Here is a 72,089-nt window from a genome sequence, read left to right as displayed (position 1 = left end):
ACCTTCTCACACTCATTCTCCACCTATCACACCAAATAATTCATCAATTCCTCCTCCTGTCAGAAAATCCACCAGAACTCACAACCTTCCTATCTGGAGCAAAGATTACATCATGCTCAATAAACCCAGCTTTCATATCTCTAATCTTTCTTTCACTACTATTCAACCTGATTTTACCTATTTTCTGTGTTCTCTATCCAAAGAAACTGATCCAATTTATTTTAAGGATGCAGTAAAACACTCTCACTAGGTCACGGCCATGAATTCTGAGCTGGAAGCACTTGAACTGAATGATACTTGGGATATCACCTCTTTACCTGCTGGTAAGAGTGCTATTAGGTGTAAATGGATGTATAAAACAAAATACAACCCAAATGGTACTATTGAAAGGCATAAATCCAAACTTGTTATCCTTGGATGTAAGCAACAGTATGGCATTGATTATTCTGAAACTTTTACTCCAGTTGCCAAGATGACAACTGTGAGAGCATTGTTAGCTGTTGCAGCCCTGGAGGGTTGGCATGCTGTTCAAATAGATGTCACCAATGCCTTCCTGCATGGTGATCTTTCTGAAGAAGTTTACATGAAACTTTCCCAAGGTTACATAGGTCTTGGAAGCAGAATTTACACTGCTGCAGACAACTCTCTTGTCCCTAAAACTGATTCTTCCTTAGTCTGCAAGCTTAAGAAGTCTCTATATGGACTTAAACAAGCACCAAGATAGTGGTTTCACAAGCTGTCATGTACTCTGCTGCAAATGAGCTTCACTCAATCCAAATCAGATTACAGTCTCTTCACTAAACTTCAGAACAACTCTCTCACTCTCATCTTGGTTTATGTGGATGATCTGCTTATTTGTGGTAATGATATGGAAGAAATCAATAACCTCAAATCTCTTCTCTCTGTAGTTTCTCATATGAAAGACCTTGGTCCAGTTAGATACTTTCTTGGTATTGAGATAGATAGATCAGAAGATGAATTTTTTCTTTCTCAAAAGAAATACACTACTGATATAATTAAGGAATTTGGTATGCTGAATACCAAACCCTTATAGCTTCTTATGGATAGCCACCTCAAGTTGACTGCAGACAAGGGTGATGTTCTTCCTGATCCTAGCTTACATCATAGATTACTTGGCAGGCTCATCTATCTCACTATTACAAGGCCTGATATTGCCTTTTCTGTTCAGATTCTAGCTCAGTTCATGCATCAGCCTACCACTGTTCACCTACAGGCTGCTAAACGTTTGCTAAGGTACCTAGTTGGTACAATCTCTCAAGGCATTTTGCTTGCATCAAGTTCTGTTGCTACTCTTACAACCTACTGTGATAGTGACTGGGCTGGTTGTCCTATGACTAGAAGATCTACTACTGGTTATTGCATATTCCTAGGTGATTCTCCTATATCCTGGAAGGTCAAAAAGCAGCATGTTACTGCCAAATCTTCTGCAGAAGCAGAATACAGGGCCATGGCATTGACAACCTGTGAAGTTACTTGGCTTACAACTCTCTTAAAGGACCTTGGCTTGAAGAACTTGCCACCAACTATGCTCAAATGTGATAATCAAGCTGCCCTTGCCATTGCTGCTAATCCTGTTCTACATGAGCGCACTAAAACATGTAGAAATTGACTGTTACTATGTTAGAGATCAGATTCAACAGGGCACCATCAAGACTGAGAAGATTGCTTCCTCTGATCAGATTGCTGATATTCTGACAAAAATTCTGCCTGTTCAGCTGCATAACCAACATGTTGGCAAGCTGGGAGCTTCATCTTTGCCTCACTCACCAGCTTGAGGGGGGGTATTAAGGATAATCACACCAAATAATTGGTTTTTCAGCTAATAATATGAGTTGTCATTCTGTTATTTTATTTTGTCCTTTAGCTTTCTGTTATTAGGTGCATGAATGTATTAGATTCTTGCCAGCTTGCTGAGCTCAGCTCCTGAGGGCATGTATTAAGGATGTGAGGCTGTAGCCGTTTTCCTCAAGCAATCATATTATCTCTCTCTTCCTTCCTTCACCAAATTCTCTCTCATGATTCCTCTGTATTGAGCTAATCATATTTGATTTATTTCTATTATCAATGTTAAGTTAAATTCTTGTGCGCAGCTCATATATGGGTCTTAAATTAAATGTTATATTGCTGAAAAACTATTTGGATTTTTTTATTTTACCACTTTTATAAAATCTCGAATTCTACGTACATCCATAAATTGAATAACACTTACGAAAAAAAAATAAAATTAAATCACCCAAACAAAAAAAAAAGTTGTATTTACCAAAGAAAAAAATGAAATTTAAATTACATCACGTATAACCAAATTACGTCCATAAATTAGTTATATGAATTAAATTACAGCTATTTTCCCTTATTTTTTCACAATTTTTCATAGTAATTTCCTCTGACTTCTTTATCTATTCAATTATTTATATGAATTCTTCAATTAATTTTTCATGGACAAAATTTGCTAAATAGTGGTAACACTAAAATTTTGTTTCTCTAGTAAGTGGTAAAATCAATTTTTTTTTTTCCTCAGGGTGATATAAAATAATTTGGATTTTTGTAAAGGTAGGTAAAATCTAGCTAATAATTTGAATTTTTTTGTTGATTTTTTTTGGACTTTTAGAAGTTTACTTAAGTTCTTAGTTTGTTTGTCTCTCGGAGCTTATTTTCTGAGATTGGTATTGCGAGTGGCTGTTGGTGGGGGACAGTGGGTGGATTTTTTAATTGTTTTTCTTCATTGTGTTCCGTTGTTGGTGTTTTCCGACAGTTTTGTGGCCGTCAGAAATACCAACGGTTTTTAGCAGTCATTGGTCACTTGGTTAAAGTCTTTCCAATATTACCAAATATAAATTATTGAAAAAAGTATTTGAGCTGTCAAATTTGCATGCATGTAAGTGTCGAATTTTTCGATCAGATCTGTCAGATAATATAAACTCCTTAATTAGAGTGATTTCCATTGATCAATATTTATAGGTTACAATCAGAAACCTAATCATATTAGGTAGCTATAAGATATGTACAGATATCAAAGATAATCTTATACAAAATATATCCTAAACCTAGGATGAGAATATTCTAGCGATATTCTCTATCACACCCCCGCAGTCGGAGCGGGAGAAAAATCGAATGCTCAGACTGGATCTGAATCTTGCGTCGAACAGTAAAGGATATTATGGTAACCCACGATCAAAAGAGAAGCAGCCAAATAGTGCCGATTATGACGAGGAGAAGCAATAGCCACAATCTACGCATAAGAGAAAAGAATGCTGCTGGGCCAAGTAGAGATTGAAGGGCCGCGCACGGGTTGCGAGTTTAGGCCATATTGCAGATCCAGAGAAATGGAGAAGATCGTACCACCGTCGAAAGAGAGAGCACTAATGCTGCGGGAAATCACAATTGAATAAAAGCAAATAAAATTGCTCGGGAATATACTAAATTCCCACCACTAAACCACTTGGAAACATCTACCTCTTAAAAAAAAATGACCACACGAAGAGATAAATCCCACCAAAAACTAATACAAAGTAGTGGGTGCATTTAGAGAATGACAAAGCCCACCGTATATATGCATTAGTAAGAAAATTAAAATTAATTTAAAAGGTCAAAATTTATTGGCAATTTGAGCAAAAATAATCTAACAACTCCCCTCTCTTTATATTGTACGTGAACATGACTCCAAAGAGGAAAGATGGCCACTGTTTAAATACCTCCGCTTGGAAGAGTGGCTTGGAGTGTGACGACAATAAATTAGGAGGTGGAGGAAGATTCTGCCTTTGCAGCTACCGCTGCCAATAACGTCAAGATTGAAAAAAAATATTTAAAAATGAAGGGTGGTTCATCTTGTGGGTCTAGTTCATCTCACACTAGTGATACCTATGCAAGATTGCAAGTCACTCACAGATTAGGTTAAAGAAGGAGGACTATGAGTGAGCTAGGTGGTGTATTAAGTGGAGAACCAAGAGATAGAGGTGGTGCACAAAGCTCCTGTGTGGTGGGAAGTTGGAGCACAAGAAGGGTTTCCCGTGATGGTAAACCATCGTACCCCATACTTAAATTGCGGAAGCGAAAAAAAAATGTGTTTTGTGTAATTGTTTGTGAATCCCGCCGGTGGGTTTTTAGAAAACCCACCGGCAGAAAAACCCACCGGCAAGAGGGGAAGAGAAAATTTTAGATCTAAACAATCCCAAGATCTAACCTAAGCTGTGATACCATGTCAGATAATATAAACTCCTTAATTAGAGTGATTTCCATTGATCAATATTTATAGGTTACAATCAGAAACCTAATCATATTAGGTAACTATAAGATATGTACAGATATCAAAGATAATCTTATACAAAATATATCCTAAACCTAGGATGAGAATATTCTAGCGATATTCTCTATCAAGATCTAATAAATAATAATGGGATGTTCCTAACAGAATTTGAGCTTTTAATAAGGTATCAAATAAACGCTCTTTTTCGGGAGAAAACACCTTGTAATTAAATGTGACAATCATTAATCAAGTCATTAACGAACTTTAACTAGAAAACAACATTGATTAATCTCTTATTGAATGAATTTCAACATTATTATTGCCCCATGGAGAAGGATCTTCACAAGTTCCAGTCGAAAATTTCAACAAGAATTTTTTATTACAAACTACCTGATAGGCGTGTCGCGTACCTAATTAACAAAAATAACCTAACAAGACCACTACTATGTAGATAGGCAAATAAGGATCGAATCCCAAGAAACTATGGTTTGACTAATTAAACAGACTCAAATAAATACTAAGTAACAAATATAATAGTGAGAATTATGAACTAATGAGATAAATAAGCTATAAAATCTAATAATATAATAAATCAAATGCTAAAACATCCAAGATCAAACATCACCACGAATACAATTAATGCAATAGTCGTTCTACCCCTAGGGCCGTAGCAATGATTTTGGGGGCCCTGTTCCAAATCGAAAAAGGGGCCCTTAATAATGTGAAAATTATACATTTTTTTTAATCTATAATTTAGGCAATGCACAATTTTCCTATATATACATTGCAAAATGAAAATGCTTTCCTATAACAATGATAAATTCAATTACGCTCTTTGAGGCAAAGTGATACGACCAATTTCGACCTTCAAAAAATAAAATTTCTTAGATACAGAAGAGTATAAACAAATCAATTTGTGTTAAAATAAAAAATTAAAAATTGCTTCAATTGACATTATCAAAACCAGAAAAAATTAAAAAAATTGAAATAAAAATTGCTTCAATTGAAACTATCAAAACTAGAAATAATTTTAAAAAAAAAAAATCAAAAATTTACCTAAAATCGATTGCTTCAATTTTTTCCCCTCAAAAAGGAAAAAAAAAATTGCTTCAAGCCTTCAATTCGTTTTTGATTTTGTATAATTGTATCAATTGGGAATAGATAGATGAAGATGATTGAATGGAAGATAACCCATATATATGGGAAAATAATTACCGTTTGATAACAAAAATTTCGGAAGATTGAAATTGATTTCTTGACTGAGTTTTTTTTTTTTTTTTTTTTTTCCGTTGAAAATCCTAAAAGGGAAAATATGCAATACAACTTCCCATAGTTGATTGATGTAATTATGGAGGAATTTGAAAACTTGGAGAAATTAATATGGAAGGTTGAATAAAGAAGGTTGAATTGATTAAATGGGAATTGGGAAAATTGATTGAATGCGTGAATCGTGATTAGTGTTGCTTGCTCCTTGCTGCCTGCTTTGGTGTTATAAACAAGATTTACTCTTTTTTCTTTTTCCTTTTTTTTAATAGCCCCTTTAAATTGGGGGCCCTGTGCAAGGGGGCACCTTGTACATGGTGTTCTACGGGCATGTCTACCCCTAACATATAATTCAAATGATTAATGAGGAAAAGTAATCCCTATATAATACCAATTGTCTTTCCCGAGTTATCAATGTCTTCTTCAATCACAATCAAGCCTACTTCCATGGAATCATGTAAATTAAAGACCTTGAGCACATTACTCTAACTTCCTAATCATCCATTCAACTACTCCCATGATGAACTTCAAACCCTTAATTGATTTATTCAAATCCGTCAAAATTCAACTCCCGTTGCGATTAAAACAATGGATTAATAACAATACTAATTATCCATAATCTAGTATTGGCATGAGCACAATCAAATAAGCATATCAATTGCAATTATCATTAGAGAATTTAAAGAATTAAATCAAGCATTAATCATATTCGGGTTCCGCTAGATCTTGGAATAAAGAAACTACTCACACATAGTCATGAAATCAAGAATGGTAATCAATAAAGAAAACATAATTAACAATAATAAAATAAGAGAATCGAGAAAATAAATCAATACTTGGAATTAATTATGAAATCTTGAATCTTGAATGTAAAACCCTAGAAAATATTGTAGAAGAAGAACGTAATACCAAAACTCTAAAATAATGTATGTAAAAGTGATAAATAAAATACTATCTAAAACCTATTTATATCCTCGCATAAAAGTAGGTATTTCTATCTTAATAGGACCCTCAAACGCCCCCAAAATGAGCTGCCACAGGTAGGTTGTGGCACGGAAGAAATCGACAGCCATGTTGTGGAGCGGGCTGTCTTCGACTCTCCTTTGCTCCAATAACAGACACCCACAACCAAGTTGTGGCCGAAAGGTTGCACGCCACAACCAAGTTGTGGAGCAAGCTGCTGCAATGCTTTAGGATGCTAGAAACGCTCCATATAAAGAAGTATCTCGCGATCAAAATGAATTCCACGCAAATCGAGCCCTATTCCTACAAAAACAAAAACAAACAAACCGAGAAGAGCAATATCAAAATAGGAAGAATAATAACTTTAAAAGATTAGGAGAATGAAGAAAACACAATAGAACATAACCAAATATCACATATAAATCGTGTATAATATCGTGTTATCACTACCAAATTGAAAAGATCATTAAAAATTACTTTATATTCTATTAGATTACGAATAGATACGAGAGAGATTGGATGGAATGTCTGTGTGTTACACTGTTATCAAGATGTACTTACCGCGCGCTAACTTTTATTTATCTATTATAAATATCTAGTAAAGTACACTACTATAATAACGCCAAATTCCGATGAATAGGCCAAAATTCATCGGTAAACATATAAAAAACCATCAGTATCACGTTTATCGATGACTGCCATCGAAATTTTGGCCATCGAATAGCAATTCGCTGGAAAATCAGAAAATACTGATGGAAAAGCCATCGGAAAAATGATATCGATGGTTTTACCGATAGCCAAACTCCATCGGTAATTTTTATATAACAATGACTTAAAACCATCGGTAAATATTAAAATAAATAAATAAATAAAACCCCTACCCCCATACCGATGGAATAGCCATCAGTAAAAATGATATCGATGGTTTTACCGATAGCCAAAATCCATCGGTAATTTTTATATAACAATGGCTTAAACCATCGGTAAATATTAAAAATAAATAAATAAATAAAACCCCTACCCACCCTCTACCCCCATAACGATGGAATAGCCATCAGTAAAAATGATATTGATGGTTTTACCAATAGCCAAACTCCATCGATAATTTTCATATAACAATATCTTAAATCATCGGTAAATATTAAAAAAATAAATAAATAAAACCCCTACCGCCCTACCCCCATACATAGTCCCTAAATTATATATTTAACGATGGATTTTTGACTTTTAGTGGCCATCGATAATCGCGCGTATTCTTTTAGTGGTAATTACCGCCGATTTACGTTTATCCATTAATAATACCTAGTGATGTAAATCATGTAATTACTACCGACGATTTATGGTTATCCGATTGATCTATAATTGACGTAAATTAATACCGCAAATATTAGTTAACCATTACAGTAATAAATTCTAGTGACTCTTTGCCACTTTCCTTAATTAAAAAAAATAAAATTAAAATTAAAATGAAATATTAAGACAATTACTGTATAGGTTGTTGTTAAATTATTTCTTTTAAATTAAGGAAAGAAATGACGTAGTCTTTCATTTTTGCTATATATACTGCCCTAATCTGACCATTTTCTTCCCTAGCCTCCAACAAGTTTTCAGTCAACAAATTTCAACATTTTTTCAATTTCCCATTCAATGGCATCATCATCCTCCTGCGCTAGTTCATCGAAGAAGATCGTCCTTAAGACTAATGATAAGGAGTTTTTCTTTGTCGATGAAAATGTTGCATTACAATCTGTAACAATCAAGCACATGATAGCCGATCTCAGCGACATCCAAGGCCAGATTATCCCGTTACCAAATGTCGACGGAAAGACTCTTGGTAAGGTCATCGAGTACTGCAAGATGTACGAGGCTGAAAGAACTGATCGCGACGCTGATGATGACCTAATTAAGCCGTGGGAGGAAAAGTTCTTGGAAGAACTTGATCAAGACACCTTCTTTGATGTTATGCTTGTAAGTATTTTCTTTATTTGTTTTTAATTTTATTTTACTTTTGATTTTTTGAGTTTCTTTGGTTTTTTAACTAACTTTTTTTAAGGCTAATTATGTTATTATTATTATTATTTTTTTTTTTTTTTGAGGTAAAATTTACTGTTTTTTATGACTGATTTAATTTTTAAGGGTTTAGAACTAATATATAAAATAAGTTGATCTACCATGTTTAAAGGTTTGTAATATATGAAATACAATTGCGCAAATTTCTATCTATTAATCTGAAAATTTAACCAATAGAGTTGGTTATGTTGGTCCGTCCCAAAATAATTGCACGTTGGACATTTTTTTTTTTTAAATATTCATATATTAACTTTAACTATATGTTTTTATAAGCTTAATAACTATTATGTTTTTTTATTTTTTTTTCAATGATAAAATTAATTAAAATCATATTTTTTGTCTCGAAACTCATTTTTTATTTTCAAAAATTAAATATTTAATTTCAGAAAATGATTTTAGTTTCCATAAATAGTTACCAAAAAATTTAATTTGATTATAAATTAAAATTAATCAATTGCCCTTCATTGCTCTTTATCCAAAAATTAAAATTATTTTTGAAATTTTATTGATTTAATTTATCAATTCGTTAATTGATTCATTAAGGTTTTGATTAATAAATTTCATTAATCAATTCATTCATATTGTTTTAGTTTTTTCAATTTTGATGATAAGAGATTTTTTCTTCAATATTTCAAGAACAATGGATTTTAATCTTGGTTAACCAAGAATTGAAAAACCATTGTTCTTGAAAATTTGTAGAACAAATCTCTAATGTTTAAATATTGAAAAAAAAACCTATATGAATGAATTGATGGAAGAAATTGATCAATCAAAACTAATATTGAATCATTGAATGAATTGAATGGAAAAATTTTAAAATATTTTGATTCGGATGAAAAATGATGAGACTTTATTTTATTTATTTTTAAATCAAATTTTGTGTAATTTTATGAAAACTAAAATGATTTTAAGAAATTACGATAAATAATTTTTGAAATTATAAATGAATGTAGAATTATAAAAATGATTTCAATTTAATTGGCATTAAAAATAAATCAAAAGTAACTGTTGACGTGTATAATTTCAGCCAATCACATTGTGCCTATTAAGTTAAGCTAATGATAATTGAGTACAACATCATAACGTCAAAGGGTCAAAATAATGCATCGACATGTGTGTATAATTTGAACGTGTCAATTTTTTCTTGGATATATAGAGAGAGTTTAAACTAGGGTGTAAGCCTGTAAGGTGCGCCCAAGGGTATTTTTGTTCATTTAATATTATTTTGCTCATTTTATATACTTTTACGTGAACTCTGTTGTGATTTTATAATATATGATTAGATCTGCTTGAATTCTTAATTTTCTTAATTTATTGGAATATAATTTTACTGTTTTAGTGTGGATACTCCCCATGTATGTGAGAATTATGTCAATTTGGGTTTCAAACCAGTTGAATTAAAACGATTAAATCATCGAAATTCACATTTCAACATTTTGTGCGTGAATTTGTATGTCATTTGGAATTTATCGAGTTATGTACACTCACAAAACTTAGCTTTTGATATCACTTGATATGGATGTATAAATGTTTGTAATAGTGAAAAGTTGCATGATAGGCATTCAACTATTGTCTAAAATCACATAATTAATTCTTAAGTTTAATAATCTTGGAGCCATAACCCTTAATTAAAACACTAATTAGCAATTTGCTGATAAGTATATATTTATTACATGGGAAACAATACCCTCATGTTGTACATGTTGTATTTGTTTCGAATGGAGGTTCGAGTAATCTTTGTGCTATTATTTCTTCCCAAATTGGCTGTCTTTCTTTATCATAAGTGTGGTCTAGCTCTGTAATGAATATATACTTATCTTACATTTACTTAGTCAATCGATCGAGCATTAACTAAACTGATTGTGTGATGATTATATGTAGGCTGCGAACTATATGGACATCAAGAGTTTGCTAATGGCAACATGCAAATATGTAGCCAGGACGATGCAAGAAAATACACCAGAAGAGATCAGGAAGATGTACAACATCAAAAATGATTATACGCCGGAAAAAGAGGAAGAAATTCGAAGGCAGAACCCTTGGGCTTTTGATGCAATCAAACGTGATAATTAAGAGCAGCTCCATCTATTAAGCTTAGTGTTAACCTGCTGCATTTGCATACTTGATGTTTTATCATTTATTGCATTGTTGAATAAGTACTAAGAACAAGAATGTATGTTTTGTTGCTCCGCTACATTTGTGTGCTGGATGTTTTACTTGCTATATTTACTGCTTTATTGAATTAATATCGAGAACAGATTATATCTGAAATTCTAATGAATCTTATTCATAATCATACTTGTATTGGTTGATCGAAAGTATGATGAAATTTATGTAATTAAGCATGTTTATGTTGATCATTTTAGGCTTGGGTAAGGTCTATTCCGATTGGATCGAGTGCAGTCCTGCAGTTGTGAAGTTTAGAATGGGTTAACTTTGGGGTCTGTTAGTTATCTTGTTATAAGATATAGTAAATAAATATCAGCTATATATATTTTAATTGAGCGAAGTTACTCTCGATTTCATTTTACAAAAAAAAAAAAAAAAAAAAAAAAAAAAAATTAAATCATAAACCATTGCAAAAGAAAAAAAAAAGGACTTTTTGTGAAAAACTACCTTATACAAGTCAATTTTTGTGAAAAACTACCTTATTAAAAAAATGTTGTAAGAAACTACCCTTTAAATAATAGATGTTGTAAGATTCTACCTTATAAAATAATTAATGTTGTAAAAAGCTACCTTTTGTCGAATTATCGCATTGAATAAGAGATGTTTGATGACCCATTTTTAATAATTTTTTCTCTTTTTTCCACCCAATTTCTTCATAGCCCCCTTATAACTTCTAATTCCCCTTCTCTTTCATTGTTAAATTAAGCACATGGTAGTAACTTACAACATTTAGTTTTTATAAGGTAGTTTCTTACAATAATTTTTTATAAGGTATTTTTTCACAAATATTGATGTATATAAGGTAGTTTTTTCACAAAAAGTCCAAAATTAAATCATGAACCATTGCTAAATAGTACAAGTATATCAAGGAGTGTGATATATATATCTTTTGATAATTGTCTAAAAATGGTTTATATCATAATTTATTTCGGATGGAGAGAGTACATACCAGAATTTTTATAGATCAACTCAGGTCTCACGTAGACTACATAAAATGGCAAGCAATCCAGCAGTCAAGACCAAAGTCAGATTATCCTGTAAAGTCCCCTACTGTTGATTATGTTGATTGTTGAGCAGCAGCTATTTTAGCACAAACACTCCCCTAAATATCAAAATCACTGAGAGAAGGACCAACATTAGTATAGAGAAAGCACGACAAAGTGACAATAGTAAAACAGTTCAGAAGTTGTATATAGCCTTGAACATTAACTCCTGTAAGAAGGGGGATGAATTGTAGTATGTTCCTAGTGCCTAGTTTTTGCGGAATACAAAACTGATTGCTGTTAGGAACTTAGGCAACGCAAAGAGGATTTTACGGGGAAATCATCCAGGGCCTAACTGAAAGTACAAAACCTCGACCCTCTAAGGAATTTCAAACCAAACCAATCCACTAAAATAGGACAAACACTCCTAGTTACAACTTATTACAATTAGACCTTTCTCATAAGTTCCTGACTGAACTTGCTACTCGATAGGACCCTATCCTACCCAACCTAAGTCCCACACTTAATTTCACATAGCACTCCTAGAGTACTATATTCACTTGGCCTCTCACTAGAAGCTCACTTGGCTTCACCCTAGAAGCTCACACTTTGCATTCATACAATTATGATAACGAGAATCCTCATGAACTCTCACACCCCAATACATAAAACACTCAAACCCTTTTTCCCATTACAAGATCTCAAAGAATAACTCTAAATACATATAAATGAATAAAGAGATTGTTATTTGGATGGAGCACACAAGAGAGGGGGTGAATTGTGTAGGAACTAGTGTTCCAAAGTTTTGCGGTAATTAAAAACGTTTAATGCTATGGAACATATAAAAGTGCAAGAGAGATTTTTACGTGGAAACTTCTTGTGTCCAACAAGAGGGAAAACCACGACCACTTGGGATTTTCTAAATCGACTTCACTATATAGGCAATACTATCACAACCTATTGGAACTCGATAAGAATTAAGTTCCTTAGAACCTAAATCTACCCCAAATGCTCTTTGCAGCTTCAACCCCGAAGCTTGAAAACTCAAGACTCATTTCTAAGTCTCTACAAAAGATAACTCAACCTTTTTATGAAATTACACAACTCAATAATAGATTAAACTCTAGTACGTAGAAACTCAATAATAATTAGGAACTTGGAACTCTTGGAAACTTGGAACTAGTGGTACTAACTTAATTACATGAAATCAAAATATATTATATGAAAATCTTTTCACTTAAGTTAGACCCATTTGGAATGACTCACTAAAGCCAAACCTTTTTGGAAAGACTATGTAAGGTCAGACCAGTTGAAAGTAAAACTTAGCTCTCCTTTTATAGGGTTCTAAACCACGCCACTTACACCACTTTCTCCACTACTTGAGGTGGTGTTCCTAAAAGATAGGAACATGCTTAGTACTTGCTAGGAAGTGGGCAACGTTTAATTAAAAGTGGAGTAAAATCAGGAAGTTAGAAAAACTAATTTACTTTCTTGGAGAGAAGATAAAGGAAGTAGTTTAAAAGTTTGTTTGGTAAAAAAGATATTTAGTAAAATAATATTTAAGATATATTTTCCAAAAAAACAATAATTATCTTTTTACCAAAACTAATTTTATTACTTTAAAATTTTTATCTTTTTAAAGAAAAATAACTAAATAAATATTTCATTCATTAAATTGGACGTTATTTATTTTTCTTTAAACCAAGTTATGTTCCTTTTCACTATATGTTCCTTTTAGTACCATGAGTACCAATACCTTTCAAGTTTCTACATACGTACATGAATCCTAGAAAATAAACTCATATCTTCTATCTTCATGCTCCATGCTACTCCGCATATTGATTTGTTCCTTTTATGGAACTTCTAGTGATTCTCATAGGATCTTGTATATAGACTCCTAAAGGAACACTTGACTAGAACTTCTCTATTTTCTTCCTTCAATTAGTCTGCAGAGTATTTCATGTAGAGATCAAGGACTTCCCTTTGTTCCAACTCTGGAACTTGTTCCTTTCTCAAGAACGTGCCTAAGAACATGTACACTTAACACACTTTCATCAAATCTAAGAGAAGTATATAAATGAAGTTCTTAAACTAACATAATTAAATAATAATAATAAATATAGTAATAATAAAACTTTAAATACTTGTTCCATATTTATTAGGAACTTCTCTTTAACAGTATCCTTACGGGAACTTCATTGATTGTTGCTCTAACCATCTTCGATCATGATATGCAAGGATCAATCTCAATGACTTGTTTAATATGCACATCAACACACAAGTTAGTTAATAATCATCATTTGTTTATGATCATCAAAACCATATTATCTCAACAGAGATAAAACTAATATGCTGGACACTCAAGATCTGTCTGGAACTGACTAGACAAACTGAAACCAAACCCTGACTAGAACTTTGACCAAGAGGACTAACTTAGCTTCGTGGTGAAGGATGAAACCATTAAGCACGACCACTGCACTTCATGAGCCTCGACTTTGAATGAATACATATGAGCATATTTATAGTACACCCAAATCATTCTTTTCGTAAAAGATAAGTTTTATCAAAAGATATGTTTAAAAGATATTTTCCAAAAATAAGTTTTCCAAAAATATATCTTTTTGTGAAGAATATATTATGTTAATAATAATAAGATATATTTACCATAAAATCAGATTTCATTTCAAACTTATATTTTCCAAATATACTAGCTTATCTTTTTCCAAAAGATATACTTACCATAAAATAAGATTTTATTTAAAACTTATTTTTGCTGAAAATACTTTCAAAAATTAACTTATCTTTTCCCAAAAGGGATTTGTTAAAAAATAAATATCTTTGTTTTATAAAACTAAACCCCTAAAATATATGCACGTATTAGGTAAATGTACATATCATTAAAACCGACTTTTAACGACGTACAGACTTAACTTCTTATTAGGTTCCAGAACTCTGACAGTCTCTGAGTTCGTGACAAGTCAGTAACTCTAATTTCATTGACTGTCTAGAGTTCACCTTGGTTTAATAGACTTGTGCCAGACTTTTATGTCCAACATACTTATATGAATCTTAGAGCGATATACTTCAATTTCTCCATCTTCATGTTGCTTCTCTGAAACTCTTGTTCTGGAATATTGTACTTTTGATGTATTCTAGATCTTGGGGCAACATTCCACTTCTAGAACTGCAGGCAAAGTTCCGAATTGAAAATTGTTGTCACCTTCGTAGTCCAAGCTTCACTCTTTAGCTTGCTGTCATGCTTCTATTAGGAAGCTCCTTGTGTGTACCTGTTAGGGAACACCTTATGTACCCGCTAGAGAACACCTCACGTATCTGTTAGGGAACATGCTCCTGCTCTCATGGGAAAGCCTGCCGAAAGTTCCTTTTGGATCTTTTTGGAGAATACCTTCAGGTTCCTTCGTGGTTTGGTTCTCGCGGGAGAACCTGCTTTAGGTTCATTCATTCTCTCTTGTTCCTCTTGAAGTCTTTTATGTTCCAACCTATTGGCTTCACATAAGTATGCCTGTGCAAGGGGGCACCTTGTACATTCACCCGTATTGGGCCTCTACTCAATTCTTATAGCGAAAAGTATTCCTGCGATCTCAAAGGCATGCAAACAAAGATTCAATTTGCTCCAATCTATTATTATTCTAAATTGGTTGAATATTAATGCAACACATAATTCTAAAATATTAGTGATCACTTGAATTAATAACAAGATTAAAAAGGAACCTAAATCGGTCGTCCAAATTATCTTATTAGGCGTGATTTTCAATTACATATTCCCTTTAAACATGCAATATGGTGATCAATAAATAAATAATAAGCATTAATATTGGAAGCAATTTAACAATAATAGCGTTAGTCAAATCAAATATAAATAAACCTAATCATGATACTAGCAATATTAAAATAAACTGTTAGTAACTTTAAATTGCTACATCATTAATAAACTGTTAGTAACTTCAATAAATAATAAATCAAATGGAAATTAAATTAAATAAATGTAGATTTGAATTGGTCCAAACCCTGAGTTATTTGTACCTTTCACACCTTGGTTTAAAAATGGAACCTCAGGTTAAGTATGGACTCCTTGGAGTGCTTAAGGGAAGAATGGTGTAATTAAGAATATAGGTTTAAGGCTTAGAATATAGGAGAGAGAGAGAATAGAATGATTTTAGGTGTAAAAGAGAGGAAGAGAGAATGATTTTGTGCCCTGAACTGCAGAAAGGAGGGGGGCATTTATAGGGAAAATGAGTAGAGGGAACACACGGAACCCTATAAAGATAAAAAAAAACCCTAAAAATTAACACCGCGACACGGCAGTGAACACCGTGACACGGTACCAGGCACCGTCAGACGGGGGAAAATCTCGTGATGCGGGGAAAATTGGAGTGACGCGGGACATATTTGACCTACGGGAAGTGAAAATGCGTGAAGGGTTTACGCGAAAAAGACACGAGAAAATTCCGTGACACGGTACGTGTGCGGAAATTACACGGAACAACCCCTGTCACTGAATGGGCACCGTGACACGGGAAATTGTACCGTGACGCGGTGCAAAATCCCGTGGCGCGGCAATATTCCCGTGACACGGTGGATTAAAAACATGGAAAAACGCACCGTGACACGTTGTAAATTACCGTGTCATGGCACCAGGCACCGTGCCACGCCATCAGGCGCCGTGACACGGTACTTTTACACCGTGCGCGGTAATTTCAGTTTTTTACACATTTTTTAAAATCATCATAACTTTTGATCCGTAACTCGGAATAAGGCATATAATATATCATTAGAAAGCTTATCAAGTCTACTTTCCAACCCAATTAGAATTGGGTCAAAATAATTTGTATATTTTAATATATGGCCTTTTTAGTGGAAGGGTGTCGGTTTTGGGTCGAGTTTAGTGTTTGGCTCATATCTTTTTCGTTATAGCTCGGAATTGGGCTTATGATATATGGTTGGAAAGTTTATTTCAAGTCCTATCCAACCAAATAATAATTGGATCAAAATTATAAGACCAAAAAATCAGTTTCTCTCGGTTTTGTGATGTGGACACGAAAAGTGGATAATAAGTTATGGTTTAGGGAAATGAGCTAAAAATGGATTGGTTTATGAAATGTATTAAATAGAACATGGAATTAAGCACTCCAAAAATTAAATACTCAACCCGACCAATAATGACGGTGAAAGGTGTTCATCATCGGGTTTGGTTTTGGGGAGACATTTTTAGGTGTCTACAAGTAGCTATTTAAAAAAACAAAAACCAAATTAAATCATAAACCATTGCTAAAGAAAATTAAATCATGACCCATTGCTAAATAGAACAAGTATATCAAGAAGTGTGATATCTTTTGATAAATGTCTTAAAATAGTTTATATCATAATTAATTTCGGATGGGGAGAGTATAAAACTACAAATAAAACCAGAATTTTCAGAGATCAACTCAGGTCTTAGGTAGACTACATAAAATGGCAAGCAATCTAGCAATCAAGACCGAATTGAAAGTCAGATTATCCTGTAAAAGTCCCCTATTGTTAATAATGTTAATTGTTCAGCAGCTGTTATTTTAGCGTAAACACTCCCCTAAATATGAAAATCACTAAGAGAAGGACCATCATTAGTGTAGAGAAAGCAAGACAAAGTGACATAGTAAAACAATTCAGAAGTTGTATATAGCCTTGAACATCAACTCTTGCAAGGAATGGACAATAACCATACCTTAAACACGAGGTTGACTACATCTTTATACCTCATCCTATCTTCCTGCTACTTGAAATTAGGCAATTTATATCCTAAAATAGCATTATTCATTACATTATATCACGTCAGCTACTCCAATTCCTTTATAGTCAACTATCAGAATGATGGTTTCAACCTCAGCAACTAGCTCGGCTCAAACTGGGTTGGATACAGTCAAACAAACACTCTACTGCTATTGGTAAAGAAAATTTTCCAACGTTCTTGAAAAGCATAACTCATCTATAAGAGAAGGCACAACCTTTTTTCCAAATATAAGTATAAGCACATAATTCAATTACGTATGTGTAGTTGTGTTCTATACTTCTATCACATATTGTTCCTAAAGCCTCTAGCCATTTAACTTCGTAAATAAAATGGGATACATTATGCTAATAAGAGAAAACGTTCAAGTACTGTTACTAAATATGCCATCCCATAAACTAACAATGAGCAATACATGTTCAGAAGTTTAGGTAATTTCTGACTTCATGTATTTATGCGAAATGCTTTTTCACAGATTTCATTCAACAAATGCAATCAGTTGTGAGAACATTCAATATGTATCACTCATTAATGAAGGAAACCACAACCCCCCCCCCCACCTTTTTCCACCCATCCCCCAAAATCTCGAACCTTGCGTAGTAGATTTGTATACTCCAAACATAAAATTAAAAGTTGTCATGAGACTCCTAACATCAATTAACATTATCTTAACATGATAAAGCAGTTAAGTTAAAAGCAACATAAAATATTTAGAAATCAGCCCAAAGCAATCAACTAGTGAAAGAAGTACGGATCCTTAAATAAACATTTAAGTATATTTTTTTAACATTTCGTTGGATTATTTAGCAGCATAACTAAATTGGAAGCAAGAAATTATGCAAACAAACCTGAGGTGGAATTGAGATCCTTAAGCAACATTGTACTAGTATGTACACTGCCTCTTGGAATTCTTAAATGAGATTAAAGAACAATGCATAGCTTCTTACACAGCCAATATTGATTCTGCAACTACCATCATTGCAGGCAAATCCTGCATGAAGATGAAAGACATAAGACCACCACATTCACCAGTACTAGAACATGCCTGTTTGCTTTTTTAGGTAGAGTATTCCCTCCTTCACAATAATTATTTTCATTTAAGCTCTTATTTATTGTAATGCCATTTAAAACTTATTTAAGCAATATTGCACGGGTAAAGTCAAATTGACAAGTAGTTGTACATAGAATACTTAAGCAGCAAAAACCATTAATTTAAGTAATACAGAATCAGGGAGTAAAATCATCAGTCAGCCAAACATATAAGAAGCCAACTGTAACTCAAACCATCCAAGTTGCACATATCATAAGTCAACATATCAGGCCAAGCCCTATTATAATACAATCTTATAAGTCTCATTTCTAGACTTAAAAAGACAATAAGAGATGGCATAATTAGTTTCCATTCATATGACAAAAAATAGAACAGGTTAGCAGGAAATATCAAGGACCTATGCAAACATAAATCTTAATTTTTAGCACAAACCAATGCTTCCTGACATGTTAATCTAGAATCTGGATAATTACTTCCTCTGACAACACTTCCACAACAATCCATAATAAGAAAACAAGCAACTGTATAAGGATGAACTTCTGAATTTCTAAAGTACTAATAGGCATAAGCAAGTTAACGAATCCTCAACAAATAGAATAACTAAGACCTTATGCCACTTAAAGACATTAAGAAAATTAAATTTAGGCTTAGATTATGTTACATATTATTCAACCGGACTAACTATAAAAATCGATTGGGCCATAGGCTAGGAGTACTTAAGTAGAGGAAAAAGAAACACTAGCAAGATATGGTGTACAACAAAAGGCTTTTAATAACGCTATATATCATTCATAGGTAATTTGGAACTACCACCCACCCCAAAGATGAGCACAAGGTAACAACCTATAATAATAGTGACAAAGAAGCAACAAAACTTAAGATGGAATGCTCTAACATTCACTTGGGACAACCTAAGTTAGCACTTGTTTAACTTATGCTATGAAAATCAACAAACTATAGTATAAAAAACTATCATCATATTATGTAACAGTTTCTGTTATCTGTTACTCTGAATACTGTATTGGGGTGCAAATCTCCTTAGTTTGGAGTTGTATCTACCCTTCAATATATATACCAGTACATAGAGAGACCTAATGCAAACATGATATATATATAAACTCAATAATACAGAATATATTCGCATAATAATATCTAGAAGATTTTCTATTTTAACAAACACTTATGCAGCAGGTTCCACAATAACGCAAACTAACAATGAAATTAGATCCTTTAGTAGAAAGCGCGATGATTAGAAACTTTACCCACCAGAATCTAATATCATAATACCACTATCTATATTTCCATTCCCGCATTGTGGAAAGACTAACAAGTAAAAACACATTAAATTGATATCTTCCTCATCATAATCATCAATCTCAAAACATGAATGCCAATAAGGATTGATAAAATTGATGAACATCATCAATCAAACAGTAAAACAGAATCAAAATATTTGAAAAGAAATCGAAAGAAATTTTATATACTCAGACATATCATCATACAATCTTTGATAGATTTTGTAGAGAATTTAAAGAGAGAGAAGTACATGCCAAACTTGTGTTTCTATTTTCTCAGAATTAAAAGAAATAGAAAGCTATTACAGGTATTTATATTCTGATACTACAAAATATCTTCTGACAAACTTTCTCCAACTCAGCTTGACAATAACAAACTTATGCCAGCTCATTAAGAGTTTGTTATGACATTCTTCTGGAAACATCTCTACACCTACTGGAAACTTCGATCCTGCTACTCTTGTTCAAGCTCTGCTGAAACTCCAACTGGCTGAGTACAACTACCTTCATTAACCCCCCTCAAGCTAGAGGGTGATTGAGAATCAATCATACCTCTTGTTGAGGTTGACACAAAGGCTTAGTGAAGATATCAGCTAATCAGAACTCTTAACAAAACTGAGCTCAATAAGACCATCTAAGACCTTTTCCCTTGTAAAATGACAATCAATTTCTATATGCTTGGTGTGTTCATGGAATGCAGGATTCTTAGCTATGTGAATAGCAACCTGATTTTCACAATTGAGCTTAATAGGCTTCAAATCATCAACCCTAAGTTCCTGCAGAATCCTTACAAGCTAATCAATCTCAGAAGCAGCAGCAACCTTTGCCCTATATTCAGCCTCAAAGGAAGATTTAGAAGTGGTGCCTTGCTTCTTAGAATTCTAGGAGATTGGTGACTGGCCAAGCAACATGATATAGCCAGCGACTGATCTTCTGGAGTTGGGACAGGATGCCCAATCTGAATTAGAATAGGTCTGTAGGGTAAGCTGTTGTGTAGCATGAAGCATGATCCCTTAACTAATAGTACCGGTAACAAATCTAAGAACATGATGCAGGGCAGAAAAATGAGGAACCCTAGGTTACCGTAAAAACTAACTCAAAGTTTGAACAGCATAAGAAATATCAGACCTGGTATGAGTGAGGAAATTAAGCTTCCCAACCAGACACCTATAAAGGGTAGGATCATGATAGAAATCACCAAAATCAGAGAACAACTTGAGGTGAGTTGGAAGAGGTGTTTTAGCCTGTTTAGAAAGATCCAAACCAGAATCCTACAGCAGTTCCTTAGTGAACTTTCTTTGAGTGAGAATAATTCCTTGAGAAACATAACAAACCTCAATGCCAAGGAAAAAATGGAGCTGCCCTAGATCCTTGATGTTAACAACATGATTAAGATGATATTTGAGATCCAAAATAGCAACAGTATCAAAACTAGTTAGGATAACATCATCAACATAAATGGTAGCAATTTTTATCTCTGAACCAGACTGTTTAATAAACAAGGAATAGTCATTCTTAGACTGTAAGAAACCCTTGGAAATGAGTTCAATGTTCAGTTTAGCAAACCACTGTCTGGATGCTTACTTAAGACCATAGAAAGATCTCTTAAGCTTGCAGACAAGATTATCAGGATTAGGGATGCCTTTTGGAACTTTCATGTACACTTCCTCATACAAATTTCCATGTAAGAAAGCATTGTTGATGTCTGATGTAGAGCCCACCCTTTGCTGATAGCAAGAGCTAAAAGACACCTTATAGTGGCCATTTTCACAACATGAGAAAAAGTCTCTTCAAAATCATCCCATACCTCTGAGTATATCCCTTAGCAACTAATCTTGCTTTGAATCTCTCAACACTGCCATTAGCTTTTAGCTTGACCTTAAACACCCATTTACATCCAATAGTCTTCTTACCCTTAGGTAACTTGACCAATTCCCAAGTACCATTAGAAACTAAGGCATCAATCTCCTTTTTCATGGCCTCAACCCAAGTAAGATCCTGAGAGGCTCTAAATAGCTTGGTGGCTTTGGAACTTGACTTATATGGGATAGTAAAGCTCTAAAAGGAGATGGAATTTCATCATATTTGACAATATTACACTAACGCTCAGAATTAATAGCAATCCAAACATAATCTATCATCCCAAAAGGAGGATTATGGGGTCTACAAGATTGTCTAGGTGGCAAAATAGGATCAGGCACAAGGGTGGATTCAATTCAAAGAGGTGGTGTATTTTGAGGAGATGGGGTGATTTGAGTAGGTGGTGTATTTTGAGGAGGTGGGGTGTTTTGAGTAGTGTGTTGGTCAAAGAAAAAGGTTAAAGAATCTGGTATATTAAAAGTAGCATCTAGATTGAAAGGGGTGCTGGCTGGTAGAAAAATGGGGTTGGGATTAATATGATGCTGGGGAAAATGGTAAGGGAGATGCTTTTCATGAAAGATGACATATCTAGAAATGATAACCTTTTTACTATCAAGATTAAAGAGTTTGTAAGCCTTTTGGTCAGGAGGATAGCCAATAAGGATACAAGGCACATCCCTGCAGTCAAACTTGCTTCTGTGGGCTTTAAGAGTTGAAGCATAACACAGACAACCAAATACCTTTAAGTGATCAAGAATAGGTTTAGAACCCATCTATTTCTTAAAGGAGTCAGAAAAACAATAGAACTCAAAGGCATTCTATTTATCAAATGGGTTGCACACAGCAAACATTCACCCCAAAGATTGCAAGAAACATTGGATTGGAAATATAAAGCTCTTTGTATTTCCAGCAAGTGTCTATGCTTCCTCTCAACTACACCATTTTGTTGAGGTGTATTTGGAAAGCTCTTTTGGTGTAATATGCCATGAGAATTATAAAAAAAAAAGCATAACTCCTTCACATAATTCTCTAGCATTATCAGATCTTCTGCTCTTAATGCTAGTATGAAACTGATTTTGAACAAATAAGGCAAAGTTCTGCATTATCTTAACAGCATCAGACTTATATTTCATTAGAAAAGTCCAAGTGTTCCTTGAGAAATCATCTACAACAGTTAAAAACATACTATAACCATCATGAGTAAGCAATTTGAATGGCGCCCAAGTATCTATGTGAAGCAATTCAAAATAAGCAGAAGTATTGCTATAACTCTTAGGAAAAGGTAACCTAGTGTGTCTTTCCTTAGGACAAATCTGACATGTACTATCATAGTCAATTTTAGAAGAGAATATACCATTGACATGATGCAGTTTATTGAAAGGCATATGACCCATTCTCAAGTACGTGCCACAGCTTAGCATCATTTGAACTAGCCAAGCACACAGAACCTTTACTGCCAACTCTCTCCAGCTGCTTAGAAGCTTGTGACTCGGCTACAGCATACAGTCCTGATTCTAGTTTAACAAGAACCAGGGAAGTATGCTTGATAGGATCCTAAATGATGCATGTATCATGAGTGAACTTGATATCACAACCAAGATCTCTGCATAGCTTGTGAGTTGAAAGCAAATTGACTTAAAAACCAGGCACATGTAAAACATTTCTCAACTCAATGCCATTTTGAAACTTAACAGTTCCTATATGCTCAACTATTCTTGTTTTCCATCGGCAACTGTAATGGAGTTGGGAAATTTTGTGTACTTATGATATGTATAAAAAAAGATCAAGAGATGAACACATACGATCAGTGGCCCCACTGTCAATAATCCACTTTGTACTGAAGCAGGTCAAAAGGCAAGTACCTGCCACATAGGCTGAGGAAGAGCCTAGAACCATCTGAGTCTGTGATGAATGTGCTGAAATCTATGAACCCGAGCTTGCTGAAGAAGCATCTTGATTAGCCAACTGCATGAATTGGTTGTATTGTTCCCATAGAAATGTGAGCAGGCTCATACTCACTTCCCGGATCTCCACCATCATCATCACCACAGACAATAGCTGCAATCTTCTTGCCTTTGAATTTGTTTGACCAAATCCAGGTGGATATCCATAAATTTTGAAACACTTGTCAATTATGTGACCAGTCATTTTACAATGATCAAAGAACAAATTGGAATTTCTTCGAACTCTTGATTGAAAATTAGGCCTCTGAAATTGCTGAGGTAGTTGAAATTTGTTGAATCCAGCATGATAAGGAGCTAGTTTCCTCAAGTCATTTGCTGTAAAAGCCATGGTAGTGCTAGCATCAACCATGCTTGCTTGCCTTTGCTTTTCCTCTTGCATCAATAATCTATATGCCAGGGAAACAGTAGGAAAAGGCTGCATCATCAAAATATTAGTTCTCACTACAGCATACTTTCCATCTAATTTAATCAAAAGTTGAATCAATCTCTCTTCCTGTTGCTGCTGTAAAGTCTTCTGACTGAGATTACAAGTGCATCCAGCACAAGTACAAACTAGAATAGGTTTAATTCCATTGATCTCATCCCAAAGTGCCTTAATCTTCGTGAAAAACTCAAGCACAGCAGTTGAACCTTGATACAATTCATTCAAAGATTGTTGTAGTGTATACATCTAAGGTCCTGAACTCTGAGAATATATCTTCCAGATCCTTCCAGATTTCCGTAGCTGATGTAAAATAGAGCACACTTCTAGCTATAGTACTATCAACAGAATGCAAAATATAGCTAGTAATCATTGCATTGCAACGATCCCAGGCTTGAACCTCAGGACCAGAAACTGGCCTAGGTAAGCTTCCATCAACAAAACAAAGTTTATTCTTAGCAAAAAAAAAGCAATCATCATGCTTTTCCTCCATTCATTGAAACTTTCACCGTTAAACTTCTCAGTTACAAGAGAATTAGCTGGATTCTCAGAAGGATGAATGAAATATATACTAGAAGGATCACTTATTAAAGGAATAGCAGCCACATTCAGATTTGAGATTGAAAATTTCAACAAAAATGCAAATCAAGTAGTATAAATATCACAAGAATCCGATTGAAAAAGTAGCAGAAAAACGTCTGAATCAAACAAAATTAGAAGAACAACTCACCAAATAAGAAGAAAAATTTCAACAGGATCTCCCCGCTCTGATACCATGATAAAAATGATGAACATCATTAATCAAACAATAAAACATAATCAAAATATTTGAGAAGAAATCGAAATAAATTTTATATACTCAGAAATATCATCACACAATCTTTGATGGATTTTGTAGAGAATTTAGAGAGAGAGAAAATCTAGAGAGAGAAGTACATGCCAAACTTGTGTTTCTATTTTCAGATAATTGAAAGAAATAGAAAGCTATTACAGGTATTTATATTCTGTTACTACAAAATATCTTCTAACAAACTTTGTCCAACTCAGCTTGACAATAACAAACTTATGCCAACTCATCAAGAGTTTGTTATGACATTCTTCTGGAAATTTCTTTACACCTGCTGGAAACTTCGATCCTGCTGCTCTTGTTCAAGCTCTGCTGAAACTCCAACTGGCTGAGTACAGCTACCTTCATTAAGGATTTCATGTCAAATGTGGGAACACGCTCCATCCCCCCCCCCCCCCCAAGACAATAGATTTGTAACTTTTCTTCATTAAAGCTCCTCATCTGAGCAATTAATAAGCCAAGAAAGGAAATACCATACGTTAATCCTTTCATTGCTATATGTTGATGCATTTATTTTATTTTGGATTCCAAACCAAAGGTGAAGAAAGGTGGAAAATCAGCTAAGTCATCCAAAGGTCTAGAAATTTTCTAGGTGGTAATCGAAATTCATCTCCATTATATCCAGATTCAGTACTTGCAATTGTGGATACCCAACAACCATCTTTTTTAATCTGTTGTAAAAAGAAACCACATATTTAAAGAAATTTCATTCTGCAACTACAATTATTACAGGCAAATCGTGCGCACAGATGAAAGATATAATAAAGCCAGTACAAGAACATGCTTGTGCGATTTTTTAGGTTGAGTATTCAATATTTTTTGTGCTCATGTTAGTTGACACTTTTATTTAGGAACCTATGTTTGGATGGGTTAGAACATTAATATATTAAATAATTAAAAAGAAATAATAAAATGGTAAAAGTTGATAAATGGAAAATACTCGCATTTACTTTGACAATTTTAACAACACCCTCACATAACTATATTTTTTTCATTCTCATTATAAATCACCAAATGAAATTAGGAAAAAAAAAAGATAACATTACTTATATATGGAGTACGTATGTAAGAAATGTCAATTCAAAATGTCTATTCTAACAAAACACAAAGAAAATATATGAGTAATTTGTCATCATGAAGATAATAAAAAATGATTAAAGGCATACAATTACATACTAATTGTAGTATTATACCCGGCATATAATTTTTGTATCAATGTGAATTACATAAGTGAACACTAAATGTTTGTTTTTGTTGTTTGTTTTTTTTTTCTTCTTATTCTTTATAACAACTTGAGTAATTGAGGAATTTTAGAAGTTAATTGGATTATGTATCAAATAGTTTCATCTAAAAAACAAAATTGTATCAAATTTATTGGGCCACACTTGACCCATTAAGTTGCATAAAAGTTAACTTTCTATATCATACCCTAAAATAAAATCATATAGGATAGCTGGATAGGCTAGGATAGGATTTGTTGGAAAAAGCAAGATAGCATCAAGTAAGATATTTCTAGAATCCCCAATAACATGTATAAAAACAACCCTAGTAGTCTTCCAAAGTCTCATCATTCAACATATTCTCAAAACAAGTCATACTTTTATAAAATATTACTCTCCTCTTTTCCTTCCAAGAAAAATCCAATTCCATGGCATCATCCTCCTCTTCTCCACCATCTTCCAAAAAATTTATTCTTAGGACTTCTGAGAAGGAGTTTTTCGAAATCGACGAAAACGCAGCAAGGCTTTCTCAAACCCTCAAGTTCATGATCGAAGACCTCGGCGACAACAACAATCTTATTCCGGTGCCAAATGTCGACTCTAAAATTCTCTCTAAGGTTATCGAGTATTGCAACAAGCACGTTGTTGTTGATAACCCCGAATTAAAAACTACTGAAGATGAAATAAAGCAATGGGATAAGGACTTTCTCAAAGTTGACCAAGAGACCCTTTTTGAACTCATTCTTGTGAGTATTTTTTTCTTCTTTGATTTAATAATTTGATTTGTTATTGATTTTGTTGAATTCTTTCGTTTGTTTTTCTTTACATTCCAATGTTTGATAAGATAAATGACGAAAGGGTAATAATTAAAACTACGAAGTTTGTTTTTTTAATTAATATTTTCATATATATTTATTTTTATTGTGAAGAAAGTATCTCATTAATTGGTTAACCATTTCATTGATATAGAAAAAACACGGTCCTAATTAAATTATTTATTGTAAGAGATACTAAATTATTGTATTCATTAATTGTTAACCTATCATATGAGGCTATGATATGAGAGTATCAATATACATTAATTACATATATCTACGGAATTGATAATATTCCTAGTTAAGATGATACCACTATATGTAGTTTCTCTACTTTTAAAAGTTGAATTTATAAATATATGTCGTTTATTAAAATAACTACGAGTTAGAGATAAATCAATAGATAATACCATAAAATTTATGATGTACGGAGTAATTGATACTCCTCAAAAGTTAACCCCCACATAAACCCTAAAAATTGAAGGTAAAAAATTAGAACTTCCAATAAGTACTAAAGTGAATAATAATCGTGCAGGCTGCAAACTACTTGGACATAAAGGGTTTACTAGACTTGACCTGCCAAGCCATTGCTGATATCATCAAGTCCAAAAGTCCTGAGGAGGTAAGGAAGATCTTCAACATCGTCAATGATTTTACACCCGAAGAAGAGCCGAAATTCGAAGGGAACATCAATGGGCCTTTGATGATCGTGAGTAAGCTGATAATCAGACAACAATTGCGGAGAAACTGACAGAAAGAAATATGATTTGATGATGTTGTTGTTACTCCATAAAATTTTAGTTACTGAACTCTTCCTTATTAATGAGTTTATGAAAGATATGATTTTATGTATTTCCGAATAATTGACATTGTTGCTTCTCCAATTATCGTATTAATCTATGTCTTTGCATGTTATTTTTTGTCTGTTTAATTTTTTTTAGTCGTATCTAATTTTATTATACTAGCCCATTAATGTTTTATGAATTGTACTGTTTTCCTTTGCCAAAGTTTTCTCAAACCTTTATTTTTTATTTACTCCAACGCCTTAAAACTTTCTTGAATTTCATTCTTGGCTTCTTTTAAAACTTCATTAATTTTTCTTGAATGCTCTTTTATTTTCTTTTACTCACATTTTTCAAATTGTTATTTCCTTTTCTTTATAACTTTATGGTAATTCATGTTAGCCGACTCCAAATTATTTTGGAACTAAGGCTTTGTTGTTGTACTTTGTTTAGGTTTTTACAAATTTATAGATTGTCCATTCCTAAATAACTTTTTTTTAACAAGGGTCTGATTTGTTTTTTAACTAGGCCAAAAGGTAACTTAACTATAACATTAAACATGTGTAAGAACTTGACAACTCTAAATTTAGTGGAGGCTTTGAGTTCAACTTGACAACAATTAAAATTGTAAGATTTGTTTAAAGGTCTTAAAAGCATGCCCATTAATTGATTCATTGATCATATATATCATATATGGCGTACAATCTTCCATTCAAAGATATGGAAAAATATTAGGATGTACACAATCAAAATAATATCAAACCATACCATATATTTAAGGTAACTTATCAAATATCTTAACAAATCCTAACACCCCTTATGTGGAGGTGAGATGCAATTCCCAACTTATGTAATAAATAATCCAATTGCGTCTTGCCTAGGGCCTTGCATTGGTGAACAAAATAACAGTTAAATTCTATGGTTGGTTCGTTTATGAGAAACCATTCCTAAACACAATATAAGCCCCTTTAATCACTTTAATTTAGAAGTGATAGCATTCATAATGTGCTTTTTGCCTTTGTAAAAGAACTATAAACAATGATTTGTTTCTTAGTCTTCCATGAAACGGGAGAATAAACAAGAAACATGAGCCATCCGGTCAAGGGATACGCGAGCCAATTTGAATCACACCAACCATGCAAGGTTAAATCACTATCAACTCTCAAAAGAATTCCCTGTCCAGGAGTGCCTTTTAAATATCACATGAGCCTTATTTTAAGGCTGCTTCCCAGTGTACAATTTTTCATGAACTGAAATAAGACATGACATAAATAAGCAAGATTTGGTCGAGTGACCGCGAGATAAATCAGCTTACCAATAAGCCTTCTATAGGCTTCAAGATCAGAGAGTGCAACACTACTAGCCAAGCCTAGCGTGTGGTTTTAATCAATAGGAAACCCAACAGGTTTGGTACCTAATAATCCATCCACATAAAATGATATCAAGAGTACTTTTCTTTTGATAAAGGAACAAAATAGAAGAACTACGAGCCACTTCAATAATTCCTAAAAAATATTTCAAAGAACCAAAATCCTTCATATGAAAATAATCACTGAATGTGTTTAAAGAATAAGAATCATATCATTCCCAAAAATAATGAGATCATTAACATAATATAAATAAGAACATTGATTTGTATAGAACCAACCTTTAGTATATGTGAATAAAGAATAATCGGAGTACGTACATAAGAGACTGTACTCTTTCAAAGCAAACGTAGTTTCACAAACACAACAGTAATCGGAGTACGTACACGTTGGTGCTTATTTAATGCCATAAAGAGATTTTCGAAGACAACATACTTATTAGGGTAAGAATGAAGATTCAAAGCCAGAAGGTACTTTCATGTATACCTCCTCATCAAGATCTCCAAGTATAAAGACATTGTGAACATCCATCTAATGTAGCTCCCAGTTTATAGAAGCTGCAATAGCAAGAAATTAAGGCTTGAATTGTGACCATTTTAGCCACAAGTGCTAAAGTTTTGGTGTAATCAATGCCTCCCTTTTGTTGATTACTAAAGACAACAAGTCCGCATTTTAACTCTTTAATTCTCCCATTGGAATTTTATTTGATCCAATACACCAATCAACTGCCAAGAGGATGTTTTTCGAGAGGAAAATCTTGCTTCCATTGTACTGTCCTCGTGCCATTCTTTTCTAGAGCATTGTTTTTCATTTTTCATAATTTCTATTCAACCTAAATCATCCTTACTAGAGTGTAAGTGCTTGTGTTTTCAATGCTCTCCTTAAATTTAATATGTGCTTGTGTTTTTTCTCTTACGACCCACTTTGTCATGGGGTTCCCGTACAAGAGGTTATAAATAATCTTTTGGTACCAGAAAAAATTCACTCGAACAATTAACGATTTTTTTAGAAAAAACACAAAAATTTGATTATAACACCATAAAATTTCAAACTTTTATTATAACACCACAAAAAAAATGAAAAAATTGGATTTCACCACCACTTAATGGTTATTGGGCCCATTAGGTACACCGTACACGTGTTTGTTTTTTATTGGTTTTTTAAAAAAGAAAAATTAAAAATTCTAAACCCTAACTCAACCACTAACACCATCTTCGACTTCCCTACACACCACCGCTAGCCAGCCCACTGCCGCACCAAGTTGCCAAAACCAGCCCCCCCCCCACTATCGTCACCGAACTCCTATTCCCCGCTGGAACTACAATTCGGAACCACCACAATTTGAACCCCACTACCGCCGGAACCACCACCATTCGAACCCCAGCAATTCAAACCTCACCACCTTCAAACCATCGCAAATACCAACTATAATTCGTGCGCCGTCGCCAAACCCATGCACCTTTGAACCACCGCAATTCGAACCCCACCACCTTCAAACCACCGCAAATACCAACCACAATCCGTGCAAATCTGTATTTATGGTGGTTCAAAGGGGACATATCGGGTTTGTGCAGTGGCGGAGGTGGTTACGGGGGTTGCTCGGTGATGGTAAGAAATCGTGGTTGGTTTTGATGGAGCTTAGAGGCCACTAGGCGAAGTTGGGGTGGTTTATTTTCGAAGATGGGGAAGGGAGTAAAGGTTGATTTCACCGATTTTGTTGGGGGCAGGGGGTGCCGGCGGCTTGGGTAAGGTAGTTAACGGCTGAAGCATGTGGTGGAGCTGACTGGTTAGGGTTTAAGGCTTTTTTTGTTTTTTTAACCAATAGGCTAATGACACGTGTTTTTTGTGGGCTCCACTAACGGATTTCATCCAAGAAACCGTTAAATGGTGTGAAATCTAATTTTTGAATTTTTTTGTGGCGTTATAATAAAAGTTTGAATTTTTGTGGTGTTATAATCAAAACTTTATTTTTTTGTGGTATTATTTTCTAAAAAAACCAACAATTAAATTATGTCCTTTTAATTCATCACTTTCAACAACTTTAAATGTTTGAGAAAATTTTCTATCAAACATTGTAACAAACAACATAAACATACAAAACACCGTAGCTTAGTTTTATCAACAATCACATAAATCTAAACGACTCAGGATAAGTCATACACAATATTAAAAACAAAAAATTAAAAAAAATAAAAAATAAAAAAAATCAAGCACCACAAGAAATATGCCTTTATGATCCACACAGATCACAATGTATCTTTTCAAAAATATAGTTACTTTAATGTCACTTACAAAAAAAGTATCTCTAGGGTAATTAATTATTAGCGCAAAAACACACTTTGCAAGCTTTATTAAAACTATCCTTACAACAATTTAACGGGAGGAAGAAGTTTCACTAGCCTTTCCGGGGGCTACCCCATTTTTTTATGACACAATTTCAAAGAAGCCGCATTTACTAAAACATGCATGTTGCACTTATTCTGCTCTAAACAAGCTGCATTTACTAAAGGAAATTTTGTAAAATAACACCACAAAATAATCAAAATAACACCACAAAATATAAAACTTTTATAATAATAACACCACAAAAAACCCCAAAAATTGGATTTCACCACCGCAACAGCCCCTTCCCCATCCCACCACCGACTACTGCCAGCATCACCTCCCCACCTTGACTGGCGAAATAAGCCTAGCCGACTCTAGCAAATTATCAGCCAAAACAAGCACTCCAATCACGCCCTAATTAAGAAGCACCAAGAGCCCCCTCCTTCTCCTCTTCCCACTACCGCCTACTACCGGCACCGCCTCTCCTTCCTGGCCCGGCGAAACCATCCAGCCGACCATCAGAAAATTATCATCACCTTGGCCCAGCCTTGGACTTTGTATGACCGGGTCTTTCCTTAAGATTAGCCTTAAGGAGACTAGCTTGGGGGGTGTGCACACTTGGGTGAGGAATTGGATTTAAAAGGAATTGATTTTATTAATTATTTTGATTGTTGAATCATTGGAATTGATTTTGGAATAATGAGTTTGGAATTATTGGATTAATTATTGGAATTGGTTTTGAAAGCATGTTTGCAAATAAATTGAGTTTACATTATCTTACACTTATCATACTTAGTATATTTTGCTAATCCGTATTTCCTATTTGTTTTGGTTCGCCCTATTTACCGTAATGGTAAGCAGTGTTGACTATTTTCAGGTGGAGTCATGAATGAGCATATGGGAGTCCCGGGATTTTCTTCACCTAGTTTAAGAATGTTGGTCTCGTCTTTATTTTGAGTACTTATAAAAATGTTATTATTTTTATAAGTAATAATAAAAGAAAGTTGAGTTTCCGCTGCAAGTTTTGTTATCGAGTTAAGTATCTTGAGTAGCCTTGCGCAATCACGCGGCGGTAACACTCCTAAGTCTATCTCTACGGTATAATTATACGTATTATACTAGTATTTCCGTAGAGGGAGATTTGGGTTTGCCGGCAGTTGGGGTTAGGGCTGCCGGTGGTGAGGGTAGTGGCTAGGTGTAGACACCCAAATGTGTCTCCCCAAAACCAAACCCAGTGATGAATACCTTTTGCGTCAAATGATTATCGAACGAGGTGAAAGTGTGAAAGGTCAAGTGTTGCGGTTGGTTTTTTATTAAAAATTCTTTCTTTTTGTTTTCGAAAAACAACTCTATTTTATGAAAACAGCCAATCCAGTTTAGTTTGGTCCACGACAAGGGTCCAATAATAGTGTAGTTGGATAGGGCTTGCAAAGAGATTTTCAACGATATATTATAAGCCCAATTCCGATGAATAATAAGGAAGTTATGGCAAAAATACTAAACTAGGCCCGGTTTGATCTTTACATGCGGCCCAATGTTAATTATTATTCCTAGAGTTATTAGAATTAATTATAGTCTTCTAGAGTTCTCTAGAAGGTTCTCTTTAGTCCTAATAGAATTAGAATTAATAATTATATTTTGATAAGTTTTATTTGGAATAAAATATTATTTTATGAAAAATACGATTTCAGTTTTCATACGGACTTTACAAATCAATTTTGGTTCATAAGTGGACTCCGTGTTTGAAAGCGCGTAGGAATCCAGGCTGTCGCCACGCGACAGGGCTTGTCGCCAAGCGACAGAGTTTGTCGCCTAGCGACAAGGTCGGTTTTGCGGCGACAAAGTGGAGTTTTATTCCTTATCAAATTCTACCTATTTCCGGACTGTTTTCTTATAAATAGGGTCCTAAACCTCCGTTTTTATTCATTCACAATCATCAATCATCAACAATTAATTATCATCCATCGATCAATTCTATTTCATCTATTCTCTTTATGCTCTCATCTCTCTAGCTTTTCACAAACAAAATTTCGCATTCACGAGGTCTAGAAACACCTAACCAAGTTCGAAGTTGCCTTCACCCTAGACGTGAAAGGTTATAATTTCTGAGGGTTTGGTCCCTAAACTCTATTTCAATTATTTAATTTGATTGTTTGTTTTATATTTTCCTTGAAATTACTAACGTTTTTATTTAATTTCAATTATTTCTGAGAAAGGTTATAATTTCTTAGGGTTTGGTCCCTAAACTCTATTTCAATTATTTAATTTGATTGTTTGTTTTATATTTTCCTTGAAATTACTAACGTTTTTATTCATTCACAATCATCAATCATCAACAATTAATTATCATCCATCGATCAATTCTATTTCATCTATTCTCTTTATGCTCTCATCTCTCTAGCTTTTCACAAACAAAATTTTGCATTCACGAGGTCTAGAAACACCTAACCAAGTTCGAAGTTGCTTTCACCCTAGACGTGAAAGGTTATAATTTCTGAGGGTTTGGTCCCTAAACTCTATTTCAATTATTTAATTTGATTGTTTGTTTTATATTTTCCTTGAAATTACTAACGCGTGTATTTTGTTATTAGAAAGAGATACGAGGCATCAAAGTATGTAATCTTGTTGCTCTATTCTTGTAAAAAGCATGTTTAAATTTGTTTAATTCCTAGTATCATGTTAGGATGTTTCTATTGCTTTCTAGTATCATGTTTAGGGTGCCTTTTACTCTTTTCTAATATCATGTTAGTACCATGTTAGGTTTAAAGCTTTGATCTTTATTGCTAAGTGACATGCTAGGAATTGTTATTAATCTTGTTAGTATAATGCCTAGAATCTTGCTATTATTATGCTTTAGCGTTATTATGATTATTAACATGATTATTATGATTTATGATTATCATGTTGCTTGATATATATATTTATTGTTATTGCTTGATCACGCTTTTTATGCATGTTTAAAGGGAATTTGTACTTGTAATCACGCTTAATAAGATAATTAATAATCTTGTTTAGGGCTAATATGATTATAATTCAAGTGATCGCCAATAATAGTTTTATTTGTGCATTAATAATCAACCAACCTAGATAAACAGGTTTAGGGTTAACCTATTGGTTGCATGTTAGTCAGAAAGTGCACATGAATACGAGAAGAATGAAGTAGAGGCCTATTTTTAGGGCAGGTTCAATCTCTTTTAGGTTGGATTTGTACCTTCATCCCCGAACCCTATTTGGTTCAAGACCTTTTGGAGTTGACGATCTCCTGGATCGTTAAGGGGTGTAACCTTCCCTTGTGAATGGTTTACAAGTTCCTAAAACTTGTTGGCGACTCTTTTGCTCTAGCTTCCTTCCCTTTGGACGCCACCATGCTTAAGTGTATGATCACAGTGGGGTTCAAGTTTGGGGTTAATGGCTTGAAATATTCCCTACACTAGGTTTAAGGTTTTTTATTAAAAAAAAATTTAAATTTTTTTTAACAAATAGATTAGTGACACGTGTACATAGTGGGTCCCGTTAAAAAATTCCATCCAAAAATCCGTTAAGTGGTAGTGAAATCCAATTTTTGAGTTTTTTTTTGTGGTTTTATAATAAAAGTTTTAGATTTTGTGTTGTTATAATCAAATTTTTGATTATTTTGTGGTGTTAGTTTGTAAAATTTCCTATAACATGTCGCACTTCTATTGTCATCCTCACTCTCATTTGATGACTTACCATGAACCTCTAAACAGGGGCAAATTGTGAGCTTTCACCATAAAGAAAAAATCAATATCAATTTTTTTTTAAAAGAAAGGTGGAATCGAGTACCAATAACTCAATAAGTGCGAAAGACTATAGGAGCTACATAGACTTATGTGGGGTCAATTGACCAACTTGATTATTATGAAAAATATGTATTTTTCATCATAAAAGTGAAGTTTCAAGGATTTTTATTATTGTAAAATTTAATATTATTTGATCAAATAATAGGAATTTGTTGATTTTATTCTGCACCTACTAAGGGTCTGTTCACTTCGGCTTAATTTCAGTTCAGCTCCAATCAGTTCAGTTCACTTCAGTTTAGTTCAGTTCACTTCAGTTTAGTTCAGTTCAAGTCCAATTAGTTCAATTCAGCTCATTTCAGTTCAACTCCTAATTTCCTTCTCTCATAAAATATTCATTTTAGCTCTATTCAGTTCAGTTCAATTCAACTCTAATCGGTTCAGTTCAGTTCAGTTCAGCTCCAATCAGTTCAGTCCAGTTCAGCTCAGCTCAGTTCATTAAATGTGAACAGGTCCTAAATATAATTTAGAATCTTCCTCTACAAAGTACTTCAATATGAAACAGGTTGGAATATAATTGAGAGAAATTTAGGTTTGTTGAAAGGAAGCCAGGAAGGTGAGCGATTTTTAATAAGCTTTAATTTTTTCAACCTACACGCACAGTCGCTTCGTTATTTCAACTTGCATGCACAGTCGCTTTGTTATTTCAACTTGCACGCACAGTCGCCTTTGTTACATCATGTACTTATTACACAATCTAATTTTAAAGCACATGCCCACAAATTTTTCCATCTAGTTCCATGCATCATTAAAAGTTCCACGTACTTAATGTTTTTTCAATATATTAAGGATACGGTAAAAAAAAATATAAAAGATAAATCACTTGAAAATCTTGGTCTCCTCGACATTATTACTTGATTTTTAATATTTACATTGTCAAATAGGCAGATAAAATTGACCTCAATAACACCAACTATGACTTGAGTGCAGCTGACAACACGACCTTAAGCGGAACAGCCAACACCATGAGCTACTATAAGCTTGGGTGCATGAAATAACATAAATGAAACTAAAGGTAAAATACAATACAAGACTATGTCTTCTACTCTGTTATTTCTTGCACCTAACTACCTAAGCCCATATAACTCATGAAAATGACATAGATTATTAGATATGAAATAAATAGTCCATTATGTCATATCATCTATTTCATTTATTGCAACAAACTCATAGTTTAATTTGGGTTGTAGGATACACCCTAGCTCAGAGTTCATGGTATGGGCTGCACTCGCTTGTGGTCATACTTTTGGGTGAGCTCAAGCTATAGTTAGTGTTGTTAAGACCAATTTTGCCTAGTTAATAGTAGTCTTCATGAATAAACCCATGATGAAGTTTATGCTAGTTCCAGATCTTCATATTTCTCCTCAATATCCTTTCTTTGTGTTGAATAACCTCTGCTCTGTATTTGCTTGCCTATCTTTACACAAAATGCTTAAAATATCATTAGCCACAAGTTTGCTTGTCATCATCAAAATCTTATAAGTCAACTTACAAATAAGAACTATGCTACATAGTTTTACCTATACATGCCTTTCGATTGAAGATGAAGCTAGCCATTGTACAGATTTCTTTCCAATCTTAAAATTTAGATAGTAGATAATTATACCATTTATCAAGGCAGGAAAACAGTAAGTGATTTCTCTAAATTTTAATATTACTTTCTATTAGCATTACAACAACATTATAACAAAGCCATTGAAAGGAAGACCCATGAACACACTATGATTAGTATAGTGCTCTCTTGGTGTCTTTCATTTAATTGACTTTGGTGTATACTTAATATACTCAATAATGTTACACCATCAAATTTGGATACTTGGTTTGATTCTCTCCTATCTAATAAGTAATTTTTGTCTCCAAATATACATATTCATCAAATTTATTTGTAACTAAGTTGGTATCTGCGAATTTTATTTCACATGTATATTGAAATAGTGCTTATTCCGTATTTTACACGAGATCTAAGAGTATTCTTAAAAGTAGGATATTTTTTGGAAAAGGTCAAAAAGAATTAAATAATGGCAATTTAGGAAACTTTAGATAGACAATATTTTATACTTGTACTTCCTATGGGAAGAAGAAAAAAAAAAAAAAAAAAAAAAAAAAAAAAAAAAAAAAAAAAACTTAAATAATTAATGACACAAAAATTTGGACAAATGTAAATGTATTTTTTATGGAAAAGATAAAAAGTTAATGTATATGCTAATATGATGTAAAATAAAAATAAAAAAGTACTCCGTAGCATAATATTTTGAGACCTAAAAAGCATTAGACTATATCTATACGCATTATAATATAAGACAGAGGAAAATTTTGATTTAATAAAATAAATAAAAACATTTGACATCACTTGATGTGATTTTTTTTTTTAATTTTTATTTTTGGGTTAAAACAACAAAAATCCAACAGGAAGGCATTATAAACTAATCAAACTATTCGCTATTCAAAAAAAAAAAAACTAATCAAACTATTCGTATAGAATTGCATAAACGTATAAAAGAAAAATAATTAGTTCGCAGATAACAACCAAGTTACAATCAAACTTGACGTTTAATTCGGAGATTAATATTACTTACTTAATAGGAGAAAACTAAATCAAGAATCCAAGTTTGATGTTGCAACATTAGTAAATACACTTATATGCACCAAGATCAACAAAATTAAAGGCACAAAAAGACAATACACCAAGTATAATGCGCTCACGTGTTTTCCCTCAATAATCTTGTATAAATTATTATTGTAAAACAAAGAAATAGTAACAAAAAATATAAAGAAAAATCTTTTATGAATTGTCCTGCCTCGATAAATAATGTAATTATCAACTACTTAAATTTAGATAAATTAGCAATTGTAAATAGTATACCTTAGAGTTTTGGATGCTTCAAAATGGTGTAGAATAAAGCATTCAACGAGCCTACAATAAGCTGATTTGTGAGAGAGAAGTACAAGGTGGAATGAAGAGTCTAAAAAAATAGAAAAGTCATTTATAGAATGAAAGGGAACAAAATTGTGAAGGGGAAAGCGTTAGGATGTCGCCATAGTGAGCCAAGGAACATTTAAAAGATTTCATGTTGTAAGGATGTTGCCATTTTGTTGTGAATCTATTGCAATTATCTTTGAAATTTTAAACCTTTTTTTTCTTTGTTTTCTTGTACAACGTACTTTTTCCATCCACAATTACTCTTTTTTAAGTACATTTTATGATATTAAGTTATGGATCCGAAAAATTGAATTAGTGTAGGAAAACTTAATCGTAGGATTAAAAGTATTATATATGTAGTTTATAGTGTAATGTTGTTGACCTTGTGGTATCTCATAAACATTTATTGTATAAGGCTATTTTAAGAACGTGCATACTAAAAAAGATAGGGCTATTTTAATTAAGAACGTGCATACTAAAAACCGACACATTTTTTATACACAAAAAGAGGCATTTACGTGTTTTTTTTTTCCAAAATTTGAGCTCAATTTGATCCCTTTATAACCAAAATAACTCCCAAAACCTTAAACGAAATAATTTTCAACACGTAAATCGATAAAAAAAAAATATTATTATGTGGAGAGTGGGTCCCACTAATAGAATTTGTTAATGGCGAGATAATGGCATGGTTACTGTATAGAAACTAAATGAATTTTGGGGTTATAATGTGGATTTCTCAAAATGAGGGGGCACATCGTAGAAAACAGAAAGTTAGAGGCTTACTATATAGAAAAATCATAAATAATTTATTACAATAACCATGATTTTTTTTAAAATAAAAAAAATAAAGATAAAAATAAAAAAAATAAAAAAATAATGTATTTTATAAACAAAAACTCCTATGTCAATGCAATATTGGAGGTAATTTTTGATTGGGGATGAGTGCTATATAGAGTATGTCTTATTAAAAAAAATAATAATAAAATAAAATAAAAAATAAAAAAATAGTGATACGTTGAAAAAAAAAAAAGCGTTTCGATGGAGATTAACATGAGATATTATGTTTGATACAAAAATACATCAAATTCATCGCAAAGTATGTAAAAGAACGTATTAGTTTTGTTAGACCAAGTAAGATTTGGCCTAATGAAAGGATTCATATATCACAAGTTCACAACCATGAGACTGCCTGCTAACTTATATTGTATTGGCCTGTGATGGGTTCCGCCTAGCAACTCCAATGGTTGTACCTAAGAACTTGCTTGTAATTTTAATAATTCTTAGCTACTAACTTGACCATTGGAGCTAGAAAACTCAATTAGCTTGACTACCAAGCTAATTTGTTTGGAAATTAAACTTGCCAAAATCAAATGCTTATTGCACCAATTAAACTCTTTCCATGTATTTTTTATCCAACGACTACTACCAACCTAATAGCTAGCCATTGGAGTAAAAAGTAGCTAAAATGATAATTAACTTAAAAAATTATGTGGTATGATAATCTAATTATCATTTGAGTTCCTCAAAGGCCTTCTTCTTGCTTAGGTCGAAGATATTCCCATATGCTTTTAATTTGCAGGCTATAATGAAATTATGTGGTAATGGAGTTAAATTTGGATAGGTAGTGTGCTTATGTGTCAAACTTTAACACCATTGGGGAGAGTAACAAGGACATAGTAATATCTATTAATGCATACATAAACGTGTACGCACTATACAACAAAATTACAATTTGATTGCAATCAAAGTATAATACTTCAAGTGGCATTGGAACCAAGACATCAATAAAGTTGTCTTTATTCTCCGGTAACAAAGAGTGTCTTCATTTTCTGACTATGTTACATAAGACATCCTAATTCCTAAACCTCTCTCTTTAACTATTCAAAAGTTAGTTAGCCAAGTCATATTTCTCATTCAAGTAAAACACCACTCATTATCTCATTCTCTCTAAGTTCTTGAAATATTTGTTCCATTAGCAATTTTAAGAAATTACATGACAAGTAAAATCTAATAATTTAATGACTTAATTAAAAACATAGTTATTATGTTGGATAGTGGTATCAAGGAATTCTAAAGTGTGGCTTTGGAATCATAAAAAAATATAAATTAAAATATATTAATTAAAATTTTAGTACATTAGTTTAAATTTCGGATTACAAATGGATTACTCTTAGAAAAATGAAATGAAAAAAAAAATACTACACTAAAGCATTCTTCGAGTTTTCATACTTTAGAACCGTGTCAATATGTTATTATCACTAAATCTAGCAAACAAGTCATTGTCAAGAAAAGTGACTAAACTATCGTTTATTAGTTCATCGCCCATACTATTTCGCATCTTTTTTTTTTTTTACATAAGTCTTTTATGAAAACACTCGTTCGACAGATGAAGTCGCGATCGGAAGAATCAATGCTATAAGCAATGCTTATTAATTCATCATTATTAAGAAAATTTGACTTTTACTACCACTAAAAAGCATCACTTTGATTTTTGTTACCTATCAGGAATTTTATTTTATTTTACTAACACAAAAAATACCAAAAAAATAAAATAAAAATAAAAGGATTTTATTACCGCTTAATTATTGTATCCGTTAGGGTCAATTATTAAAAAAATTTCCTCAATTTGCATGCCAAAACATGTTCCGTTAAGGTTTTAGGGATCATTATGGATCTTAAGGATACAAATTGAGTTCGAAATTGACAAAAAAATAACAAACATGCTTCGTTTTATTGTGTGTCAAAAAATCTATTGATGCAACTATTCTTTTTGCCTCGAAAATTACTCAAGTAAGGTTTTAAGGGTCATTTCATATAATTTGCAACTTTATTACTAAAAATGGATGCAACACATTATTTACATCCAATGTCTTCTTTCCTATTTAGGTTGTCATTTTTTTCTATCATTTTTCTCTCTATTTTTATACTCCCAAATAAATTTTACCTAGAAATTCGTACACCCTCTAAAATTGCAAATGATATGAAACTGATATAATATTTGAAATAGGTTTGTATTTAAATGAATGCAATAATGACAAGAAGTTTTGTGGGTAATGATTTCTTATTTATCTCAATTTCCCCACCATTCTTTCATAAAATATCCAATGACACAAGCTACAAAATAGCCTCATTTCATTAAACAATGAAATTAGCAACTGAATTCATAAAAAAAAAAAAAAAAAAAATGATTTCTAAAGGCAGCTTATGTCATTTATTCATTTTTTTTTTTTTTTTGGTAAAGTAGTAGAAAAGTTATATTAAGGGTGCTTAAAAGAAGCTATATGTTAGAGTTATAACATACCATAGGAGAAAGTACAACCCTAAGTGATAAACAAAAGACAGAGTTTCAACTAAAAGGTTTTTAACTTATTAAGGATATATTCTTTGATATATTTTATGGGAATATTTGGTAGTTATTTGGGGTTATCTTTTATATTGTTTCCTAATCTCTAGTGATCAAAGTTATGGTAATTCTAGGGTTAGCTTTCCCTATATATTGTAATTGATTCATTAATGATATGATAATCATGTTGTAAGTTCATACAAATCATAACATATAATAACTTTACTAAGAATTTATATTTACAAGACAAATAAATTAGCCAGGTTAATTCATTTTTCTTTACTTCTGAACTTAAAGATACTTTAAATACTGTTTCGGGGTTTTTTGAGTCCCTTGGGAGAGTTACAACACTAAGATTGGATGCTCACTTGGACGCCTATACCCGCAAAACAACGAAGCACCGAGTGGTCGGTGGTCCGCCTCCGAAGCCTAAGTTAGTAAAGGTCCGAAGAATAAGGTGCGGAATGAAAAGGTTTTCTGCTCGGATTCCGAGCTCGAGTGTACTGTTCTCTTAAGAGTGACAGTTCTGACAATGATTAGTAATCACTGAATATTCCTCGTAAGGCGTGTAAAAGGTTAAAGTGTACGTATATGTGTCGCCATAAATGAGGAGGTCATCTCCTGTTTATAGGCTCCTCGAAAAGTGTGCACTCCCTAAGGTTTCGTGCCCTAGGGAATATTCACGCAGCTTTTGCAGACCTCGGGATTTGGGCCTGAAAGCCGCCAATCCCAGGTCCTTTTATCTGTCTGCCACGTGTCGTTTCCTGGGAGGTCTAAGGTGGCGCCCCTTCCAGTGACACGTGGCGGACTCTGATCGGGCCAACTGGCCTAGGGTATTTTACCCAAATCATTTGCCCCTCACAGGTGACACGCGCTTGCCACGTGTTGCCTGTGACAGGTGTCATCATCCGATTGGTCGGATTTCAAAAAGTTACTGTGGAGGGAAAATTTAGGGTTTTTAACCCTTCTATAAATAGAAAGTTTTCACCCCCCTGAGATTTTACACCTTTGCGAATCTTTGGAGAATCTTGGACTTTTTGACCTTAAGAATCTCATAATTCCCTAAGTGTTTCTCATCTTTCAAGCATCCGATACTCGGCCAGCTGTCCGACCGTTCTTCAGCCAACCAAGCGTCTCTCGCCCTTCTTCTAAAGGTAATGCCTGTTTTCTTCTTTTACTTCTCATTTTTTCTTTGTTTTCGAAAAAATGGTGTCCCAATCGCATGCGGCACAGCATAGGATAGTGATCAGCCGGTCACCAGGGACGGCTGAATCTAGAACTTGCAGTGCCGACTGCTTGGCCAGCGACTGTGCTTTGCGAACTTCTCCGAATCCGGCTGTTTCCGTGTATGTGCAGGACACTATGGCCAGAACAAAAAGAACAACAAGAAAATCTAACTCTGATGGGTCTTTCTACCATTCGGATGGTTCAACCTTTTATTCAGACGGCTCAATGAGGGTGCCTCGAAGTGAGGTGTCGGAACACCCTGATAGCCCTTCTTATCTTCCTCCTACCCCCACCTACTACCATTCGCCCACTTCAAGTGGTACTCCCAGTGATAGAATACTGGAGGAGACGGATGAAACTTATGCACCCGGGCCTTCTGGACAGGTGCTGGAAGAGAGTCTAGGGGAGGACCCCTCTGGCACCAGTCGGCGGTCCCCTAGCTCTGATGAGAGCTCTGATGACGAGTCGGCCTCGTCATCTTCTTCAGATAATGCCTCCATTTCTTCTGGGGAGGCAAGGGCCAGAATAGATACTGCCAGGGAGTCCTTGGTAGTTGAGAGGGGGGAGTCCTGGGCTGAGCCGAGTGCTTCCAGGCGCTTGGAGAAAGCCCCCTACTATCATCATGTTTCGCAAAGCAGGCGGAACACCATGGCAAACGGCCTTGCAAGTTTTAGGCGCAAGGTTGTCCTAGGCCATGGCTATACTCTGTGCGTCCCTAACAAGGACGACACTATCACTTGGCCGACTATGGCCAGCTATGAAGACCGAGCATTTGGTTGCTATGAGGCGGCCTTCCAGGCTGGCTTGCGCTTCCCTCTCCATCCGGCCGTGGAGAGGATCTTGGATGGATACCAACTTGGTATCTGGCAACTTGTACCCAACTCCTGGATCAACATTATGGGGTACGTTGCCGCCTGCGAGATGCTGCAGGTGGAGGCGAGTTTTGAAGCATTCGCCCACATGCATTATCTTAGCAGGGCGCCTGCTAGGGGTGGTGAGGGCTGGTACACCTTGACTACTTGCAAGGGGTACATGATGGCTGTTGGCAAAGAAAACAAGTGGAAACACTGGAGAACTAAGTTCTACATAGTCAAAACCGCCGACACCTGAACCAAAAGTTTAACAGGTGGAACAAGGATCCACCTCTCCTAGCAGGCAGGAGTGCATTGCCAGCTCTTCCTAGACGAGCAAAGGAGGAGATCATGGACGCGGGTTTGTTCACCGTGTCCGTGAAGACAAATGCTGAGGGGGACAAGGAAGTCACCCCTCAATGTTATCTCCCTTTGTACAAATGGTTTGAGGAGGGGACGTTCTTGGCCGCTTGTGGGCTAAGTACTGAGATGCCGAGAGGTAGTCGGCCGTCTGTTTAATATGCAATTTCATTTTGCTTTTATTCACTTGTTCAGATGATTCTAACACTTGTTATTTTTTGCAGACAAAGCAATGGAGAAACTCTCGGCCTCCAGGAAGCCGGCTGTGTCTGCTGCCAGATACAGATCAAACGTCCTCAACAGGGCGGAGGCCACCACCAGCACTAAGGTGGATGAGCAGCGACTAGTCGGTACCCCAAGGGTGAGGATTTTATACTTAGCATTTTTCTGATTAATGCTGAACTTGTCCGAATGTTTTCTGACTTGTTTTTGTCTTCATTGATGTAGGGTACCTCCACCAAGTCCCCATCAAAATCATCCGACCCTAAGCTCCAAAAGACTAGGGCGGGTGATGTGAGCGCATCCGGCAAGGGCGGCCGGAAGCACATATCTCATAAGCCCAAGAGAGGCCCAGACGCCTCTGCTCACGAAGCTGATAGGGAGATCAGCAGGCCGGATGTCCAAAGGACATCGAAGGGTGGCTTCAAGCCACCTTCTTCTGCTGGCGGCTCAGAAGGTGAGAAGAGGTTTCTGGGGGAGAAACCTCCCTTTTCTTCCTGTAAGGAGAGATTTTTGGGGGAAAAGCCCTCCTTTTCTGCCGGTGAGAAGAGGGTTCTAGGGGAAGAAGAGGAAGAAGAAGAGGACGACGGTAAAGACCATTCGTCCTTCTTTATCTCCTAATTAGCCAACCTTGAATATTTTTCTAACTTTTTTCTCTTTTCAGTTCCTGTGCAGAGGCCGACTGTAGTTCAAATGGCCAAGTCCATGCTGAGGGCGATTGATGCTGATGACAAAGTATTTGTCAGATGAGTCGGCACCCTAGACTTAGATGGCATTCTAGGGAACCTCTGCGAGGTATAAGTTTAAACTTGAACAATTTTTCATTCGTCTCTTTTTTTTTTCTTTTTTGCTCAAGTCTTTATCCGCCTGGTTTTAACCATTCGGCTTCTTTTTGCAGGCCATGCTGCGCGTCCAAGGGCTAGGGAAACCCCTCAAGGACAAGTCCAAAGAGGTAAAGGCCGCTAAAGCTCAGGCCGAGTCCGCCTTGGATAGGGCTCAATTTGATATTGCTCAGAATGAATTTCTGACGCTTGATATGATGTATTCGCAGTCGGAAGCCAATCTGCAGGTGAAGAAGGACCTGGACTTGGCCCGCCTACAAATCTCCAACCTTAAGAAAGAGATCAAATCTCTTAAGACGGAGCTCGAGCCTCTTCAAGATGCCAAGGAAGAGGCCGAGAGAGCCAAGAAGAGGGTGAGCCGCCTGGAGCAGCGCCTCACAAACCAGGAGCACCAGCTGAAGACCAAGTATGAGTCCCTTGCTGAGCAAAAGAGAGCTGATCTTGTTAAGCTGATGGTGAGTGATTATGACTCCATCATGCGGGACACTTGGGCGGCTGTGCAGCCAGGCTCGGACTATCAGATTTGGAAATCCAAGTTTGATGAAATCACCAAAGCATTCGACGATCGCCTCCTCGAGGAGATGGAAGAAGCTACTAAGGCTGATGCCGAGGCCGAGGAAGGCTCTGGGTCCGACTCTTCTGGGGAGTCGTCCTCTGATGAGGAGGAAGGTCAGGTGGAGGAGCGAGAGAAAAATGATGAAGAGCAGCCGAAGGACAACAGGCCGGCTGTCACTGAAGAAGCTCCCCCCTGATCACTTAAGCTTTTTATTTTCTGTTTCTGCGGCCGAATGGACAAGTACTTTGTTTTTCCGGCCTGCGTGCCGAGTATTTGTATTTTTACCGTCCGAGGGGTCGGGTAATTTGACAATCTCTCTGGCTGTGCCAGATAACTATCTTAACCAATCGTCTGGTGGCGATTAGTCTTTTTTAATTTGAATCATTCGGCCATTTTGCTGAAGTTATCCATATTCCGTCCTTTGAATTTTTTTGAAATTTTTGCATGTTTTTGGCTAAGTATTATAACCTGTATACCATGCGAATGTTCTTGCCCCTGGACGGATGTCGAGTGGTTTCGGTTTATTGGATTGATTGACTTAGAAATTGTTGATACTTAGAAGGGTATTCATGGTTTCTAAGTCAATCAATCACTATGGTGATTGCCCCAAACCACACGGCAAACGTCCATCCAGAATTGGCAAATATAAGTGTTCATTCAGCCATTGGCTCGAACTAAACTCAAATTTCCAACTTAGCTGATATGCTAAGGAAAAATCCCCCGGTGTTCTGCCCCATAAGCAAAAACAGACGCATCCGGCCATAGGCCTCTTTGAGATAAAAATGCTAAGTTTGTAACTTAGCCAATTTTCTTTAAATTAATTGTCCGCCTGTCTTGCCCCATAGGTAAGGATCAGACGTCATCCGGCCAATAGCCTCAATTAAGTGCTAAGTAGTTAACTTAACTCGTATACTTAAAAAATATTCCGCCTGTTTTGCCCCTGAGCTAAAACAGGCGCATCCGGCTTTAGGCCTCGGTTAGCCTCTACTTGTGAAACAGTGACCATTTCTGAACTGTGCTAGAACATATAGAAAATTTTGGCCTTTTAGATTTCACTTTCGATCAGAACAAACGACTGCGGATGCTGCCTTAGCATTCGGTAGGGCCGCTTGATATATTCGTAGAGCAATGTGCCACCCAAATGGGAGATGCTTCTCCTCGACAAATTCGCCCGAATGGACGTCGCCGGTTATCTGACTCATGTTGGAGCAGACGGTCATACTCATGTTGGAGCAGACTGTGACCATTCGGTCTCTTTTTGTTTTTTAACATCCGGCCATAGGCCTCATTATGTATTTATCTGGCCTTAGGCCTCTTAAATGATTAAGTAAATACTCATCAAATGTTAGTATAAACTTAATGAAATTTCGTAGGAACGACTGTTCTAAAACAATCGGCTCCTTCAAAGGGATTGGGGCGTCTGCTGTTGGGACAGACGCTTTCCAAATTTATTGGCCGTCTGTATTTGGTACAGGCAACGCTCAAAACTTTAGATGAAAAGACAAGTTGGAAAATGAAGGCATATTCTCATTAACAAAACTTGAGATAACAAAATTAAAGCATTTACATTCGTACTTAGAAGTAGTACTTTTTCAAGTTGTCTACATTCCAAGTTCTAGGCAGCTGTCTGCCGTCTGGTTCTTCCAGGCGGTAGGTGCCGTCTCTTACTTCCACATAGATTAGGTAGGGGCCTTCCCAATTTGGGGTTAGCTTTCCCTGCTCATTCGCCCTACCGACTGCTTCCATTTTCCGTAGCACAAAGTCCCCCACTTTGAGAGGACGCTTGTGTACTCTTTTGTTGTAAGCCCGAGTCATTCTCAGACGGTATATCTCATGACGCAAGGCAACATTGCCCCTGCGCTCTGGTAGTGAGTCCAATGCTAGGCGCATGGCCTCCCAGTTCGCCTCTTCATCATACAACATGATTCGAAGAGTCGGCTCATAGTGTTCAATAGGCAGGACAGCTTCTGCACCATACACCATAAGGAATGGGGTTTCTCCAGTTGCCCCTTTAGCAGTCGTTCTGATAAACTAGAGGATGTGTGGTAATTCATCCGCCCAAAGGCCACCAGCCCGTTCAATTTTCTTTTTAATCCCGTCTGAGATTAACTTGTTGAAAGCTTCGACCTGGCCGTTTGCTTGAGGCCGGCCGACTGATGCAAAGAAGCTAGAGACCCCTTGGTCTCCCAGCCAAGTCTTGAGTTGAGGTGTTTCAAATTGAGGACCGTTGTCAAAAACCATAGACATGGGCACCCCGAAACGAGTGATTATGTTCCTCCAAATGAAGGAAATGACATCTTTTGTCTTAATGTTTTTGACCGCCTCCGCCTCTACCCACTTGGTAAAGTAATCCACAGCCACCAATATGTAGCGTTTGCCGCCTGGTGCAGCTGTATATGGCCCCAGAATGTCCATGCCCCATTTGGCAAAGGGTATTGGGATATGGATGGCCGTCAGGTCTGCAGCCGGACGATGGATGAGTTTGCCAAATTTTTGATACTTGTCACATTTTTTCACCAATTCCATTGCATCCGACTCCAGAGTTGGCCAGAAGTAAAGCCGCCTGGCCTTGTCAGCGAGGGATCTGCCCCCTATATGGGAGGCGCAGAATCCCGAATGCAACTCTTCGAGGACTTCCTTACCCTTCTCAGGGGTAACACACTTCAACAGGGGTTTCAGAAAACCAGCCCTGAAGAGTTCTCCTTGTTGCAACTCGAAGTTAGCCGCTCGCTTTTTCAGAACAGCCGCCTCCTATGGTGATTCAGGGAGCGTGCCGTCTGTAAGGTAGGCCTGGATGTTGTCCATCCAGGTTGAGCTTCGGTCAAGATCTCCAATGGGGTCATCCTCAGATATACTTCTTTTTTCCATGACCTCCCAGAAGACTGACCGAGGCGTTTCACAGGAGGCGGATGATGCCAGCTTGGACAAGGCATCCGCCTGATTGTTTGAAGACCTGGGCACTTGACTTAGAGTGAATTCTTCAAGTGTCCCAACTTCAGCTTTGACCGCCTGCAAATATTTTATCATGGCCGGATGAGTGGCCTCGTACGTCCCATTGACTTGGAGTACGACCAGTTGTGAGTCCGAGCAGGCGTCAATTTTCTTTGCCCCTGCTGCCTTACAGTACCGAATGCCAGCAAGCAAGGCTTCATACTCGGCCTCATTATTAGAGACCTGGAACTTGAACCGTAGTGCATATTCATATTTGTCCCTTTTAGGAGACTGACAGATAATTCCTGCACCACAACCGTTCGCAGTGGAGCTCCCGTCCACATACACTTTCCAAACCTGACTAGTATCATCTGGAGCAACCGGCCTTGTCATTTCCACAATAAAGTCGGCGAATGCTTACCCCTTTATTGATTTCCTGGGTTCATAAGTGATTTCCAATCCTTGCATTTCAATCGCCCATTTGAGCATTCGTCCAGAAGACTCCAAGGTTGTCAGTGGCCGCTTGATCGGCTGATCAGTATAGACCACTACCGCATGTGCCAGGAAGTAAGGTTTCAATTTCTTGATGGCCATGTAAAGAGCGAGACCAAATTTTTCAACCATGGGGTACCGAAGCTCAGCGTTCCTGAGAACATGGCTGATGAAATAGACCGGGAGCTGAGTGCCATCTCTTTCGGCTAAGAGAACAGCGCTGAGGGCATGATCGGAGACGGCCAAATACATGAAGAGCGTCTCTTTGGGCAAAGGGCTAACAAGCCTCGGCAAAGAGTGTAAATGAGTCTTTAACTTTTGAAAGGCCGCCTCTGCGTCATCTCCCCATTCAAAATTAGTCTTCTTCCTGATTGCCTGGAAGAAGTAGAGACACTTATCGCTTGACCGACTGAGGAATCTCCCCAAGGCCGCCAGACAACCTGTAAGCTTTTGTACCTCTTTCACAGTGCGGGGCGACTGCATGTCGATGACCGCCTGTATTTTCTCAGGGTTGGCCTCTATCCCCCTTTGATCAATCAAGAATCCGAGAAACTTCCCAGACTCAACACCAAAGACACACTTTTTTGGATTTAGCATGACCTTGTGCCGCCTGAGTGTGGCGAATGTTTCTCGGAGATCAGCAAGGTGATCCGCTTGTTGTTTGGATTTGACTATCATGTCATCAATGTATGCTTCTACATTCCTCCCAATCTGATTAATGAAGACCGTATTAATCATTCGCTGGAAAGTAGCAGGCACATTCTTCAAACCAAACGGCATCACAGTATAACAGAACAACCCCTGATCAGTGACGAATGCAGTCTTTTCTTGATCTTTTTTCCATAGGGGGATCTGATGAAAGCCTGAGTAGGCGTCCATAAAACTCATCAGGGCATGTCCGGCTGTTGAATCGACCAGACTGTCGATCTTTGGCAATGGATAACTATCCTTTGGACATGCTCTGTTCAGGTCGGTGTAGTCAACACACATCCGCCAAGTTCCATTCGGCTTTTTTACTAACACAACGTTAGCTACCCAGTTGGGGAAATTGCATGGCCGAATGAACTTGGCGTCCAACAGCTTTTTAGCTTCAGCTGCCGCCGCCTGACTTCTTTCTTCGCCGTGATTTCTCTTCTTTTGCCGAATGGGCTTCTTTTTGGGATCCACAGCGAGTTTGTGGACAGCGAGATCCGGGCTGATGCCAGGCATCTCTTCCACTTCAAAGGCAAAGATGTCTTTGAATTCTTTCAAAATCTGGTGCAGGCTGTCACCTAGCTTAGCAAATGCAACCGTCCCCACCTTAACAGTCCGCTCTGGCCGAGTGTCGTCCAGAGGGATATCAATGTGTTCACCAGTCGGCTAGGGACGGAGGTCGTCTGACCGCTCCCCGGTCAGTGATTGGTATTGCTTCTCTTTTTTGACCACCACCAGTTGATCAACTTTTCTCTTTTTTTCGGCTGGTGGGGCCGCCTGGTCTTCCCTGATATCATCAAGGTCGACTGTTTGTTTGCCCCGGAAGGTTGCTATGACCGCGGGCTTGACATCCGAGAGGTAACACTCCCGAGCTGTCTTTTGGTCCCCATTAAGGGAACCGACTGTGCCATCATCCTTCTCATACTTAACAAGCATGAGGGCAGGAATGATGACGGCCTTGCACTCGTTCAGAGTGGGTCGACCAAAGATGAGGTTGTAGGCAGTAAGCTCTTCAACCACGAGGAAACGGATGGTCATATGCCGACCGTTTCCCTTTTGCCCCAGGCGGATGGGCAGATCTATCCTTTATTTGAGGCTGAAACAGTCATTGGTGTCATGGCCGATATCTTCATGGAAATGGCAATGTTTATTTTTGTTCCGATTTTCAACGGAACCTCTCATTGGAGTCGGCTTCTCGAGAGTCAGCCGATCCTTTATTTCCATCAAGATGGAGCAGCAGTCTTTGTGGAACTCGTACCTTGGGACGTACGGTTTCCACTCTTTCTTCTTTTTCTGGGCCGGCTGATCAGAGTTATCAACGGCCCAGACTTGATTTTTCTTTTTGCTCTCTTCTGGCTTAGGAGCCGGCTGAGCAGGCCGATTCTCCTTCTGTCGGTCGGACCTCTTAGAGTCCGACTGCCGATTGGTGGAGCAGAGCTCGGTCACCTGTATATAGGCTTCCGCCTCTCGCAGCGGTCCCTGCAGGGGTAAAGATTTGTTTACGGACGAGTTCGTACTTGAAAGTAGAACCGTCCTTCAGACCCTTGAAGAAGTCTGTGAAGGCGACCTCATCAGGCAGCCCATGGATCTGGATTCGCACCAGATTGAACCGCTTGACGTAGGAACGCAAGCCTTCTCTATCTCCCTGCTGCACATTGCCAAGATCAAGGCTTGTCTTCTTGGCAGGGATGTTCATAGAGAAGTTGGAAGCAAACAAGACCGCAAGCGTCTTGAAGCTATTGATACAACCAGCCGGCAGATTGCCGAACCACTGCTGGGCTATGCCCTTCAGGGTGGCTGGAAAGCAGCGACACCATGCGGCATCATCCAACCCTTGTAAATACATGAGGTGGGTGTATGCTAGCAGGTGGTCTTCAGGGTTGGTGGTCCCATCATAGGTTCCAACCAACACATTTTTAACCTTCGCCGGCTGTTCGGCGGCGGTTATTTCCTTAGAGAAAGCAGATGGTTGATCTCCAAGGTGCTGCAGCCTAAGCTGCCAATCCATGGGTTGATAGCCGCATGCCGCCTGTCCTCCGAAGAAGGCAGGTTGGATGTAAGGTTGAGCAGGCGTCTGGTACAATGGCTGAGCCATGTACTGAGCCGGCTGAATTACATGAGGTCCAACTTGAACCCGAGGGCTACTTACTGGAGTCTCATGCACAGATTGTGAATACCTCAAGGAGGTATTCTGGAAGCTGTCGTGATAAGTCGACGTTGGAGCCGACTCTGAAAGCTCATTCCTCTTCTGCTCGATGTAATGTCGAGCGTCAGAGAATGTTTTCTTGTTACCATCCGGCTGAACATGTCGAATGGCTTTTCTTTTTTCCGTTTCTGGGAAACGGAGTCTGGAGAGGTCAAACTGAGGCCGAGTCTTCTCCTTAGGATGAGGAGTCGGCTGGTGGTCCCTGACCGATTTGTGCTTGCCCACATGGGCTGACTTCTTGGCCGACTGCTCCTTTGCAGGAGTAGCCGACTTCTTGTTGGTGAGTTGTTTAATCTCACCACGGAGACTGCTCACAAGCTTCATGAGCTCGTCTCTGGTTACTGGGTCTGATCCTTCCGCCTGGGTAGGATCAACCGGCTTTTTTGGATGTCCGGCTGGTTTGCTCGGAACATTCTGAGAGTGAGGGCTCTCCCGCTTTTCCTTGCTGCGGATGCGCCTGGAGATGAGAGACCCATCTCTGGCAGTATAGGTTTCCACGTCACCTGAGTCATGGTCCGATTGGACTAATACTTCTTCCAGGGACCGATTGGTCTCTGGTGGTTGTCTGGTCTCCGGTGGCCGATTGGTTTCCGGAGGCCGATTGGTTTCAGGAATTGGTACAGTTTCCAAAGAGGCCATCTTAGAGGTACTCTCCCCACAGACGGCGCCAAATATTTCGGGGTTTTTTTAGTCCCTTGGGAGAGTTACAACACTAAGACTGGATGCTCACTTGGACGCCTGTACCCGCAAAACAACGGAGCACCGAGTGGTCGGTGGTCCGCCTCCGAAGCCTAAGTTAGTAAAGGTCCGAAGAATAAGGTGCGGAATGAAAAGGTTTTCTGCTCGGATTCCGAGCTCGGGTGTACTGTTCTCTTGAGAGTGACAGTTCTGACAATGATTAGTAATCACTGAATATTCCTCGTAAGGCGTGTAAAAGGTTAAAGTGTACGTATATGTGTCGCCATAAATGAGGAGGTCATCTCCTGTTTATAGGCTCCTCGAAAAGTGTGCACTCCCTAAGGTTTCGTGCCCTAGGGAATATTCACGCAGCTTTTGCAGACCTCGGGATTTGGGCCTGAAAGCCGCCAATCCCAGGTCCTTTTATCTGTCTGCCACGTGTCGTTTCCTGGGAGGTCTAAGGTGGCGCCCCTTCCAGTGACACGTGGCGGACTCTGATTGGGCCAACTGGCCTAGAGTATTTTACCCAAATCAAATACTATAAGCAATAATTGATGCAAAGTAGAATATTAAATAATACAAAGTAGAGGCCGAATACATTTATGTTTATATATGTATATGATCTATTAATAACACACACTTATATTTTGTTTATACATATATGCTTTTTTCCGCCGCAATAACGACTACAAGTGTATATCACTAATCAATAGCATAAAAAAATTTAAAAGAAGTCAAAGGAAATCATTGATTTTACTTTCTTTTTCTCATCATTCAATTTCAATTTCACAATTTAGGTTGTATCCTTATTTTTATTCTCATTACAATCAATTTAAGATTCTCCTAAACTCGATTATTGAACTACTGTTTACAGTTATTGAACTCAATTTTTTTTTTTTTTGTTATATAATTGTACTAATAGGAAAAAAGCAAAAAGACAACAAGAGAAAGACATTGGTTTTTAACAAATATGTAGATTAAAAAAAAAAAAAAAATCACATTCAAAACCAGGAAAAATTCTTAGGTGGACCTGGTCCACAATAAATTTATTGTAGACCTTATAGTCTCACGTGCCAATGGTAGAACCAAATAGCCCACGAGAGTTTACCCAGTACAATTCTAACAAAACCCCTACAAATACCCAGTTTTCCTTCATTTAAAAAAAAAATCTATTCTCTCTCCTCTGCTAAAACATCATCGACGAAAATCGCGATGCAAAATTTATCAATTTAAGAACGAAATTCTCATGCAATTGATCTCAACAAATCAATTCATGAATCAGAATCAAACACAAATAACAATGAAGGTATCAATTATTACTCTTTATTTTGATTTGATTTTGATAAAAATTAATTATACTGGTTTTGTTCTATTATTTATATTTCTGGATTTGTATTCTAATTCAAGATCTCAAATATGAAGGAACGAACAACACGAGGATGATAATTGTTAAAGGAGATGAACAACACGAGGATAACAATAATCTTCAATTGAGTAATATTTCTACTGTAATTGATGGTAATTACTTCTTCATTGCATTTCGTTAGTTCAATTTGATTTAGGAAGATGACCTTCAACATATTGTTTTGCCGTTTTGTGACAAGCAGAGAACAATGAGTTGTTCTCAAAGTCCCGTAGGATTTGGAGAATCATATAGTTGAATTTTTTTTTTTTTAAATTATTCCACCTTATTAGCTCAATTGGTTGAGCACAGTGTATTTTCATTCGCACAAAAGATGTAGGTTCGAATCCTACGTAGGCTAACATATAGACATAGAGGGACCCTTTTTAGCAAATAGTTACCATTTTTCACTATTTTTTCCACATATTGTGACCTCTATATACATATAGTTACCCTTTTTTTTTTTACATATATTGACCCCTTTTTTACATATAGTGACCTCCATAGACATAGGCAGACTGCAGGGCTACTTTGGGCAGCTTGGAGATGTCGCAGCATGCTTCACAAAGTATGTTGAAGAGTAATGTAAGTACTCAAAATTATATTAAATTGATAAGTGCAGGATGGGCAGGGTTGGGGTGGTTGCTAGAGACTATAAGGGTGAGCTGGTTGCTGCTGCTATCAAGAGAATCCACCTGACCCAAGCAGAGATTGTAGAAGCTCAGGCCGTAAGATATGCTCTGCAGCTAGCAAAAAACTCATGTATAGCCATATTTGGATAGAGAGTGATGCGCAAGAATTTGTCCGTGCTATTAAGTCCGGGAGCAATGGAGTCACGCCTTTTCACCTAGTTATTGAAGATGTGAATAATGATAGCTTTAAGGCCGATTATTGTATTTTTTTTCTCATGTTAGACGGGTCTGTTATGTCTCATACGATTGCTCGTTGGGATACTAGTAGAGTAGTAGTAAACTAGTAACATTGAAAGAGCCTATATTGGCTCTTTTCCGCAAAGTATCATTACTTCAGCGAAGATTGATTTATTATAATAAGGCCTGTGCTATCTTTTCTTAAAAAACAAAAAAAAAAAAAAAAAAAAAAAAACATACAATGACCCCTTTTAAGATATAGTTATCTTTTTTTTTGTAATTATCTTATTATTACACATAGTGACTCCAATCTAAATATAATCATCCATTTTTTCACTTATAGTGACCCCTATTGAAATACCAAGAAGTAGAGCATTAAAAGCTTAGACGCAAAAACAGTTTCACAATGTCAGTTTCCAGGATGATCTTGTTAAGCTCAGCTTCAATATTGAAATACAAGTAATCATCTATATTGTCACATATAGTAACCCAATACATACATTATTACATAGTCACCATTGTTATGATTTTTTTTTAAAACATAGTGATCCTTATATAAACAAAGTCACCCTGTACACTTTTATAGTTAACTTTTATTAATGTATGGTTATCGATGTTTTAATAGCCTATGTAGGATTCGAACCTACATCATTGTGCACTTGCACACAACTCTACCAATTGAGCTAATAGGCTTTATAGTTAAAAACAATTTTCTTTAATTTTCCAAAAGAACAAGAGACAAATCTCATAAAAGTATGAACATTAAAGCATACACTGTACTACAATTAAAATCAAACTAAACAGAAATAAAACAAAGTAAATCAACCCAACACACACCATTGTCACTTATCATGCCCATATAGCTAAAAAACAATTTGTAGCTGCTAGCCTACAACATGACAAGTTGGCGCTTGGCACGACTAATCATAGCAGGAAGAAACAAAATCACTTGATTTCAAGTGAGACGTAGTAGCATTAAGTTGTACCAAATAAGACTACAATAGCTTTGTGGTTTCCATGTCAAAACTCTATACTTGAATTCAGCTCATCTTCTAATTATAACTCTACAAGTATAGTTTAACTTAGGTGTCAAATAAGCTAAACATATAAGTCTTAATATATGGTAAGATATTAATCAAGTCATATACTCTCACCAATTTGATAAAGTAAACCCATATATATATGCTCTGCCCTTCTCCTTGAACTACCCTTCTCCTTGACCACCCATCTGAGAGAAAATCTCATAGTGCTAACAACGATTCAATTATAAAAGGCCAACTTTAGCATGACCAATAAACACTTCAATATAAAATTATAAACGTATAGCTAAGTGAATAATAGTTCTGGAGTATAATGACTCCTAAATAAATTGAACAACTTTTTTTTTTCATCTATATTTACCCTATTTTACTTAAAGAGTTATCATATCTCACAAAATTAGGAAGATACTGTAACATATGGTGATTTTCTAATTCACACAGTGATCGACCTGACTGTAATTAAGCAGAACACCCTTTTTCAATTATAGCAACCTTTTCTGAATCATAGTTACTCTATTTCAACTAATTGGCATTTTGACTAAAATACGAGTCATTATTTGTTGATCTACATATTGATATCCCGTTCAAAAAAAAATATACATATTGATATCAAAGATCTCTAAATTAAACCAAATACGAGAGCAAAAATAATGATATACGAAATCAAAACCATAATTAAATAGCTAATGTATAAACATAAAACACGAAATTCAACTTAAATACAATTCAAATATGAATTTAACAATTGAAACCCTAGATCGTTAATACTATACAAATTCAAGCAAAAACTCCAAAAGAGCTTCGATTCAAGAAGAACAGCAACATAATAAGCTTAAGAAGTTCAATAATCAACTCGAAAATAAGAAATTTTACCACGATTATGTTGTTCATCATCGCGATTTAATTTGTTGAAGAACGAAGGCCAATTCTCCTCTTAGACGTTCCACCGCTTCTCATTTTCACCATTAAAGAAGAAGTTAAGAGATCTTGAAAGTGCAGAGTGAAGACTCTTATGGGCGAGCTTTGAAGAGAGAGAAAATGGAGCTTTGAAGAGAGAGAAAATGGAGCTTGGAAGTTCATAGGAGAGAGAAAAAGCAAGAGTAAAGGTGATGAAAGAAATTTTGTGAAAATTATTACTGTAGCGGAGCTTGTCTGATTTCTAAACAATTAAGCACACCTATTAAATACACGTGACAAAGTAGTTGGTCCACAATAATTTTATTGTGGATGTGGTTTATTTAAGAATTTGCACAAAATCAGTGCCCAAATTATGGTAATAAAATAAAAACCGGACTATGGCATAAATAAAGACACCGGCTAATTAAATGAAAATAGGTACTCGCTTTCAAAAAAAAAAGAAGTTAAAATAGGTACTCATTCAAAAAAAAAAATAAAAAAAATTGAAAATAGGTATAGTACCAAAAAACATTCACTCGTAGCGGACCTAGCGGTTTTAAAGGTCTGGTGCTTTGTGTTAATTTTCAATTCCTTCTTCTCTCTCCTCTCAAGATTTATTCTTACCCCAACACCTCACTTGTACAAATTCTTAAATGGACCTGGTTCACACTAATTTATTGTGGACCACCAACATTAGAGACATATGATTGTTTTATTAATAAAAAAAATGTTACTATATTAAAATAAAGGTTATTATGTTGAAATAAAAGTTAATGTGACATTATAAAAGCTATAAGAGCGTTAATTTTTTTTTTATTGAAATTTTTAATATAAGGTCAATATGAATAATAATTATCACTATGTTAAAATTAGGTCACTATTCAACATAATGTCGTACTTTAAATTTATAATAACATTAAAGATCATACAAGTTTTAAAAAGGGTTACTATGTTAAAAAATAAGATTACTATATTAAAATTAGGGGTCACTATATTGAATATAATGTCAGTTACGTGTATATAAACCTTGGGTCCACAATAATATTATTGTGGACCAGGTCCACGCAAGATTTTCTGCCTCACTTGTGCTTCATCTTCCTCACCTCCACCGCTCCACGGCTTCCTCCATTTCACTGATGTTGACACATCATCCACCATCGTCTGCAAGTCCTAGATTCAGTTTTTGCGATTAATAAGGTAGAATTCGAATGAAAGTTCCTCAAGCGAAAATTTCCAGCCTTAATTCGAGCAAAATCGAAAAACACCATACCTAATTTTGAGCCAACGTTCTGGTTTTTCATGCAATAATACAAGCAACAACAAATTCGAATTAATTTCAAACCAAATATCTGAATTTTTCGAGGTTAGGATTTTTGGGTTATTTAGCTTTGCCGTTATGTTTTGGCTTTTTGGTCCAAATTATTCATGTTAAATGCTCTGATGACAAATTAGGGGAAAGAGTGAATAGAATGGCTTTGTATTACTTGTTTATTATTCATCAATAACATAAGATAGGAAACAATCTTTCTAAAAGATATACTTAGATAATATCTTAACATATAATAAACCTAAATATATTATTCTCCTAATGAGATCAATACGGAAAATATATCACACATATATTTTCCGATATTATCTCTAACATCTGATTTCTTGGTCTTAATTTATGTAACAATGTTTAGCAGTTTAATTTGGATGAATCTTGTTTCCCCCCCTAAATTCTATATTTTTCTGAGTAATTGGGTGAAACAGCTCTTGAATTTTGTTTATTCTCAATTAAGTTGCTACCTTTGTGTTTTATAATGAATGATTTACGTTTAAGTGTTTTTTTTATTAAATTTGATTTGATTTCAATTTAATTCCTGAATTTCGTTGATGGATGTTTGTTATGTATATCTGCATATTGAATATAAATTCTGATACTTTGTGATATAACTTATAATTGGGTCATTTTGTTATATAAATGATGAGCAATTGATGGTAGAAATCGATGACATCACATTTTGCACTTTTGTGAGTTTTTAACCTTAATTTGATTATAATGTGTTATGAAACAAAATAAATTATGGGTGAAGGGTAAATATTGATAGTTACCATTATCCTTGCTAATGCAAGATAAACTATGCTTGCTAATGCAAGATAAACTATGTCGTGATATTGATGACCAAAATTAACTCGAGGCCATGATTTTAATGCAAGATAAACTTATCAATAGAATTAACAAGTGACTATCAATATTCTATTGAGTCATCAATTAACAAGTGACTATCAATATTCTATTTTAATGCCAACAAGGTACTTGATTAATCCTTTGTTAATGCAAGATAAGCTAAAAATTGGATGCACAATATTGCTTTTAATTCTATTGAGTCATGCCATGATTTTGTTATTGTCTTTCGTAAGAATTATTATCATAATGGTAAAATTGTAAGACATATCCCACATAGGAAGAATAAGATAATCAATTCATCCAACTTAATTAAGTGTGAAACTTACTAGAAGTATTAACATATATTTAAGGCCCTGCTATCTCAAGGTCCCCATCATTGCTTTTAAAAATAGTGTTTGTGTCAAATTATATGTTTCTAGAATATAGTAGAGTCTATATGTCAATGAGATTTCTTGTCTTAAATTGTTGAAGCGTGGGAATTCTTAGAGATTATCTTATTAGATGGTGCAATGGAAAACGAGTAGCTCATAGTCAACTTGAGTCTAGGTTGGAGACTTTGCGTACTTAGATAGTCAACTAAAAGGTATGTCTATCCAGAAACCCCAAGCTCACAAGGTTACATTTCTCTTTTACACTATTTGTCATGCCTAGATCGTATCTCAACTCTTTGTCTGTATGTTGTCCATATGTTGCTGTATAATTCAATTTTAATAATGTGGGAAATGAGTAAGTTAATTTGGACTTTCAAAGACAAAGAATCCCATTAGTCAAACTTACAATCCTAAATGGTGTAACCGTCCTAAATTTTATTTTTGGAGTCGAGGCGTCCACTTAGGACCCCCTAAATCACAAGCTGGACATTTTCAGATGATACTTTACCTCAACTAGCTATGTTTCTAAATAAAGGCTATCAAAGCAATTAACCCGAGGCTAGCATTAAAACCAAATTCTTAAACACAGCCTTCTACTTCAGTTATTCTGATAAAAAAATTGAATAGCTTAAAGAAGACTATTTTAATACAATCTGAATAACTGTCATTGCAGTATTGCATGCATCTCTTGTATAAAAAAATTTCTAAGGACCTTGAATGAGATTAAGAAATCTATGAAAGTTGCAGGACAACTTGCTTTATAATTTTTTTTTTCTCGTGTTTTAGTCTTGTAATGTTGTTTGGCTTTGTTGTGGTATATATTGCAGCTTTATGATTATGCCCCAATATCTTATAGATTGTCTTCTGAGCTTTGTTGTTGCTGAGTATATTTTGCAGATATATTTATATATTTTGGTCTGTATATATTATTGTTAATTTTGACAAATGTTTGCTACAAAATAAAGGAGATTTTTTGTCCTGTGATTAGTAAAGTTTAGTTTCACTTGGGAGTCTTGGACTGTAATCTAATTCTTTTTCATTTTTCCTTTTTCCTCAGCTGGCTGCTATTGCCATTCCACCTCCCTTGCCTGCTGCTCAAGTATCTTTCCCCCCTTACTAGCTGCTGCTGCCTTTGCCCCTTCGCTATTTGCTACCCTACAGTCTTCCTCTATTGCTGCTGCTTGAGTCAGACTTATGATAGTGATTTTATTTCTTCTCACTTTTTTTTTTACAAAATCAATTACTGCAAATGCATAACATTGTCACTGCTAATGCAGCCAGGCTAGCCACTGCAACTATTGTTGCTAATGTAGTCGATGCTGATGCTACAACTTATTGTCGGCCTGTTGCTATAAAGGCGGCTGTCTTTGTTATAAATCCCTTGCATAGTCGTTGTTGGTTGCTTTAAGACTTACAATTGTTATTTGGATGGGCTAACGCTTTTTTTGTTTATTATTACAGGACTTTAGTGACGAATCAGGACTCAATGTCATCCAGCAGCATGTCATGTTTCACTAAAATGCTCACATATGAGTTCCCCTAGACTGGTTTGACACTCCACACAGCAGCAACAAATTAATGCATTCTTGCCTTGTGAATTTCAGCACAACATATTATGTTAGGCTAATAGTAGAGGACACAAACATAATTATAGATTGTAATAATCTAGTTTTTAGTGTATTATAAACACAGATTGCATATTTTGTAACTTTTGTGTATATGTATGTGTTTCTGCACTAATTTTAATCAATACAAAATCAAATTTTTTTTAGCCTTATTGGCCACAGTAATATTTATGGAAACAAAGTTCACTAGCCACGGTAAAATTTGAGAAAAGGATCTCATTAGCTACGGTAATATTTATGGCAACAAAGTTTGTTAGCCACGATACAATGTGTGGCAAATAATTTGTTAGCCACATTAGTATTTGTGGCAAGATAATTTCTTTGTCACGGGAATACACGTGGCATAAATATCAAAATTTGCCACGACATCCATTTCCCCATGGCAAATTTCTTGCCACTGCCTCTTGTGCCATGGGTGTAAAGTTTAAATTTTAAATTTGTGTCACGATTTTGTCTGTGGTACAAAAGTCAATTTGTTTTAGTGATATGTGGTACATGTTAAAATATTTGTCTTTGAGTTTCTATACACCGGATATTCCATGCACAATGCTGGAATTAGAATTAATAACATCATTCAACTGCTTAAAGTTATCTCAAGCTGAAGCTATGAGTAAGGCCAATAGTTTAACAAAATTAGCATAAGAGGCTTTGGATTTCACCATAAATCCCCTTTTTCACTCCTTAGAAGAAGTGTAGCAAATACCGACCTCAAGAGTGGACTGGTTTAAGGAAGCATCTACTAAGATATTAAACTGAGAGGTAAAGAAGGATTTTGTGAATTTTGTAGTTGGGTTTAGAGGAGAAATTAATACAAGGCTAGGCATATAAAAATTCCAAAGAGACCCACTCTATGGACTTGATAGTGTTATCTAGTGCATTATTGGTGGTCTAGGAAAACATCCAAGCATTCCTCCTTTTCTAGATGGACCAACAGACAAAAGAGAAGATGATGGGTCAGGGGATGGAATCAAGGGAGAAGCAAAGTTGTAAATTATAAGTAATTTAGAGATGGAGAGGGATATCAAGGGCCCAATTAGGAGGGGGGGAGAAGGTTTCACACCTCAACAGCTCTGTGCAATCTCTTAGAATATGGAGGAGGGTTTCATTCAATATTTGGCATAAAGGACAAGTAGGAGAGAGCTGAATTCCATTCCTGGAGAGATTTTTTTTGATAGGGAGGGCATTGTGCGTGGGTTGCTAAAAGAAGATTTTTGATTTTTAGAGGCCTAGAGGAGGACCAGATGTAATCCTAATTAGGGAATGGATAGGGTTAGAAGACAGGTTTTTATCCAACCAAGAATTCTTGTACAGTAAGACAACATTAAAGGAGGATCTACTAGCATCAGCACATACCAGGTGATCTTTAGTATCAGGAAAGATCCCACAACCTTAATAGCTTCATTCAATAATAAACCCGGAGTGGGTCATAGAGATAACAGACAAATCTCCAGAGCATAGTTTCCCCACTTACCCCACAAGCAGAGACTCATCACTAGGGTGTAGTGTCCCTTGAATTAGAGACCTGTGAACACTAACTAGTCACTACAAGTCAAACTAGAAGTAAACATGGGAGTTTTCCCCAACCATCCTATAAGTAGCAGAAGAGAACAAACTCCAGTCCTTTCCTATATCTTGCCAAATATAGGATCCCAATTTAAATTACTTAGGAAATTATTGTCTGTTAGCCACATATTTCTCAAAGATAACTTTAGAAGCTAAGTTATCAGAAGAGCGGACCTTCCAGCACAGCTTAATCATATCAATCTCATTTAAAATTACATTAGATTTCACACCCGATTAAGCCCCTAGCCTCTGTAGAAGCACATATTTTGTTCCAAGCAACCATAGAGAGCTTCTTGGACTCAAAAGAGGAGCCCAATTCCATGCACAATCATTAAGAGAAGATAAGATAAACTTGTGCATGGAGATGCATTGCATAGAATACAGAGGGATAGAGTTGGGAGTTGATTTTATCAGGGTTAATCTTCCAGCTTTGGAAAGGTATTTAGTTTTCCATTGAGCAAGCCGGTTCTAGACCTTTTGGATTATGGGAATCAGGGAGGTTTATTTTGGGGGTCTTTTATCACATAGTGAGAATCCCGGGTAAATACCTTGGTCATCAGTGGGAATGACGTTAAACCGGCTAGAAATCTTCGACCTTATCTCTTGGGCAGTATTCTATGAGAATATTTTTTTTTTCTTTTAGAAGTGTTCATATTTAAGCCAGATAGAGCATGGAAGCTATCTAATATATGGGTCATGTGAGAAGCAATAGATGGAGTAGCTTCACCAAATAAAAAACATGTCATCTTCAAAGAGAAGGTGAGGTACTTCACGGGAGGATCTAGGGAGCTTGAAGGGCATCCATGATCCCTTAACACAAGCATCAGAGATCTTCTCTAACAGCAGCTCCATTCATTGTATGAAAAGGTAAGGGGGGATAGGATCGCCCTACCTAATACCCCTGGAGGGAGAGAAGAAAGCTATGGGATTGCCATTAAACATGACCGAAGAGAAGGTGGTAGACACGTAGCTCATAATTAGCTTACAGGTGTGGCACAGTCAAAGCCATGGTGGCATAGGACTGTAAGGGTAAAGTCCCATTTCATAGTATCATAGGCCTTTTCAATATCAATCTTTATGACAAAGAAATTCTTAGCTTATGAACCAAGATTTTGGTCAATTATTTATAATATGTGTAATTATTGTAGCAATAAAAATGAAATAATTGAGAAACTTTTAGTAAAAAGTAGATTTATGGTGGGAAAAAATAGTTGTACATAGTATAATAAAAACGAAATGAATGAGAAAGTAATATGGTTATTATAAAAATGTATCCTTTCGTTTTAATTACTCACTTTCTATTTTAGGCCATTTTTTTTATAATGTTCTACACACTTTGCCAAATTCTATTTATGGCATACTTATTTTACTCCTCCAACCTCATATTTTTTTAGCCTCCCTCTCTTACTTTATTCACCTTTTTATTACATATATATCCACCTTTGTTTTTACACAAATTCACCTTTTTATATTCTCACTGTTACATTGTGTATCTATACTAACACTTTGTTAATTGGATAGAAGGAAATGGAACGAAATGAAGAGAAGAGAAAGGGTGGGGGTGAAAATTTTTCTTGTTTTGGGTAAAGGATTGGAGGGAGGAAGGGGAAGGAGAGGAAGTATTGAAATAAATGTATATGGTGATATGATTTTATGAGAAATTGATGAAATACTAGGAGTCTAGTATTAAGGGGTAGTTAGAATGATATTATTCTCATAGTGAGGAAACCATAAATAAATACAGAGATTTATGATTGAGACCTAAATTTATTAGAAAGGGATTCATTTTCCCTCTATCTTTAATAAGCATATTCCCTCTAAAATTGGAGAGATTTGAGGGAAAATGGAGCTCATCTACCCCTCCCTTAGCTTTCTTTTCCCTTTCCTTCCCCCTTCCTTTCCTTCCTTCTTTGTTATCATAGAAGCGTAAGTGAGTAGAAGTCATATGTATAAAAGAGCCCAGGAAACTAGTAAAGAATGTTTTTCTACCAAAAAATAAATAAATAAATAAATAAATAAAGTAAAAAAGGTAAAAGAAATGATTTTTAATCATAACATTCTCAAAGAAAGTACGTATAAGCAAAAATATGACAAATTGATGTGAAATCGACAATCAGTACAGAACACATTAAAATAGGAAGATGGAAAAATAAACAGAGGGATTGTATGGTTTATAACTAATGCAATTTTTGTATTACATATCTTAGCTTTTGTAGTGCTTGTTCGTTGTTTATGACCATGTTTTTTACATTCTGATTTCTGAATGACTTCTCTTTTGTTTATAAAAACAACTCAATTTATAACATGAAGCAATTCATGAGCATACCTTGTAGCCTGTGTTTTTGTGCCTATAGCTAGTATGTCGTTCGGTACTCTTTAAGAGCATTAGACAACATGAACAAGCTAGATTGAGGTGACGGGTTAATCAGCTACCATCGGTGACTCTATTCTATCGTCGAAAGAAGGCTTTCCGGAGGTCGCAGCTAAGATTTGCAGCAGCAAGGTAATTGATCCAAGTAGTACATACACTCAACTATTGATTGATTGATTGATCATCGTTATTACTTAAATTAGTGACTGCTTGCTGCTGCAAACCCTTGCTGTGACCGTCGAAAAGGCTTTCTGTTCTATATATTGTAATTTGTACGTAATGATAGTATATTTGTTTCATATTTCAAAATTTAGATGATTAATTCTTGGTGAGAAAAAAGATTGCCTATATTCACGGTTTTTTGAAGAATTAGAATGGAGCTTGTATTGTTTGTAGAATAGGCCACCCTCTCCCTTCCCTTTATATAGTGTACTCCTTTAGGACACTAGACACGTCAATGATGGTAGGTCACCGTAAACCACTTTATAAAATGATTTTGTTAATCGTAGTCCTAAAATTTTGAGCACGCATGCTTTTTAATTTAAATGACACTTTTGATGTTTTCTTTTTAAATCAAGTGATTAGGACAATATAAAGGAAATCCGCGGCTTTAATTAAATAATGCAATGTTGTAATTATGTTACTATTTCATATAAAAATATAGCATCACTGTAATTATACTATCTCTGTTTTATATTATTTGCAACGATTAGAAATTTTTTTTCTCCATTTTATGTCAAATCGTTACAAATAATATGAAACGAAAATAGTAAAAAGAATTACTCAGTCAGAGGTTTTAGGGTTATTTGTGGGTTAACGGTTCTTAATTGTGATAGTATAAAACTATATGCTTAACGTGTTTCTTAACCTTTGGATTAGTGGGAGATTCGCTAATCCCTTCCCGGGCCCACTGGTGCCATTTGGAGAAATTCATTCCATTTTAATCGTATTGGGCCATTTACACCATTATAAAATTTGGGCCATTCACCTTCATTGGGTCTTTCCCAGCAGATAACCCACTGAGGTGGCCTTATCTACTCAATTTGTACATACTAAAATGTTAGGATAGGTTACAGTAATAATTTTTCAAGAGTTTAGAATTATTAAAGGACCTATTTTTAATACTTTTCTATAATTATATTAAATGGATATAAGAAGACAATAGTATACTTCGTATGTACAAATATTTTGGTTGTTGTTTGATATTTGTGCTAGTAGATAATCTAGATAAATTAAGCATTAAGGAAGTGTTTAACTCTACTACTTGATTTCTGTAAAATAAAAGATTAATTGATGTACGTATGATTTCATTGTAAAGTTTGGTAGACCAAATATTTATGAGATGTATTTAAACTTTATACATATCCTTTAAAGCTCATTTGGTAGACCGTGACATTGAATTTTTAGTGTAATTTGGCAAGAAATATAACACCCTAAAATACATAGTAATACAATCTCATATCATACTACTTTTACTTAATATACGAGACAAAACTTAAGTAATTTCTCATTTTTCTATATTTCCAAACTAGATAATAATATTTGTGACAAAACCAATGAAAAGGAAAGCATGTGATACATTATATGTGAAATAATGGTATTTCTTAACGCGTTTTCATGTTTTCGACTTTGGTACACCTCTATGCATATAATAATGTTACAACATCGAAATTGAATAATTGGTTTGATTCTGTCCTATCAAATAATTTGATCTCCAATGTGTAAAGATGCCAAGTTTGGTTGTGGCTTAGTTGGTATCCATGACTTTTAGCACATAATAATTACAAAAATCATCACTAGATTAGATTTAAAATTGTTGATTAGTTGCTGAATGATGTAGGTTCATTGTAAAGCATAAAACAACTAGCATATAAAATTCTAAAAAAACAAAGGATGCCAACCAAGCCACAACCAAATTTGACATCTATACATGTTGGAGACCAAATCACTTGATAGAAGAAGCAAACCAAGTAATCAATTTTAATGCTATAACATTATTAAATACATAAAGGTACACCACAACCAACAAAATGATAAACGCATTAAAAAAAAAAAGTATACCATTTTGCTAATGTATCCATTTAATTCCTTTCATTGACTTTATCGTAAATAATATTATTAAGTTTAGAAAATATTAAGAAAAGAAATTATTCAAGTTTCCTCCCTTTAAAGATATTTCATTTAATTTGCTTATGAGTTTTATTTTATTACACGAGTTCATAAAAAAACTTTCAAGAATAGAGGTAGTAATTATAATATAGAGACAATATCAAATAAACAAAGAAGTACATGAATTAGTTTATACGCTTTAATGACACGACCAATTGGACAATATTGTATAACAACATAGGTCAAGAGAACTTTACCGTCGTAACCAGATTTTAAAAACGAATATAAATGTTGAATGATATGTACATTACCCCGGTTTTTCAGAGCGAATGCTCCAAATGGTGTAAATTTCTAGAGGAAATAAGATAATATAAAATGAAGAGTTGGAAAACAGAAGAAATTAAACAGAATATATAATGGCAATGGAACAAATAAAAAGGGGTTTGAGATAGTCAGGATGTCGCCAAAATGAATCAAGAACCCGGTTAAAAAGGTGTATCTATTCGAAATGATGTTGCCATATTGTGGCCATTTCTATTCACAAGATCATATTTAGATTTGTAACATTTTATAAACTTGACACCTTTTTTAAGCATCCTAGAAAAGAAGTTTTGACATGTTTCAACAGATTGAGTGCATATGTACTAAAAAGTTTGCCAAAAATATCAAATGGATGGATGTAATGTTGAAACTTGAAGTACTTTATCTTACCAATTGGCTTCTCATTTTGTTAATTTTATATATTGGAATAATGTTTTGTATCAAATCTGAAAACAATATCTAAACGTGTATAATTTACTATTGACGACATACTCCGTAATATATATTCCTTTGGGTGGTTAGTATTATAGGAGAAAATACAAGTTTATGACCTTGATTTATCAAATGGTAAAAATGTAAATAAATCAATAATTTTTTATCATATATGGGTCCTATTGAAGCTTAAAGGTTTTGATGATGATGAACTTAAACTAAAGCAAACTCAATTAATAAAGGTTTATAAGTGTTTGATTAGTACAGGTGAAGTTGACCTTGGAGGAGGAAGAGTAACTTAGGCTAAGAAGACATGAAGAGATCTTTGAAGAAAAGTCAAACAATATAGAAGAAGAGTTCTCTAACAAGAACTGAGTTCCTTAACAGGAATGTTCCCTAACAGGAACTTGGATGATGCATGTTGAAGACAGTAAGTTCTGCAAGGAACTTAGTCTGCGAAGTTCATGTTGAAGACTGAAGAACAAGTGACAGCAGGAACTTGGTCCTGGTCTGTGAAGTCCAAGTAACCTACTTATGCAGAATATGGTGCAACAATATTATTTAGTTAAGATTTTATCTTCTAGATTTATTGTTAAATATGTTAAGTAGGTTATGCACGAAATTTATTAGAAGCGTGACAAGTTGCTTGGTAAATAAAGATAAAATTGGAAAAGATAAAAAGATAGATTTTATGAAAAGATTTTATTTAAAATCTGTTTCTTAAAATCGGTTTTAAAAAGATTTTATTCTTTTTAATATTTCTCTTTCTATCTTATTTTTCCGGAAAAGATTTTCTCTAAAGAAGATTTACTTAAACCGTGTTTTTGAGATAAGGCAAATTAACTTCTTTATCTTTTAGAAAACCTACTTGTTATACAAGTTGTACTTGTATAAATAGTAGAGATCGAATTGTTTTAGGTTTTTGTGAGTTTATGCGTGGAGAAATCACAGAGCTTTAATTGAGTAAGTTCACCAAGCTTCTAACCTTGTCATATTAGTTTCGGATTTCGTGCATAGCTTGTCTATCATATATCAAGTTTCATCGTTTATATTGGTTGGGTTATTTGGGTGTTTGTATGTTTAATAATTACATACAGTTTGTGTAAGCTTCTAGTGTGAAGCTGAGAGTTCGTGTAATTTGAGAGTACAAGTGAATCTAAGTGTGGTGCTTAGATTGGGTAGGATAGGGTCCTATTGTGTAGCAAGTTCATTCTGAAACTTGTGAGTAAAGGTCTGTTTATAGTAGGTTGTAACTTGGTGTTTTCCCTACTATAGTGAAGTTGTTTGTGGTTGAAATCCCTAAGATAGGGTCGAGGTTTTACTTCCAGTTGGGCCCTGGAAGGTTTCCTCGTAAAATTTGTGTGTCTTTGCTAGTTCCTATATGCATTGTTTTATAATTCCGCAAAAGTAGTCACTAGGAACTTAAATACAACTCACCCCCCCCTCTTGTATTGTTCATCTCAACTAACAATTGGTATCAAAGGCTCTCACGTGTAAGCAAATAACTTTGCTGAGTAAGTTCCTGGAGAGATGAATTACAAGGAGAAACTTGAAGAAGGATATTCCACCCAACGTCCACCCATGTTCAATGGCAAGTTTTACACCTACTGGAAAAACAGGTTGGAGATCTTTATCAAGGCTGAAAATTACCAGGTTTGGCGTGTTATTGAATCTGGTGATTTTGAAATAACTGCAACCAATGAAAAGAACGAGGTAGTTCCTAAACTTATTTCTGATTATGACAAGGAAGACTATCAGAAACTTGAGTTAAATGCTTTGGGTATAAAGTATTTACATTGTGGACTTGGACCTCATGAACATAATCGTATCATGGGATGCAAGTCTGCTAAACAGATTTGGGATCTACTAGAGGTAACTCATGAAGGTACTAATGAGGTAAAACGTTCTAAAATTGATTTATTAATGTCTAGATATGAAAGGATTGAAATGCAATCTAAGGAATCTATAGAGGAAATGTTTACTAGGTTTAATGATATTATTAATGAATTGAATTCCCTTGGCAGACACATTCCTATTGATGAACAGGCAAGAAAGATCTTAAGAAGCCTACCACAAGATGAACGCTGGAGATCTAAGGTTACTGCCATGCAGAAAGCTAAGGACTTCACCAAGTTCAATATGGAACAACTAGCAGGTTCACTGATGACTCATGAACTTCATCTGAGTTCCAATACTGAAAGTTCCAAGAACAAGAGTCTTGCTCTGAAGGCCCAAGATTCAGAGGACTTAGAAGTGGATGAGGAAGAGATGGCAATGCTAGTAAGAAGATTTAAGAAGATGATGAATAACAGGAAGTTTGATAAGAACAAGAAGAACACAAGTTTCAGAGACACGACCTGTTTCAAATGTGGGTCTAAAGATCACTTTATTAAAGATTGTCCTCTCAAGGAAGGTGACAAAGGAAAGACTAAAGGAAAAGAGCATTCTAAGGAGTCAAGAGTCTATAAGCCTTACTTCACGAAGGACAATGTGAAAAAGGCTATGCTGGCTGTCTGGGGAGATACAAATTCAGAAGAAGAAGAGGACCAACCATCAGAAGAAATAGCCCATCTATGTCTAATGGCTAAAACAGATGAAAAGGAAAAACTAAAGGCATTGGAATCTGAGGTATGGTTTTCCCAAAAAGATTTAAAACATTTCTCTAAAGAAAACCTAATATGTGCTGTGTTGGATATTCAAGAAGAGTTAAAGGAATGATATAGAGCCAAACAACTAAGTGATGAAGCTTTAGTAACTTACAAAGATAACAGTGAGTGGGTTGATAACATGAAGTTTGACATTCAATATAGGTTCTTTAATCTGTTTGATGAAAATAAAACTTTGAAAGAGACTATAGATAGGTTAAAACAAGATAACATAATGTTAAATGTGGAACTGTCTTTGATGAAACTCTGTCTTGATGCTCCTAACTCTGAAGCTCCTCCATTTGCTCAATATCCGAATTTTGAAAAACTAAAATTTGATTTAGAAGATTTAAGAACGGATAAGGCACGACTTGAGGGGGAACTTGAAAGAGTTAGGAAAGGTAAACAACCTATAGAATATAGAGTTCCTGATTGGATCACTAAAGCTCAAACCAAGAGAACAGAAGGTTTGGGTTTCAAAAAGAAGTTCCAAAAGGAAAATAAGTATGTTGACCTACCTAGTAGTATTGTTTGTTATTTCTGTGGTAATACAGGACACAAGCAGGTTAAGTGTCCTAAGAAAGAAAAGAGCATGCAGAAAAACATAAAACATGTTGAACAAATTTGGGTTATGAAAGATAATCCCACTCATGTTACACAGGAACCCAAGGAAACCTGGGTTCCTGATACTAACGTTTGATTCTTCATGCAGGTTCCAGTGAGGGGGAACAACACTTGGTACCTCAACAGTGGTTGTTCTAAGCACATGACTGGGGATAAATCTAGATTTCTCTTACTGGATGCCCACTATGGTGGGACTGTGATCATTGGCGATAATATGAAAGGTGATATAATTTCTATTGGCAAAGTAGGAAGGTCTAGTTCCCATGCTATTGATATTGTATTCTTAGTCGAGGGCCTCAAACACAACTTGTTAAGTATTTCACAGTTTTGTGACAAAGGTAACTCTGTTAGTTTTACTTCTAATAAATGTAGAATCATCCACAATGACACTGGGAACACAATCTTAGAAGGAACTCGAAAAGGGAACACATATGTTGTGGATCTTAACGAGGTTCCTAATAGCAGTCTGACATGTCTCAGTGTTATTGAGGATGATCCTCTATTGTGGCACAAGATATTTGGTCATGCAAGTTTTTCTTTACTTGATAAACTGAAATCTAAAGAATTAGTGGAAGGACTTCCTTGCATTAAGTTCCTATATGATAAGATATGTGATGCTTGTGTTAGAGGTAAACAGACTCGAGTTTCCTTTAAATCCAAAAAGTTGGTAAGCACCAAAAGGCCTTTGGAACTTATTCATATGGATCTCTGTGGACCAATGAGAATCGAAAGTAGAAGTGGTAAGAACTATGTTATGGTAATTGTAGATGAATTTTCAAGGTATACTTGGGTATTCTTTCTTGTCAGTAAAGATGAAACGTTTGATGAATTTGTTGCTTTTGTAAAGAAAGAACAGAGAAGAACAGGTAATCCATTGGTACATCTCAGATCAGATCATGGTATAGAATTTGAAAATTCCAAGTTTGATGATTTCTGTACAAAGCATGGAATGGATCATAACTTCTCAGCACCAAGAACTCCACAGCAAAATGGAGTTGTAGAACGCAAGAATAGAAGCCTTGAAGACATGGCTAGAACAATGCTAATTTCAAGCAGACTGCCTAGGAACT

The 72,089-nt window shown here is 35.4% G+C and overlaps 1 protein-coding gene, 2 long non-coding RNA genes and 2 pseudogenes across 3 annotated transcripts; 3 read left to right on the top strand and 2 right to left on the bottom strand.

Annotated features, from left to right (window-relative positions):
* The first annotated feature begins 8,137 nt into the window (after window positions 1-8,137).
* LOC145592232 (SKP1-like protein 12 pseudogene) lies at window positions 8,138-10,633 on the top strand (annotated as a pseudogene).
* Window positions 10,634-20,436: 9,803 nt separating this feature from the next.
* Window positions 20,437-24,581, bottom strand: LOC145592231 (uncharacterized). Its single transcript, XM_081648686.1, has 10 exons — window positions 24,413-24,581; window positions 23,723-24,297; window positions 23,108-23,257; window positions 22,717-23,016; window positions 22,306-22,476; window positions 21,651-21,901; window positions 21,463-21,583; window positions 21,178-21,330; window positions 21,004-21,087; window positions 20,437-20,619 (listed from the first exon to the last, which is right to left on the bottom strand). The coding sequence occupies exons 1-10, from the start codon at window positions 24,579-24,581 to the stop codon at window positions 20,437-20,439; spliced, it is 2,157 nt and encodes a 718-aa protein (XP_081504812.1).
* Window positions 24,582-26,538: 1,957 nt separating this feature from the next.
* LOC145592230 (SKP1-like protein 1A pseudogene) lies at window positions 26,539-27,687 on the top strand (annotated as a pseudogene).
* An 8,398-nt stretch (window positions 27,688-36,085) lies between these two features.
* Window positions 36,086-38,205, bottom strand: LOC145590954 (uncharacterized). The gene is made up of 2 exons (XR_014102218.1): window positions 38,126-38,205; window positions 36,086-36,679 (listed from the first exon to the last, which is right to left on the bottom strand). It is a non-coding gene; the product is annotated as an uncharacterized LOC145590954 (long non-coding RNA).
* A 15,527-nt stretch (window positions 38,206-53,732) lies between these two features.
* LOC145590953 (uncharacterized) lies at window positions 53,733-55,080 on the top strand. Its single transcript, XR_014102217.1, has 3 exons — window positions 53,733-53,886; window positions 54,003-54,098; window positions 54,478-55,080. It is a non-coding gene; the product is annotated as an uncharacterized LOC145590953 (long non-coding RNA).
* Window positions 55,081-72,089: the final 17,009 nt, after the last annotated feature.

Source organism: Chenopodium album, chromosome 18 (genome assembly GCF_948465745.1).
Source record: "Chenopodium album chromosome 18, dcCheAlbu1.1, whole genome shotgun sequence".
Lineage (NCBI taxonomy): Eukaryota > Viridiplantae > Streptophyta > Magnoliopsida > Caryophyllales > Amaranthaceae > Chenopodium > Chenopodium album.
This window is presented reverse-complemented; position numbering and strand designations above follow the sequence as displayed.

Excerpts from the sequence above, each read along its gene's own strand:
- LOC145592231 (XM_081648686.1), bottom strand. The coding sequence starts at position 24,581 with ATGGAGGAAAAGCATGATGATTGCTTTTTTTTTGCTAAGAATAAACTT. Across the intron at positions 24,298-24,412 it reads TGATAGTACTATAGCTAGAA|GTTCAACTGCTGTGCTTGAG; the intron begins GTGTGCTCTATT and ends AATTGTATCAAG. Across the intron at positions 21,088-21,177 it reads ATTTTTTCCTTGGCATTGAG|GCTAAAACACCTCTTCCAAC; the intron begins GTTTGTTATGTT and ends CTTTCTAAACAG.